This window comes from Hyla sarda, chromosome 2 (genome assembly GCF_029499605.1).
Source record: "Hyla sarda isolate aHylSar1 chromosome 2, aHylSar1.hap1, whole genome shotgun sequence".
Classification (NCBI taxonomy): domain Eukaryota; kingdom Metazoa; phylum Chordata; class Amphibia; order Anura; family Hylidae; genus Hyla; species Hyla sarda.
In genome coordinates this window covers 278,222,512-278,294,600 of record NC_079190.1, presented here as the reverse complement: position 1 = coordinate 278,294,600, position 72,089 = coordinate 278,222,512, and the positions used below count along the sequence as shown (strand labels likewise).

Here is a 72,089-nt window from a genome sequence, read left to right as displayed (position 1 = left end):
GCAGTGGGGGCGGTGCGGGGGATGGGGCATTATCGGCTTATCGCCAAAGTAATTGCCGATACCGATAATGCCCAAAATCGTGATTATCGGCCGATAATATCGGCCAAACCGATAATCGGTTGATCCCTAATATTTTTTTTTTTGGAGTAATGGCTTCTTCCTGGCAGAGTAGCCTTTCAGCCCATGTTGATACAGTACTCGTTTCACTGTGGATAATGACACAATCTTACCAGCTTCCACCAGCATCTTCATAGGGTCTTTTGCTTTTGTTCTTGGGTTGTTATGCACAAGTCGGACCAAAGCATGTTCATCGCTCAGAACCCATCTCCTTCCTGAGCGATATGATGGCTGGACATTCCCATCTTGTTTGTACTTGCGTATAATTGTTTGTACAGATGAACGCAGCACATGCAGGTATCTGGAAATTGCACCCGAGAATGATCCAGACTTGTCCACAATTCTCTTCCTGATCTCTTGGCTGATTTCTTTAGACTTTCCCATGATGTTACGCACAGAAGCAGTTACACATAGAAGCAGTGTGTTTCTGGTGTGCATTAAAATACATCCACAGGTGTGTCTCTAATTAAGGCTGGGTTCACACCACGTTTTTGCAATACAGTTCCCGTATCAGGTTTTTGATAAAAAAACGGATTCCTCAAAACCTGACTAAACTGTATCAAAATGTGTGTACAAATTTTAATCAGTATACGGTAGGGATGTCCCAATACCATTTTTTTTAAGACTGAGTACGAGTACCGATACTTTAATTCTAGTACTCGCCGATACCAAGTAGAGGGTACTTTTATTTTAAAGGGAATCTGACACCAGGGTGACCCGGTTTCTGGCGCTGCTTACCATGCTGATATGTGGGTTCCTTGTTGTGTACAATGGAATCGGCTGCTGTAGTATGAGCCAAGATTTCTCTCTTCTCCCTTGGGCAAGACAGGGAATTTGCATTGGCGGCAAAACCGATGTCTCCGGAGCGATTGTGCTGATGATCATATGGTGAGCAGCGGTAAAACTGGGTCACTTATAAATTCAAGTTAGTGCAAGTGACTGTAAGATTGCCTTTAAAAGTACGGAGTATAGATAGGTGCAGACATTAGTAGCAGCCCCCCTGTAGACCGCAGCCCCTTCCCCCACTGTAGCCAGTAGACCTCCCCCTTGTAGATAGTAGATAGCAGGACCCACCTTGTAGATAGAAGGACCCCCCTTTTAGATAGCAGGACCCCCCTTGTAGATAACAGGCCTCCCCTTGTAGATAGCAGGCCTCCCCTTGTAGATAGCAGGCCTCCCCTTGTAGATAGCAGGCCTCCCCCTTGTAGATAGCAGGCCTCCCCCTTGTAGATAGCAGGCCCCCCTTGTAGCCAGCAGGATCCCCCTTGTAAATAGCAGGACCCCCTTGTAGCCAGCAGGACCCCCCTGGAAGTTAGCAGGACCCCCTTGTATATAGCAGGACCTCCTTTGTAGATAGCAGGACCCCCCTAGTATACGGTTGAAAACTGTATATAGTTTGAAAAATGATGCATCCGTTTTTTAAGAAAAAACTTATATGTTTTTAACTTTTCAATCCATTATGAATAAAGTTTCACTTGTTTGATTGAAAGTCCAAGAAAAAAACTGTGCAAATTCAAAAACGTATGGTGAATCCCGGATGGAACTGTACGCACATACAGTTCTGTACGGTTCCAATTGACTCCCATGTTTAATAAAAAGTATATGTTTCAATATGCTTTTTCACCCGGATCAAAAACCGTGATAGGCTACGGTTTTGGGTATGGGAAGAAAATGGACAAAACCGTACAGGATGCAAAACGGACTCAACCCGATGCATCTTTGGCATACGGTTTACAATGAAGAGTCAATGCATACAGTTTTCAATACGGTTCCGTACGGTTTTCAAATTGAAAACGTATACGGGAACTGTATGGCAAAAATGTGGTGTGAACCTAGCCTTACTCAGATGATGCCAATAAACCTATCAAAAGCTTCCAAAGACATGACATTATCATATGGGCTGTCCCAAATTGCTTAAAGGCATAGTAATCCTAGTGTATGTAAACTTTTAACTTTGCAGAAAGTAATAAAAATGCCTTTAAAAAATTCTCTCTCTCTTATTATTCTGGCATTTGGCAAATATAAATAATTTTGGTAATCCAATTGACCTAAAACAGGTAAGGTTTATTCAGATTTCATGTCAGATAGTGAGAAAAACAGGCATATGTGTCTTTTTATATAGTGTTTGTAAATTTCTGGTTTCAACTGTATACTTCAACAATAGATAAGAGGACCTAGAGCATAAACTAATACAAACGTGTAGTATATTCAAATTCAATAGTTCCAAATAATAACTCTACAACCAGATATAGTCAAAATCTTAACATATAATACGTCATTAAAAAATATAAACAATGATAAAAAAGTACAAAATTACATGTAACAACAACACCAAAAATCCCCCTCAGATCCCAAATCAGGGGATAGTAGACTAAACATAAATAAACAGCATATATTAACCACATAGACAGAATAGTAATAAAATGAATCTTGGTAGTTGTCCTATACATAAACCTTACCCGAGCTTCGTCAGGGGGTGTGGCTAACTCTGGATTCTGTTTGTCTTAATATAAAGGCATGGTCCTATCAAAATCTTTTTTACAACCCACCATACCCCTATCTTTCCATGGTACCAATCTTAAACTTTCTAATATAGTATCTACCTTCAAGTTCTTGCTTCCTCCCTATTATGTACCACATCGCCATGATGTAGCTGGTGTGCGACATCCTCAGTAGCAGTCCTGGTACAGCACCAGTGTGCGTGCCTGGTAACTGAATGCAGCTCCCAGAGGTAGGTGCTGCATGCAAGATAGCGTGGGTCCCCAGTGGCGGGACCCCAGCGATCAGACATCTTATCCCCTATCCTTTGGAGTACCCCTTTAAACAGATTTGTAAATTACTTCCATTAAAAAATCTTCCAGTACTTATCAGCTGCTGTATGATCCACAGGAAGTTGTGTAGTTCTTTTCAGTCTGACCTCAGTGCTCTCTGCTGACATGTCTGTCCAAGTCAGGAACTGTCCAGAGAAGGAGAGGTTTGCTATGGAGATCTGCTTCTACTCTGGACAGTTCTTGACAAAGACAGAGGTGTTAGCAGAGAGCACTGAGGTCAGACTAAAAAGAACAACTCAACTTCCTCTGTAGTATACAGCAGCTGATAAGTACTGGAAGGATTAAGATTTTTTTATACAAGTAATTTACAAACCTGTTTAACTTTCTGGAGTTAGTTGATATGAAAAAAAATGTTAGAATGCTCGACCTGCCCCAAACCCAACCCCCAGATTTGTGGGGGGTTCTTTTGCCCCCTGTGTCCACCACAGTATATGTCAGCATCCCATTGGTGTGATGCTGACGGATACATGTGGCAGAATCCATGAACATAGAGTGAACCTAGCAATAGTGGGAGGGATTTGATATTAGGCTTGTTTCACACTGCATTTTTGTGTAAGTTGGAAGGGGTTGGCCAGCTTTTCAATTTAACACTGTAGTGCTTATAAAGGCATTACTTACACATGCTATGAGGCTTTCCTGCAGCCCCATTCTTTTACATCACTCGGCTTAACTCCCACCTGGTCTTTGGTTCCTGCACACAGCCGGACGGCTTATCATCCATACATTGCTGCCTATGGAGGAGCATTGTGAGGTTAAATTGTAGAAAATAAAAATAAAAAAATAGCAATTTGTTTAGGGGGGGACACATATTTAATCCTATATTATTTATCTCACAGTTGTATAATATCCTTGGGCCTAAATGATATTATGATAGAGAAGGACTTAGTCTTGCTCCAGTTACAAGAGGCACACTTTATGTATGAAGAGAATGTTTATGAATTGTCACAAATTTATTATCAGCTTTGGATGAACTTTTTTTGCTACATTAAACTATGTATTTTGACCTGCAAGTATGTGAATAGTAGTGGCATTATTAACTGACCAGAGAGGGGACTATGAATTTCTACTAGTCAATTGCTGATTCTTGAGGATATGACTTTAGCTGCATTTTCACTTTGTCCTGCATACACTTGAGTAGGAGTGTAATTTATTAATTTATGAGAGAAGGATTATGAATTATCATTAAGGATAAAGATTTTTAAATATAAGTAATTTAAAAACCTGTATTACTTTCTGGCACCAGTTGAAAACATTGAACACATTTGTTTTCCACCAGAGAACCCTTCATAGGAGTATTGCCGCGGGAAAAAAAAAGTATAGGATATGTTATAGATGGCGGGGGTCCGAGCGCTGGGATCCCCCACGTTCTCCTGAACAGGGACCCGGCAGTGTGCCAGAAGGGGCCGCTCTGACCCCCGCAGGAAGCCAGGGCTGACACATCTGCTACATGAATCTCTATGGGAGACATGGAGGGGGCGTGTCGGCAGGCGCTCCGTGCGGGGTCGGCATGCCCCCTTCCAGCAGACTGCCAGCGCCCCGATCAGGATATTGCTAAGGGGTCCCATCGCTCGGACCCCCCGCGATCTATAACTTATCCTCTATCCTTTGGATAGAGGATAAGTTATTTTTCACCACAGAACTCCGTAAAGTCATTACAGGACTGAGCCAGAGAGGCCTATGTCACCACAAGCAATTTTTATAGCATTTCAGTCCATTAATTCTTGAGAATAAAAAGATTGTTATATTGCTACCCTATTAGCAGCAAATTGCTATGTGGTAGAGGTTTTAATTGACGGAATTACCCTAGGGGCAGATGGCATTAACCCCTTGTATTTGTGACATCAGGGCGTGGTTTATCCTCAATACCACCCGAATGTATACCGCTAGATCCTGGGCTAGGCAGGAGGGGCAATAGGGCAATAATGACTCAGACGCTAAGTTACGGATAACGGTAGCTTTACTGAGGGTAGACAGATGAAAGAGGCTATACAGTTCAGCCAGGGCCCACGGAGGTGACCAGTGACTCACAGACCTTAAGGGCTTGCTGGAACTTTTAGTAGAGGGGGTCAATTTAATGCAGGCCGCGTTCAAATGGTGACTGTGACTGACTTGACTGATGACTAAGGCTGGGTTCACATCACGTTTTCTTAAATACGGTTCCCGTATACGGTTTGGAGGAGGGGGCGGGGCTTAATCGCGGCGCCCGCACTCAGCCGTATTCGGGAACCGTATTTAATGCAAGTCTATGAGCCGACCGGAGTGAACCGCAGCCTCCGGTCGGCTTCGTTTTCGGCCGTATGCGGTTTCCCGACCGCAGGCAAAAACGTGGTCGACCACGTTTTTGCCTTGCGTTGGGAAACCGCATACGGCCGAAAACGAAGCCGACCGGAGGCTGCGGTTCACTCCGGTCGGCTCATAGACTTGCATTAAATACGGTTCCCGAATACGGCTGAGTGCGGGCGCCGCAATTAAGCCCCGCCCCCCTCCTCCAAACCGTATACGGGAACCGTATTTAAGAAAACGTGGTGTGAACCCAGCCTAACAATACTGAGACTGTGGCTTACTTGTAGCTGCTTGTGGCTGCAGACTGGACTTGAGGATTCCTATGACTCTGGAAACTCTCTAGGACTCGACTTGACCTCAGCAAAGACTTGTAAGGAAAGAGAGAGCTAGCTCCACCCAGGGCTTATATGGGGTAGACTAGCAGGGAACCCATAGGTCACCCCTGGGATCACCTGGGCACTGGTACCTCCTGGGTAACAATCACATGACAAGTCACATGGTAAACAGTCTTAAACATATTTACATTGGGGGAAAGATGCAAGGGGGCCCAGGACACTGTAGGGATGCTGCCTAACAGGGCAGCAAGGGTACGGGGTAACACCTCCCATACTGGGCCATCACAAACTCTTGAATACAGCCGTCTTCGGTGCCCAGTCCTGGAGGGAGGACGACTAACATCGGCCAGTGAGGCCTAATGACAGTTCCTGGGTCATAGTGGTATAAATTGTCCTTCACAGGTCTGGATAGTCAATAACAACAGGGGATAAGTCCATGTAGCACTTTAGAAATGTCCATGCATGCTCCTTTGGGAAATAAATTGGTGGACAAATGGGATTCATTACCCTCTAGACACTGAAACACATAAATTGCGGATTGGGCTGCCGGAGGCTATTTACTCAATGCCTTAGCTACTGGGATCTTTTGGTACTAAATCACTTCTCCCCAGAACTCTATACATATTTTATACAACATACCATTGTTACTTCTATATACAGCAATTCTGTTACTCTACATGCTTTACTTAAGTTGCAGAGGAATCCTCTGGCCAAGGAACATGGGGAAACCCATGGATAGGTGGATCCCCTCACCTGGAACATACTCTCTCACAGGTCTGACAGCTGATTCGGTTTCGTTGAACAACTTTTGGCTCATACCCAGACTTTTGTACTTCGTATACATCAGAGTCCGGCTAGGGTATGGCGGTCACCGTGTACGGTTCTGTCTCCCAGATAGAGTCTAACTTGTGGGTCCTTGGAAACTTCTGCAGCCAGACTTTATCGCCCAACTGGAGTTCTTTGGCAGAGACATGATGGTTATAATCCTCCTGTTGTCTTCGCTGAGCTTCGCCCATCTTCTTGCCGACAATTTCTTTGGCCTCTTGGTTTTTTCTCTGGTGTTCAGAGACCCACTCCACGGAGGCTTGCAGAGAGTTGTTGAACAGGGCTTGAAGCCCAAATGTTCCGTCATTAGGTAGCTGCCCATGTTGTCCTATCATCAATTAGAAAGGGGTTTATCCCGTAGAACAATGGACTGTGTTATTATAAATCTCCAATTGTTCGGGCAGCAGTCGGGGCCACTCTTCTTGTCTTGACATAGAGGCTGCTCGCAACATGTGGATAAAGACTTGACTGATGCACTCACAGAGCCCGTTCCCCTGGGGGTGGTAAGCAGTAGTCCGAAGTTTCTTGCAGGCATGGAATTTACACAGCTTATGAAAGAGTTGGGCCTCAAAGGCTGTTCCACGGTCTGTCAGGACAGACTCCAGACACCCAAGGGTTTGCACTTAATTGGAGTAGAACATCTAGGCCACTGTCTTGGCTGTGAGGTCTTTAACGGATACAACCACAACCCATTTAGAGTAGTGATCCACCATGGTGGGAGCATAAGTGTACCCGGACCGGGTAGGAGACAACTTGACGTGGTCTAGCGCGACCAACTGGTTAGGCTTTTCACTCTGGATGGAATGGTGGGGTGCTCTTCTTGGTTATGTTACAGACAGCACATTCACTACACCATTTCTCAATGTCGCTCCGCATTCCGATCGAATAGAATCTTTGCCTAACAGTAGCCTCGGTCTTGTGGACTCCAAAGTGTCCTGACTAATCATGTTATGCATTGAGGACCATCGCCGCATCTCTTCGGGGAACCATAATCTGATGAATGGAAAAGGACCTCATTCATCCAGGCGCTGCCGGTTAGGTCATCAGGTGCACAAAATGATGCAATGTATACCTTGGAATATTGTATACATGAAAGTTTATTAAAAAATAATAAACAACATACAGATTACGCGTTTCGAGGGTGACTCCCCTCTTCCTCAGATCAGCACACCTGATCTGAGGAAGAGGGGAGTCACCCTCGAAACGCGTAATCTGTATGTTGTTTATTATTTTTTTAATAAACTTTCATGTATACAATATTCCAAGGTATACATTGCATCATTTTGTGCACCTGATGACCTAACCGGCAGCGCCTGGATGAATGAGGTCCTTTTCCATTTTCCGTTTGATGACTACGTCAGGACGTATGTGCCTGTGACCTCCGGCTTGCAGCCCTCCTTTGGACATCAGTGAGTACCCCTATTTGGGGTGATATGCGTTACTTCTATTTACATCTGGTGAGCAGCCACCTATAAGTGCCGTGGGTTTCTCCCACATTTACACTTGCTGTTTGTGTTTAAGGGTAATACACGAGGCGCCGTTCCCCGGTCTTTTTTCTTTCTATTTATAATCTGATGAAGTCGATCATCAAAGACCGGATCCAAAGAATTTCGATACAACAGTCCTTTGTGCACAAACAGTCGCTTCCTCTGTCGCCACAGAGGTTTCAGCTCGTAGTCACACTAGGCCCGATGTAGACGAGTTGGTACCTTTTTCGCCAGAAGGTGGTCCAACAGATCCCCCATAACTTGACTTTTGTCCTGAAGAGTCTTCCAGGTGTATAGGTCTTCTTTAACCTTTTCGGACCTGGGTTCACCATCCATGAGGTCGTTAACAACATTCTGGTCCACAAACCGTTGGTAGAATCTCCACGTCTTCTCACACGTCTTCGACAGGGGGTTCTTCACCAGGGGTCATCCTAGACAGTATGTCGGCATGCTGCTTCTGTACTTGATGGTGAAACTGTAATTGGCTATTCTTGAAGCCCAACGCTGCTCCATGGCACCCAACTTGGCAGTGTTCAGGTGGGCCAACGGATTATTATCGGTGTAGACAGTAAATGGCGTGGCAGCCAAATAGTCTTTGAACTTTTCCGTCATGGCCCACACCAGGGCGAGAAGTTGAAACTTGAATGAGCTGTAATTTGCAGGTTATGACTGGCATAGGCAATTACTCGCTCTTACCCCTCCTGGACTTGGGACAGGACAGCTCCCAGACCTTCAAAACTGGCATCAGTATACAGCCGGAACGGCTGACTGTAGTCTGGATACGCCAAGATGGGTGGTTCTGTCAGCAGACATTTGAGAGCTCAAAAAGCAATTGCTCTTTGGCCCATTCCACAGGTAGTCTTCCATTGTAGTTCTCCTTCGCCGTACTCCGTAAGAGAGCTGAGAGGGATTTTGCAATCTAGGCAAAGTGGGGAATGAAATGGGGTAGTAGCCGGCAAACCCCAGGAAGCTCCTGACATCTTTCACACTGCATGCTGGGTTGGCCAGTTCTTGACAACTTCCACGTTTTCAGGATTAGGCTGGACTCCCTCTGTGCTGACAACATGACCCAAGTAGTGGACCTAAGGTTTGAGCAAGTGACACTTTGATGGTTTGATCTTCAGCCCATGCTTGATCAGGACTTGGAAGACGTCTGACAGGTGGCTAAGGTGCTCCTGGTAGGACTTGGAATACACAATAACATCATCCAGGTACAATAGAACACTTTGAAAATTCAGATGGCCCAGGCACCTTTCCATCAGATGCTGGAACGTAGCAGGGGCATTGCACAGCCCAAATGGCATACTTTTAAACACGAACAGTTCCATGGGTGTCACAAAGGTGGTTTTCTCCCGATCCTTCACGGCCATGGGCACTTGCCAATATCCATTGGTTAAGTCCGGGGTGGAGAAGTAAGCAGCTGAGCCGAGGGTGGTGAATGACTCCTCGATCCTTGACAATGGATAAGCGTCCTTGTGTGTGACATTGTTCAATTTCCTGTAGTCGACACAGAAGCGGATGGTTCCATCCTTTTTCTTGACCAGGACAAGTGGCGCCGCCCAGGGGCTCTGACTTTCCTGGATTACATCTGCCTCTTTTATGTCAGCCAGCATCTTCTTGACAGTCTGATACATGCCGGGCGGGACCGGACAGTGCCTTTCTTTGATAAGTGGGCTGTCACTGTGAGGATTCGGTGCTGGATCATTGAAGTCTGCCTGAAGTCTGTGGGGTGCTTGCTGAAAGCCTCATGGTACCTCTTGGCAACATTGATGATTCCATTGACTTGGTCCCTTAGGGTAGTGTCGTCTCCAACCTGAAGTTGAGCCCACCAGGGCTCTGGAGGGCTCACTCTGGATCCTTCGGCCACTTGAACTGCACGCTGTTGGGCCACCAGACGTTCTGTCACAATGTCTTATGACTCTAGGGGGTACAACTGAGCTACAGGAGTGTATTTGGGCAAGACAGTAGCAGAGTCAAACAGGTTTACTAACTGCACCGGGGCTCTCCCGTTGGTGACAGTAACAATGCTTCTCGCAGCTCGAATCCTGTTCATAGGATGCCAAAAGTTGTGGTATGTGGTGATGCAGAAGGCAGATGGAATTACCCTAGAAGCAGATGGCATTAACCCCTTGTATTCGTGACGCCAGTGCGTGGTTTACCCTCGATACCACCCGAAGGTATACCGCTAGATCCTGGGCTAGGCACGGGGGCAATAATGACTCTAACGCAAAGTTACAGATAACGGTAGCTTTACTGAGAGTACACAGATGGTAAAGTCTACACAGTTCAGCCAGGGCTCATGGAGGTGACCAGTGACTTAAGATCTTGCTGGGACTTGTAGTAGAGGGGGTCAATTTAATGCAAGCAACATTGACTTGACAAACGGTGACTGTGACTGACTACACTTGACTGATAATCCTGAGACTATGGCTTACTTGTAGCTGCTTGTGGCTGCAGACTGGACTTGAGGTCTCCTACGACCCTGGAAACTCTCTAGGACTCGACTTGACCTCAGCAAAGACTTGTAAGGAAAGAGAGAATGGAGAGTCAATGGGCAGCAACATAATCTATTTGCGGATTTTCTGCAGGGAAAAATCTGCAGAGAATTATGTACATGTGAACAAACCCTTGAAGTAGAAAATCACTTAGTCATTCTTAAGATGCCAAAGCTTTAGGAAAGGTGGATACATTCTTTGCTTTCTCTGTACAAAGAACAGGCAGAACAGCAAGTAAAACAATAAAGTGTCTTCTTAGGTGGGGAATGTCGGTGCTGATATTACGAATTTGCCTCAAGTTCCATGCAAGTATATGGGACTTCAGGCAAATCTGGAGAGATTTTCTCACAGCAACCAATCACAGCTCAGCTTTCATATCTTAACAAGCTCTGGTAAAGTGAATGCTGAGCTGTGATTAGTTTTTATGGGCACATTCTCTCCAGTTTTTCTCAAATACATTTTGAAAAATTCAGGGCCAGTAATTTTTTATAATCAGTTTTGATAAATCTACCTCATAACGACTGAAGTATGTACACCCTCTAGGAGTAGGTCACATCTAGCGTATCCCAGGGCACAAGTCCTGCAGGAACTTGTGGGAGCTAAGTTCCTGCACTTTTTTCACAGCAGGAACACCATTCCCATTAGCTGGAGTCCTGCAGGACCAGCTCTTACTGTCACGATGCCGGCTGGCAGGAGGTGGATCCTCTGTGCCAGAGAGAGATTGGCGTGGACCGTGCTAGTGGACCGGTTCTAAGTCACTACTGGTATTCACCAGAGCCCGCCGCAAAGCGGGATGGTCTTGCTGCGGCGGTAGTGACCAGGTCGTATCCACTAGCAACGGCTCAACCTCTCTGACTGCTGAAGATAGGCGCGGTACAAGGGAGTAGACAGAAGCAAGGTCGGATGTAGCAGAAGGTCGGGGCAGGCAGCAAGGATCGTAGTCAGGGGCAATGGCAGGAGGTCTGGAACACAGGCTAGGAACACACAAGGGAACGCTTTCACTAGGCACAAGGGCAACAAGATCCGGCGAGGGAGTGCAGGGGAAGTGAGGTATATATATGGAGTGCACAGGTGAACACACTCATTAGAACCACTGCGCCAATCAGCGGCGCAGTGGCCCTTTAAATCGCAGAGACCCGGCGCGCGCGCGCCCTAGGGAGCGGGGCCGCGCGCGCCGGGACAGGACCAACGGAGAGCGAGTCAGGTACGGGAGCCGGGGTGCGCATCGCGAGCGGGCGCCACCCGCATCGCGAATCGCATCCCGGCTGGAGGCGGTATCGCAGCGCACCCGGTCAGTGGATCTGACCGGGGCGCTGCAGTAACGAGAGTGTAGCGAGCGCTCCGGGGAGGAGCGGGGACCCGGAGCGCTCGGCGTAACAGTACCCCCCCCTTGGGTCTCCCCCTCTTCTTTGAGCCTGAGAACCTGAGGACCAGACTTTTATCTAGGATATTGTCCTCAGGTTCCCAGGATCTCTCTTCAGGACCACAGCCCTCCCAGTCAACCAGAAAAAAGGTTTTCCCTCTGACCTTTTTGGAGGCCAGTATCTCCTTTACAGGAAAGATGTCCGAAGAACCGGAGACAGGAGTGGGAGAAATAAGTTTAGGAGAGAAACGGTTGAGGATGAGTGGTTTAAGAAGAGAGACATGAAAGGCATTAGGAATACGAAGAGAAGGAGGAAGAAGAAGTTTGTAAGAGACAGGGTTAATCTGGCACAAAACTTTGAAAGGACCAAGATAGCGTGGTCCCAATTTGTAGCTGGGAACACGGAAGCGGACATATTTAGCGGAGAGCCATACCTTGTCTCCGGGAGAAAAAATGGGGGGAGCTCTTCTTTTCTTATCAGCAAACTTCTTCATGCGTGATGAAGCCTGTAAGAGAGAATTTTGGGTCTCTTTCCATATGGTGGAAAGATCACGAGTTATTTCATCCACAGCGGGCAAACCAGAGGGCAAGGGAGTAGGGAGGGGGGGAAGAGGGTGACGGCCGTACACCACGAAAAATGGGGATTTGGAAGAAGATTCAGAGACTCTGAAGTTATACGAGAATTCGGCCCATGGTAGAAGATCTGCCCAGTCATCCTGGCGGGAGGAAACAAAATGCCGTAAATAATCACCCAGGACCTGGTTAATTCTTTCTACTTGCCCATTGGATTGAGGATGATAAGCAGAAGAAAAGTTTAATTTAATCTTGAGTTGTTTACAGAGAGCCCTCCAGAATTTTGACACGAATTGGACGCCTCTATCCGAGACGATCTGCGTGGGCAACCCGTGAAGACGAAAAATGTGTACAAAAAATTGTTTTGCCAACTGAGGCGCTGAAGGAAGACCAGGAAGAGGAATAAAATGTGCCATCTTGGAAAATCGATCAACGACCACCCAAACAACAGTGTTGCCACGGGATGGGGGTAAGTCTGTAATAAAGTCCATACCAATCAGAGACCAAGGCTGTTCGGGGACAGGCAGAGGGTGAAGGAGACCAGCAGGCTTCTGGCGAGGAGTCTTGTCCCGGGCACAGACAGTGCAGGCCCGCACAAAATCAACAACATCCGTCTCCAGAGTCGGCCACCAATAGAAACGAGAGATGAGTTGCACAGATTTTTTGATGCCCGCATGGCCTGCGAGATGGGAGGAGTGACCCCATTTGAGGATTCCGAGGCGTTGGCGTGGAGAGACGAAGGTCTTCCCTGGAGGAGTTTGCCTGATGGAGGCTGGAGAAGTGGAGATCAGGCAGTCAGGAGGAATGATGTGTTGCGGAGAGAGCTCTACTTCCGAGGCATCTGAGGAACGAGAGAGAGCATCGGCCCTGATGTTCTTATCGGCAGGGCGAAAGTGAATTTCAAAATTAAACCGGGCAAAGAACAGAGACCACCTGGCCTGGCGAGGATTCAGCCGTTGGGCAGACTGGAGATAGGAGAGATTCTTGTGATCGGTGTAAATAATAACTGGAAATTTAGATCCCTCCAGCAGATGCCTCCATTCCTCAAGTGCTAATTTAATGGCCAGTAGCTCTCGATCCCCGATGGAGTAGTTCCTCTCCGCCGGAGAGAAGGTCCTAGAAAAAAAACCACAGGTAACAGCATGCCCGGAAGAATTTTTTTGTAGAAGAACCGCTCCAGCTCCTACTGAGGAGGCATCAACCTCCAATAGGAAGGGTTTAGATGGGTCAGGTCTGGAGAGCACGGGAGCAGAAGAAAAGGCCGACTTAAGCCGTTTAAAGGCGTCTTCCACTTGAGGAGACCAGGACTTAGGATTGGCATTCTTCTTGGTTAAAGCCACGATAGGAGCCACAATGGTGGAAAAATGTGGAATAAATTGTCTGTAATAATTGGCGAACCCCAAAAAACGTTGGATAGCACGGAGTCCGGAGGGGCGTGGCCAATCTAAGACGGCAGAGAGTTTGTCTGGATCCATTTGTAGTCCCTGGCCAGAGACCAAGTATCCTAGGAAAGGAAGAGATTGACATTCAAACAGACATTTCTCCATTTTGGCATAAAGTTGATTGTCACAAAGTCTCTGAAGAACCATGCGGACATGCTGGCGGTGTTCTTCTAGGTTGGCAGAAAAAATCAGAATATCGTCCAGATACACAATAACACAGGAATATAAGAGATCACGAAAAATTTCATTAACAAAGTCTTGGAAGACGACAGGGGCGTTGCACAGGCCAAAGGGCATGACCAGATACTCAAAGTGTCCATCTCTAGTGTTAAATGCCGTTTTCCATTCATCCCCCTCCCTGATGCGGATGAGATTATAAGCACCTCTTAAGTCCAGTTTGGTAAAGATGTGGGCACCTTGGAGGCGATCAAAGAGTTCAGAGATAAGAGGTAGAGGGTAGCGGTTCTTTACCGTGATTTTATTAAGACCGCGGTAGTCAATGCAAGGACGTAGGGAGCCATCTTTTTTGGACACAAAGAAAAATCCAGCTCCGGCAGGAGAGGAGGATTTGCGGATAAACCCCTTTTATAAATTTTCCTGGATGTACTCAGACATAGCAAGAGTCTCTGGGGCGGACAGAGGATAAATTCTGCCCCGGGGTGGAGTAGTGCCCGGGAGGAGGTCAATAGGACAGTCATAAGGCCTGTGAGGAGGTAGAGTCTCAGCTTGTTTTTTGCAAAACACATCAGCAAAGTCCATATAGGCCTTAGGGAGACCGGTTACAGGGGGAACCACAGGGTCACGGCAGGGAGTACTGGGAACCGGTTTAAGGCAGTCCTTGAAACAAGAGGTACCCCAGCTCTTGATCTCCCCCGTGGACCAATCCAGGGTTGGGGAATGGCGTTGGAGCCACGGTAGTCCAAGGAGAATTTCGGAAGTGCAATTGGGGAGGACCAAGAACTCAATTTTTTCTTGATGAGGTCCGATGCACATTAGAAGGGGCTCCGTGCGGTAACGTATGGTACAGTCCAATCTTTCATTGTTAACACAATTGATGTAGAGGGGCCTGGCGAGACTGGTTACCGGGATGTTGAACCTGTTGATGAGAGAGGCCAAAATAAAGTTTCCTGCAGATCCGGAATCCAAGAAGGCCATAGTAGAGAAGGAGAAGGTAGATGCAGATATCCGCACAGGCACAGTAAGACGTGGAGAAGCAGAGTAGACATCAAGGACTGTCTCACTTTTGTGCGGAGTCTGCGTGCGTCTTTCCAGGCGGGGAGGACGGATAGGACAATCCTTCAGGAAGTGTTCGGTACCGGCACAGTACAGGCAGAGATTCTCCATGCGGCGTCGTGTCCTCTCTTGAGGTGTCAGGCGAGACCGGTCAACTTGCATAGCCTCCACGGCGGGAGGCACAGGAACGGATTGCAGAGGACCAGAGGAGAGAGGAGCCGGGGAGAAAAAACGCCTCGTGCGAACAAAGTCCATATCCTGGCGGAGCTCCTGACGCCTTTCGGAAAAACGCATGTCAATGCGAGTGGCAAGATGAATGAGTTCATGTAGATTAGCAGGAATTTCTCGTGCGGCCAGAACATCTTTAATGTTGCTGGATAGGCCTTTTTTAAAGGTCGCGCAGAGGGCCTCATTATTCCAGGATAGTTCAGAAGCAAGAGTACGGAATTGTATGGCGTACTCGCCAACGGAAGAATTACCCTGGACCAGGTTCAGCAGGGCAGTCTCAGCAGAGGAGGCTCGGGCAGGTTCCTCAAAGACACTACGAATTTCCGAGAAGAAGGAGTGTACAGAGGCAGTGACGGGGCCATTGCGGTCCCAGAGCGGTGTGGCCCATGACAGAGCTTTTCCAGACAGAAGGCTGACTACGAAAGCCACCTTAGACCTTTCAGTAGGAAACTGGTCCGACATCATCTCCAAGTGCAGAGAACATTGTGAAAGAAAGCCACGGCAAAACTTAGAGTCCCCATCAAATTTATCCGGCAAGGATAGTCGTAGGCCTGAAGCGGCCACTCGCTGCGGAGGAGGTGCAGGAGCTGGCGGAGGAGATGATTGCTGAAGCTGTGGTAGTAGCTGCTGTAGCATCACGGTCAGTTGAGACAGCTGGTGGCCTTGTTGCGCTATCTGTTGTGACTGCTGGGCGACCACCGTGGTGAGGTCAGCGACAACTGGCAGAGGTACTTCAGCGGGATCCAAGGCCGGATCTACTGTCACGATGCCGGCTGGCAGGAGGTGGATCCTCTGTGCCAGAGAGGGATTGGCGTGGACCGTGCTAGTGGACCGGTTCTAAGTCACTACTGGTATTCACCAGAGCCCGCCGCAAAGCGGGATGGTCTTGCTGCGGCGGTAGTGACCAGGTCGTATCCACTAGCAACGGCTCAACCTCTCTGACTGCTGAAGATAGGCGCGGTACAAGGGAGTAGACAGAAGCAAGGTCGGACGTAGCAGAAGGTCGGGGCAGGCAGCAAGGATCGTAGTCAGGGGCAACGGCAGGAGGTCTGGAACACAGGCTAGGAACACACAAGGGAACGCTTTCACTAGGCACAAGGGCAACAAGATCCGGCGAGGGAGTGCAGGGGAAGTGAGGTATATATATGGAGTGCACAGGTGAACACACTCATTAGAACCACTGCGCCAATCAGCGGCGCAGTGGCCCTTTAAATCGCAGAGACCCGGCGCGCGCGCGCCCTAGGGAGCGGGGCCGCGCGCGCCGGGACAGGACCGACGGAGAGCGAGTCAGGTACGGGAGCCGGGGTGCGCATCGCGAGCGGGCGCCACCCGCATCGCGAATCGCATCCCGGCTGGAGGCGGTATCGCAGCGCACCCGGTCAGTGGATCTGACCGGGGCGCTGCAGTAACGAGAGTGTAGCGAGCGCTCCGGGGAGGAGCGGGGACCCGGAGCGCTCGGCGTAACACTTACGTTGATATCTTGGGTGAGTTCCCACACTTTTTTTCCCAGGACTTGACCCCTGGCGCATCCGCAGTGTATTTCAGGGAAATACCCTGTTGATCCTGCTATGAGCAGGTTTCTCCACTGCAGTTGCCCATAGAAACCAATCAGATTGCTTCTATTATTTTTAAAAAGGCCTTTGAAAAAATAAAAGAAGTGATCTGATTGGTTGTTATGGGCAACTGGGCAACTTTTTTCTCTGCATAGGTTTTGATAAATCTCCCTATTTGAGTCTGTAGGCAGCCCACCCAATAAAGTTTTCTTCTGGCAAATTCTGTTTCACAAGTAGTGTAGTAATGATAATGATAATTATTGTGTCTATTATTGGTGTATTGGTTCATTGGTTGTGCAGCCAAAATTACAGGTAAATGTTCCATTAAATTTTTCACAAGAAAATGAAACTGCAAATACTTTTCGTTTGTTTATTTATCACTTTTCATAAAATTATATTTAACCTGTCTGCCGTTAACAGTTATATTATATTTAACGTCCTTGTGCCATTAACAGTGTATGGCGCAGGCTCCTGACTCGAGCCCGTGCCATACCAGTCAGCCCTGAGCTGATTCTTGTAGCTGAGGGCCACCGTTAATAGCCAACATGCGGCGATTAACCGGCTATCAACCCTTTAGCTGACAGTGGCGTCTAAAGGGACTTTTAAACAGTCCCTGGACCACCAGGGGTGCAGTGAGCATTTACACCCACTAGCATTTGACAGTTCTTTGGAACAGTGGGCTGTGCAAATGAAAAATTACATTTTTCATTTTCATGGACCACTGTTCCAAAAATCTGTCAGACACCTTTGGTGTGTAAATGCTCACTGCACCCCTTATTACATTACGTGAGGGGTGTAGTTTCCAAAATGGGGTCACATGTGGGGGGGTCCACTGTTCTGGCACCATGGGGGCTTTGTAAGCACACATAGCCTTCAATTCCGGACACATTCTCTCTCCAAAATCCCAATGGCGCTCCTTCTCTTCTGAGCATTGTTGTTCACTCGCAGAGCACTTTACATCTACATATGGGGTGTTTCCATACTCAGAAGAAATGGGGTTACTAGTTTTGGGGGGCTTTTTTCCACTAGTTTCCCTTGCGAAAATGAAAAATTTAGGGTAACGCCAGCATTTTTGTGAAATTTTTCTTTTCATTTTCACGTCCAACTTTAACGAAAATTCCTCAAACACCTGTGGGGTGTTAAGGCTCACTATACCCCTTGTTACGTTCCGTGAGGGGTGTAGTTCCCAGGGGTGTAGTGAGGGGTGTAGTTTTTTTTGCGTTTGTCAGAACTGCTGTAAATCAGCTACTCCTGTGCAAATCACCAATTTAGGCCTCAAATGTACATTGTGCGCTTTATGTCAGAACCGCTGTAAAATCAGCCACCCCTGTGCAAATCACCAATTTAGGCCTCAAATGTACATTGTGCGCTCTCACTCCTGAGCCTTGTTGTGCGCCCGCAGATCATTTTACATCCACTTATGGGGCATTTCCGTACTCAAGAGAAATTGCATTACAAATTTTGGGCGTCTTTTTTTCCTTTTACCTTTCGTGAAAATGAAAAGTGTGGGCAACACCAGCATGTTAGTGTAAAAAATTTGCTTTCCATAGGGACTGACCCGGATCGAAGCATTACACTTTCCTCCGATACCAAAAATAGCCTATGACAGTGTTTCCCAAACAGGGTGCCTCCAGCTGTTGCAAAACTCCCAGCATGCCTGGACAGTCATTGGCTGTCTGGCAATACTGGGAGTTGTTGTTCTGCAACAGCTGGAGGCTTCGTTTTAGAAACAGTGCCGTAGGAGACATTTTTCATTTTTCTTGGGGGGGGGGGGGGGGGGAGGGGGTGTAACTGTGTAAGGGTGTGTATATCTTATATAAATTTATTTTATGTAGTGTTTCTAGGGTACATTCACACGGGCGGGGATTCACAGTGAGTTTCCCACTGGGAGTTTGAGCTGCATCGGAAAATTTGCTGCATCTCACACTTGTAACAGGAAACTTACTGTAAACCCCCTCCCGTGTAAATGTAACCTAGCATGCCCTTTGGCTGTCTGTGCATGCTGGGAGTTGTAGTTATGCAACAGCTGGAGGCACACTGGTTGCAAAACACTGAGAGTTTGTTACTTAACTCGGTGTGTCGCAACTCTCAGCATTAACTGACAGCCGGAGGGCATGCTGGCAGTTGTAGTTATGCAACAGCTGGAGGCACACTAATACAACTCCCAGCATGCCCTTTGGCTGTCCGTGCATGCTGGGAGTTGTAGCTATGCAACAGCTGGAGGCACACTGGTTGTAAAACACAGGGTTTGTTACACACAGAGTCTTGCCACCAGTGTGCCTCCAGCTGTTGCAAAACTACAATTCCCAGCATGCACAGACAGCCGAAGGGCATGCTGGGAGTTGTAGTTGTGCCTCCAGCTGCTGCAGAACTACAACTCCCAGCATGCCCTTTGGCTGTGCATGCTGAGAGTTGTTGCTAAGCAACAGCAGGAGGTGAACAGGCCTCACCTCCTGCTGTATCTTGTTGCCACTGTTCCTGCTGCTGCTGTCGCTGCTCCTGCCTAAAGGGACATGCGCCGACCTCTGCCGAGGTAAGGACAGTCCTGATTGCCACCCAAATCATCGGTGAACACTGCCCAACAAGACAGTGATTGGTCGGTTGTTCCGACCAACCGATCACGTGATCGTGAGGTGGCACCTGCTGGTAAAGGGTGATAAATGCCGTCTCGGACGGCACCTATCACCCTTATTTTCTGGGTCACTGGAGACCCCATTGACCCAGAATTGCCGCTAATTGCCGGTCTGAATTGACCGGCAATTTGCGGCGGTTGCTGACAGGCTTTGCACGGGATGCCTGCTGAACGATTTCAGCAGGCATCCCGGTCCGGTCCCCGCCAGGCCAGGTACTCTTTAAATCACCCCCCCTTTTACCAAATTCCATATAAAAAATATGTAAACATAATAAAAATAAACATATGTGGTATCATCGCATGCATAAATGTCCGAACTGTAAAAATAGAATTTTAATTAAACCGCACGGTCAATGGCGTATACATAAATGTATAAAAAAGCGAAAAAAAAGTCCCATCAAAACAAAAATGGTACCAATAAAAACTACAGATTACACTATCAGACATGCTCATATACGGAAAAATTAAAAAGTTATAGGGGTCAGAAGAGGACATTTTTAAACATACTACTTTTCGTGCAAAAAGTTATAATTTGTTAACAGAAGTAAAACAAAATCAAACCTATATAAGTTGGGTATCATTTTAATCGTACAGACCTACAGAATAAAGATAAGGTGTCATTTTTTTCTGGTTTTGCCGTAGATTTTGTGGTGAAATTATTGTCATTACAAAGTAAAATTGGTGGTGCAAAAAAAGAAGCCCTTATATGGGTCTGTAGGTGGAAAGATGAAAGCGTAATGATTTTTAAAGGTGAAGAGGAAAAAATGAAAGTGCAAAAATGAAAAAACATGAAAGAAATATTAGACATGAAAGAAATATTAGACACAGAAAGGAAATTTGTCCAATGACATTCACATTTACATGCCTTTATTTTGTTTTTAGTAAACATTACAATGTAAATGCGTTTGGTAGAATAAGGGTAACATATAATGCAGTAATCTTAATGCATAGTCTGTCACATTATTTCTATGCCATAATAAATCTATGCCAAGGTTTACATAATAGCCATCTTGTCATTTTCTGGATTTTTACACTCTTGAAGGGTCAAAGAGTTAAACTTGGAGCTGATCTTGTCTTCGAGCTGATGCTGATCCCGTGGAAGGAAGACATGGATTTGTATTTTCTCTACTCTTTGTGCAACATTTTGTGAGGATGGTTGTAAATGCCCAAGTGGGACACCATATACAGCCAGATCAGTGTTTAAGTTAATGTGCTTTAAGGTATCATCCTCCTTAGGCTTGTGAATATAAGGGTTATGTGACCTGAGCCCAGTTGAATTTGGTCTTACTCTGGGAATAATTGGTTTGCAGAGTTGTAAATAAGTCACTAGTCCTCGAGGTGCACTTAGAACAGTATGACTATTTGCAGATGAAGGTATGATTCTACGCATTCCTGTTGATGAAATACGTTGCGAAGACATTCTGTCAAAGCTTAAAACTCCAGATTTATACCTAAAACAGGGCCATAGTAAAACAAGCATGTTAACCATATATAGATTGTAAGGTATAACATTGATTATTTTCCCACTTCCTCAATATCAGCAAATCCTTTTCTGTCGTAATTCTCAGGAAGAAATAATAATAAATACATCTTCCATAATGCAAAATATTTCTTTATGGATTATATCATAGGAAATGTTGTACTTTGCACTGTACCTTATTTTCGTTCTGTCGGCAATAATGTAGCTTTTACTAATAATGCTGCAGTGTTCAGACTAATGCAGAAGAATTAGCTTTAGAATTAACATCAGACCTGTTGTTTCAGATAGTCTTTCAGGATATACTATTGTGTGTGTAGATAAAGGAAAAGCAATATTTAGGGCCCTTATAAAATTCATTATGGCATTTTCACCAGAATGTTGCTCTGCAGGCTCCATCACTGATTTTCAGTTGTGGAAACTAGGTGCTATGATGTCTCCCATACACTGCATACACAAAAAAATAAGGGACTCTGCATGTAGGAAATTATAGAGCAGTATAGAACAGTGTAATGAATTGCTGGGGTGAGATGTAACATAAGATTATCTGTTTGTCTCTGCTTCTGTCTGTCTCCAGCCACTCCCTCTCCTTCATCCGCTCAAACAACCTCCATAGGCAGTTGTAATCTGATATGATCCCTCTGGAGATGGATTTAAGTAGTTTTTACACATTGAAGGAAGAGTTTAGAAGGGAGGGGGTGACCATTTAAAAGGCTAATAAACATAGCAAAGCAGATAACAGGAATCCATTAAAGCAACATACTACTTATACGTTTACCTATTACATTGCCTTAGGCTCTCTCTATGCCACATTATGGTGCATTGTTGAGAGGTTATGTCACAAGACACAGCTCTGATACATCTATTGTAATAAGGGCCTCATATGTGTGTCCATCACATGACCAAGATATAGTTTATCCACTAACATAAACAATAAAAATGTATATGAAGGCTGTATTCACACTTACAGTATCCTGCGCATATTTGATGCACAGGATTTGAAGCTGCAGATTAGATGCTGAAAATTTTAATGTAAACTAAATGATTGAATACAGCTTTAGAGCTTGCAGCTTCAAATCCTGCGCATCAAGTATGTGCAAGATACTGTACATGTAAATACACCCTTAGGGTACGTTCCCACGTGTGGATTTACAGCGTATTTTACACTGCAGATCCACCACTGAAGGACCTCTGTATGGTGCCCTTAAATGTGCCTGCTTTGAGCGGCAATACGCCGCTTCGAGAAGACACACTGCGCGGTGTACTCGCACACACCGCGGCCGCTTCCCCTGCTCAATGACCTAGGCCAAGAGCTGCCGCGATGTGTGAGTATACTGCGCATGCACGCGGAGACTCACACATCGCAGTGTGTCTGCTCGTAGCAGCGTATTGCCGCTCCGAGCAGGCACATATAAAGGCAGAATATAGGAGGTCCTTCAGCGGCGGATCCGCAGCGAAATACGTTGCAAAAATCCGCACGTCTGAACGTTTCCTAAGGGTGCATCCACACGTCTATTTTCTGCTGCAGATTTGCTGTAGCAGATCTTGCTACCCATTGAAGTCAATGAACAGCAAAATCTGCTGAAGCAAATCTCAGCAGATCTGCAGCAGAAAATATGCACGTGTGAACGTACCCTTAGGGTACGTTCACATGTACAGTATCCTGCGCATATCTAATGTGCAGGATTTGAAGCTGTGTTCAGTCAATTGGTTTACATTGAACTCTGCAGTATAAAATCAGCTTCAGGGCCTGCGCATCAAATATACGCAGGATACTGTACATGTGAAACAACCCTTAATGACGGCAAGCTAAGATCTTAAAAGCTGCAAGGACTCGTTACAGAAAGTATATTGGAAAATTGTATACATTTACATTAAACAATGAATAGTATATTTATGCTGAAACCAGATTATCCCTTTAATTTTGTATTATAAACAATTTAATTGTTACCTTCAAATGCATTTTTTCTAGTTTTGGAATTCAGTACTGTAATGATTTATAACAACAAACCAAACAGTACAACTTTCACATTTTATAAAATTCTTTGAATGTTATAGTATTATTGTCACTGCTGTCACCATTATATCACCTCTTACCTGCCATTGTTACTCTGTGGGTAATTTGGATAATCTGCTGTGTTTTTATGTACAATATAATTACACAGTAAAAACAGTTAACATTAGTGAAAAACATTGTAATAAAGGGAATTATATAGAATAGAAACGGCACAGTAACATGCTAAAGCACACATAAGAGTGGTCTTTTGAGGGCTAACCTGTAAATGTCTCTATTATGACATGGAAGTTTTCTCTGATGGTTAGGTAAGCGTTGCTCTATGGTAGCAAAATTAGGCGTAACAGTGGCGTCCCTACAAGGAAGCACAATTAGACTTGGGTTTTGGCCCATGTCCCCATTCTCAGCTGAAAGATACTGTGCTGGCCTTGATGTGTGTCCTCTCTTCTCTGTAGCCATTGTTAGTTGGTTCTACCTGCTCCTGATTCTCTATTTAAGATGAATACAGCAATGAATAATTTAACTACTAAAATATTAACACAACCTGCCTGAACACCTGCCTGTTTTATTATATGCCAAGCACACGGTCTTGCACAAACCTATGTAACATATTCAGGAAAGCATCATGAAAACCTCCTATAACTATGTTTGTTCTTCAGTAAGAGACTTATCAAAAACATGCAGTAAGGTCCAGTATAAACTACAAGCTATACCTAAGGTTGATAAGTACAAAATAAATAAAAAGGCAGCACTTGTAGCACCATAAGACATTCCAGTCAGCGAACACATTAACATCATTCCTTTCATTGAGACTAGAGATGAGCGAACTTACAGTAATTCGATTCGCCACAAACTTCTCGGCTCGGCATTTGCTTCAGGAGAGTCTACTGGGACTGTATCTACCTTTTCCAGCCCACCGGAGCACCTGAAAGCTGAACTAATTTATGCAGGCTAAAGTCAGCAACTGCCGAGCCGAGAAGTTTGTGACGAATCGAATTACTGTAACTTCACTCATCTCTAATTGAGACGTCTTCTCCACTGAGTTCCTGTAACATATTAATGACTTCATTACAAGCCGTGCACTATTTGTGGTTTACAATAATATCTGTAAGTGTTAAAAAATGTACCTTAATAAAACCATATGTCCATTACATGATAGATTTTCTGAGCATATGCGATCCTTGTAGACAGGTAAAGGGTGTCCCTGTCTTATCAAGCACATGCGGGAATGGCAGTGACAGTTATTGCATGATAATTGCTGGCTTTTCTATAGACATGAATGGAGGGGGCGTGGTGATGACATCATGACCACTGCCGCAGGAACCTGTCATTACGATAGGGATAAGATATCTAGCAGCAGTACCCCTTTAATACTGTATAGTCTGGAAAAGAGAGACGGATATTACCTTTAGGACCTAAGCTATAGGACCTCACTGTATTTTATTTTATAGAATTTTTAGCAATTTCTACATTTGGGGTTTATGTGCCAACAATGTGTTTGTATATAAGAGTGGGATTTGGGATGTGATGCTAGGGCCTTGGCTCCTCTCTCTCTCCCAAGACAATGCATCATGCTCTACTGTCTCAGGAGACGTGGCTGCATCATGACTCTCAGCTCCAGCTCTATCCCCTGAGAGATTTCATCACCTCTGACCAGTCCCTACAGCCTACATCACCATCTCCCTATCATATACACATACACATCTTTGTTGGGACATTTAGGGAGAATGAGGTGTGTTTACAGCATGTTGTCTTGAGCTGAGCAATGCCACAGGCAGAGGAGCAGACAGGGAATGCAATAGCAAGTGCTGTTACCTCATTGTGTGATAGTCTGTTGTGAAATAAGATGTTCTGCAACAGGTGGGAGGACTATGATGAAGTGCTCAGGGAAATAAATATTCTAGGAATTTAATGATTAGCAACCAGGAAGTACAGGGCTAAGACTGTTGTTTTTTTTGTGTTTTTTTTCTTTAACCTGATGTCAGAATACCCCTTTAACGATTTTGCAGTGTAGGCTAAGAAGTCCCCAAGTCTATTATGCTTATGTAAAGGGTAAAAAAGCTGGTTCTTTCCAGTATATTCACATGTAGAGTATCCTGTGCATATTTGATGCGCAGGATTTGAAGCAGCAGATTTTATGCTTCAGATTTCATTGTGAACTAAAAGACAACACAAATCTGCAGCTTTGGGGGGAAAAATATATAGTTCTCAGGATAGGTCATCAATATCAGATCGGTGGGGTGATTAATCCTGGGCTTACCAATAGTATTTTGGTCAGTATTTGGTCGTTACTTTGAAGCGTATTTAGTCATTATTATGGGCAAATTAAATATGTTGTCCTAACTAGACAAACCCTTCTAGAAATGAAGCCATCTCAGCAATCAGCTGAACCCTTGATAGTTTACTTTCAATGGTTTTTTATTATTTTCAATGAAATTAGAAATACAGATAACTTAAATAATAATAATAAACAGACGCAGCTGTCAGCTATGAAGAGTTCAACATTGACTTTTAGGAACAAGGAAAATGTTAACAGGAAAGCATCCCTATGAAGACCCTTGATAGTTTAATTTTGTCAAAGCAGCAGGTGGCGGAGATTGGTGGAAGCTCCTCAAAGTGCCTGATCAAATTAATAAGAACCCATATAGTACATGATCAAGCTGAGTCCATCAGGGCTACCCTTTTCCAGAGGAACCACTTTCTATAATGCCTTAAAAACAGGGCATTTGAACACGGATGTCCTGTCCGGTCTTTAGGGCTCATTCCTTCACACACTTTGTGCAGGATTTTTAAACCATAGTGGCATTTATAACTTTTGTTGCAATTTTAATATGCATTTTTTTTCTGAGGTTTTAAGTACTATGAGGGGCATTTACTAATCTTTTACTATGTAGTCTGGTTTTTACCCTGTTTTTTTCTACTTCATTTTTGACTGTGCGACAAATTTACTAAATTGTTGCACAGCGTTAATAAATTTGGCGCACATAGGCAAAAGTGGGAAATTTACTTCATGTAGTAGAAAAAATAGTCTGTTCCTTTTTCCTGCTGTCCGAATAGGTTTGGCTGCTGGTTTCCTTCTGGATCTTTTGTTTTTGAGTTTTTTTTTAGCTTTTTCACCACATCTAAATAATTCAATAACTACAGTGGTCCCTCAAGTTACAATATTAATTGGTTCCAGGAAAACCATTGTAAGTTGAAACCATTGTATGTTGAGACCATAACTCTATGGAAACGTGGTAATTGGTTCTAAAGGCACCAAAATGTCATCCAAAATAGGAAAAAGTGACAAAGAAAAATAAGTAGATAACTGATATAGATAAAGCAAATCCTTACATATAAAAGTAATAAAGATCTGCTGGGAGCTGTAAATTACTGTCTATGTCAGTGTTTCCCAAGCAGGGAGCCTCCAGCTGTTGCAAAACTATAACTCCAAGCATGCCTGGACAGCCAAAGGCTGTCCGGGCATGCTGGGAGTTGTAGTTTTGCAAAAGATGGGGCCACCCTGCTTGGGAAACACTGGTGTATGTAGAGGACAGGAGCTTCTTCAGGGGTCCTGTACAGTACAGGCAATGTCCCAAACAAGTAATGGAGTCGCCCTCACCTGGTGTCCAAAAGAGCAGCTAACCTTGATACAGGTAAAGTGTACAGAACATGTCATACCAGACACCAGTCAGTGCATACACTTCAGTAATACAGGGGTTTTACCAGTGAATGCCCGTTTTGATTGGTTGGTTCTTCCAGCCATTGACACGTTTTACAGATCTGGACTGTCTGTAGCATTGTATGTTGAGTCTGGTTTCAACTTACGATGGTCCAGAAAAGACCATTGTATGTTGAAACTATTGTATGTTGAGGCCATTGTAAGTTGAGGGATCACTGTAAATTGTAGTCATGGCTCAGAAGTGGTAAACGGCGTTTAGTGTGCGTGTTTATTACATTTTTTTTAACACAGTTTTTTTCTCCCTAAATGTACTTACACTTTTTTTTTGGTTACTTCTTCTACAGATCTGTGTATCCTGTGGACTCCTTCGGATTCGGTGGACTACTTCGATGACCAGCGTTTTTCTTTGCTTGATGTTAATAAAATGGTTAGCGAGGGCTTGTGGGGGAGTGTTTTTTGTAATAAATTTTTTTTAAACCTGTTGTGTTTTATTTTACTTTACTAGACAGGCTTAGTAGTGGAAGCTGTCTTATAGACTGAGTCCATTACTAAGCCGGGCTTAGCGTTAGCCACAAAAACAGCTAGCGCTAACCCCCAATTATTGCCCCGGTACCCAACACCACAGGGGTGCCGGGAAGAGCCGGTACCAACAGGCCCGGAGCGTCAAAAATGGCGCTCCTGGGCCTAGGCGGTAACAGGCTGGCGTTATTTAGGTTGGGGAGGGCCAGTAACAATGGTCCTCGCCCACCCTGGGAACGTCAGGCTGTTACTGTTTGGTTGGTATTTGGTTGAGAATAAAAATAGGGGGACCCTATGCGTTTTTTTAATATATTTATTTATTTATTTAAAAAAAAAAAACGCATAGGGTCCCCCCTATTTTCATTCTCAGCCAAATACCAACCAAACAGTAACAGCCTGACGTTCCCAGGGTGGGCGAGGACCATTGTTACTGGCCCTCCCCAGCCTAAATAACGCCAGCCTGTTACCGCTTAGGCCCAGGAGCGCCATTTTTGACGCTCCAGGCCTGTTGGTACCGGCTCTTCCCGGCACCCCTGTGGCGTTGGGTACCGGGGTAATAATAGGGGGTTAGCGCTAGCTGTTTTTGTGGCTAGCGCTAAGCCCAGGTTAGTAATGGACTCTGTCTTTAAGACAGCTTCCACTACTAAGCCTGTCTAGTAAAGTAAGAAAAAAACACAACAGGTTTTAAAAAATTTTTATTACAAAAAACACTCCCCCACAAGCCCTCGTTAACCATTTTATTAAAATCAAACAAAGAAAAACGCTGGTCATCGAAGTAGTCCACCGAATCCGAAGGAGTCCACAGGATACACGGATCTGAAATGAGAAGAAAACAAAAAAAATGGGTTAGTACATTTATTATCACCTGCTCACACATCTCCCGCCCCACACGACTACAACTGCCAGCATGCCCTTACAGTAAGGACATGCTGGGAGTTGTAGTTGTGTGGTGCAGGAGATGTGTGGGCAAGTGACAAGCTTGTCCCCTGCCCCCAGCTGCAGGACTACAACTCCCAGCATGCCCTCACAGTAAGGTGGGGCGGAGGCCGGGCACAGTGTTTCCCAACCTGGGACTTGTAGTTTTGCAACATCTGGAGGCACCCTGGTTGGGAAACACTGTTTTAGGCCAGTGTTTCCCAACCAGGGTGCCTCCAGATGTTGCAAAACTACAAGTCCCAGCATGCCTGGACAGTCAAAGGCTGTCTAGGCATGCTGGGAGTTGTAGTTTTGCAACATCTGGAGGCAACCTGGCTGGGAAACACTGGCCTAAAACAGTGTTTCCCAACCAGGGTGCCTCCAGATGTTGCAAAACTACAAGCCCCAGCATGCCTGGACAGTCAAAGGCTGTCCAGGCATGCTGGGAGTTGTAGTCTTGCAACAACTGGAGGCACCCTGGTTGGGAAGCTTGCGCAACTTACCGGCTTCCGTAGGATCCAGCGCTGCACGACACTGCCGCGCGACGATCTCCGACAGCGATCGTCGCTGGAGCCTCGGAAGGGTAAGTGAACTTCTTCGCCGGTCCCCTTCAGCTGTTTAGTTTTGCAACAGCTGGAGGACTACAGTTTACAGACCACAAACCAGTGGTCTGCAAACTGTGGCCCTCCAGCTGTTGCAAAACTACAACACCCAGCATGCCCTGACAGCCAAAGCCTATGGCTCTCAGGGCAGGAGCCCGGGCTGACATTACAGTGCAGCCGCCCGGGCTCCTCATACGGTCTCCCCGCTACCCCCCTTGTCTCCCGCCCGGGCTCCTCATACGGCCTCCCCGCTACCCCCCCCCCCCCCTTGTCTCCCGCCCGCGCCGCTCAGCTCCCGCTGCTACAAGACTACAACTCCCAGCGTGTCCTCACTGTAAGGCCATGCTGGGACTTGTAGTCTTGCAACAGCAGACAGATGGGAGTTGTGTGGCGCTGGCAGGTGAGAGGGGGGGATATGAATCACTGTAGTGTCCCGGTAGCGCAGTGAGGGTAGCGGGGAGAAAGTATGTCGGAGCCCGGGCGGCAGTAGCTTTTCCTGCTCCATGTTGGAGCTGGAGTAAATTTAGTCAATTTTTATGGCCGTTGCGACAGTTTATTGCGCAACTGCGACTGTCTCAGTTAATAAATTCCTGACCACTGCAAGTAAAAACTGAAAACTTGCGTAAATTAAGCGGGAAATTTTTTTTTTACTCGCACAATTTATAGGGTAGGCGCAATTGCGACAATTTTGCGCCAAAAATAGTCAGAAAAAAATGACTAAACCCCTTAGTAAATGCCCCCCTATGAGAACAAAGCCTATGGGAATAAATGCAGAAGAAATGTCATATCAAGATCATGCTCTGGCTGCAACAAAAAAAAACCCTCAATATAAACGATTAAAATTGCTGCTAAAAATGCTACAAAGCACATAGTTATTTATGGCCTTTTTTGTGACTATGTTTTTATTTTCAAAAATCACTGTGCCCCAAATGTTACAATAAAGGCTATAGTATAAATATAAAATGTATGACATGCAATGCGTTTTGGTTTGTGACACTTTCTGGCCCAGTATATAAGTTGGTAGGCACTTCCGTTGGGGATTGTGCACGTGGTGGATCTGGTCCAGAAACAGTGTAAGTAAAGTTCTAGCACTCATCAAGTATATTCAGGAACAAGGAGCTTTATTGCATCTCCTTCAAATCAAACAGGACGCGTTTCGGCAGTAGCCTTCCCCTGCTCTCTCATGGAATAGAGGCTAGGCAATTACTGGAAACATACAGAATGAATACTAGTACAGAAGAACTGACAAGAAGGCAACATACCCATGAGGATCAGAAGATGTGGACTTTATGAGGGACCAGCATTTGTTATAGTGAACTGAAGTTCATCACAGATGGAGTTAAGATGTGTCAGAAAGGAAAGAATGGTGTTAGGATTCGGCCAGCTGGATGTGGATCCTCTGTGTCAGCGAGGGATTGGCGTGGACCGTGTCGGTGGACCGGTTCTAGGTTGCTACAGGTTTTCACCAACCAGGTCGTATCCACCGGCAACGGCTCAACCTCGCTGACTGCTGAGAAGGCGTGGGACAGAAGGACTAGGCAGAGGCAAGGTCAGACGTAGCAGAAGGTCGGGGCAGGCGGCAAGGTTCGTAGTCAATGACGATAGCAGGAGATCTGGAACACAGGCTATGGACAACACTAAACGCTTTCTCTGGCACAAGGCAACAAGATCCGGCAAGGAAGTGCAGGTGAAGTGAGGTTATATGGACAGGGAGCAGGTGGAAGCTAATCAGACTGATTGGGCCAGGCACCAATCACTGGTGCACTGGCCCTTTAAATCTTAGAGAGCTTGCGCGCATGCGCGCCCTAGAGAGCGGAGCCGCGCACGCCAGAACATGACAGCCGGGGACCGGGACGGGTAAGTGGCTTGGGATGCGATTCACGAGCGTAACAGTACCCCCCCCTTAGGTCTCCCCCTCTTTTTATCTCCTTATCCCTTCAAAGGAGACGAGAACATAGGGGACGCCTCTTGAGTCTCCTTCTGGAAAAAAAGAGAAGTCCTGGGTAGCTACACCAGCGGCAGGTAGTTCAGAAGGAATGGGAATGGGGAGGGGGGCAGAGGGTGAAGCATGTCACAGGGCAGAGTGTCACCAGGACGGGGGCTATGAGGAGGCACGGCACAGTCCTGATAGGCCTTGGGGAGACCAGGCACAGGAGGAGACACTGAGGCCCGACAGACGGGACTGGGAGCAGACGTGAGGCATTTCTTGCGGCAAGCAGGACCCCAATTCTTGATCTCCCCGGTGGTCCAGTCAAGGGTGGGAGAATGATGCTGGAGCCATGGCAGACCGAGGAGGACTTCAGAGGTGCAGTTGGGCAGGACGAAAAATAAAATTTTCTCGTGATGCAGTCCAATGCTCATAAGCAAGGGCTCTGTGCGGTAACGCACAGTACAGTCCAACTTCACTCCGTTGACCGAAGAAATGTAGAGCGGTTTGACGAGACGGGTCACTGGGATGAAGAATCTATTCACCAAAGAGGCCAGAATAAAATTTCCCGAAGAACCAGAGTCCAAGAAGGCCACGGCTGAGAAGAAGGAGTTGGCAGAAGGAGAAATCCGCACGGGCACAGTGAGACATGGAGAAGCAGACTTCGTACCAAGAGACGCCACACCCATGTGAACTGGGTGCGTGCGTGCGTTTCCCAGACATGGAGGACGAATAGGGCAATCCACCAAGAAATGTTCGGTGAATTTGAATATTCATGGTCGCAGGTCTTGTAAGCGCTTGCGCCTACTGAGCGCTCACATGAACAGCGATAATTAATATTCGAATTCACCCGGCGGGCCCTCCTCCAGTGCGCAATTCACCAAAGATAGAAGCAGATCTTCAGAGGGACACCAAGCCAGACTGAAGGTACATATTCAACTCACTGACCCTGCATCGGTCTCCTGTTCACCCACAGTATAACCCAGTGTATTGTGTTTAGTGTGGGTGAACAGGATTACCGTTTTACTTTAAAATGCCTTAAAAGCTCTGGATGGCTTTTTTCCTGCCATTTTTCCCACTAGCATTAACAGATGTAATAAAAATGTTTAAAAACATTTACAAGCATTTAAAAACAGTGTGAAGGAGCAATAGGTCTTATGGAATTGGGGGACACACATGAAATACAGAGTACAGTGGTCCCCCAACATACGATGGTAATTCGTTCCAAACGACCCATCGTTTGTCGAATCCATCGTATGTTGAGGGATCCGTGCAATGTAAAGTATAGGAAGCTGTACTCACCTGTCCCCACCGCTCCGGACCAGGTCCTCACCGCTCCCGATTCTGTCCCAGGGGTTCCCGATGCTGTCCCGCTGCTCCGGTGTCTTCTTCGCGATCCTCCGGCTTCTTCCGCATCTTCTGCAGGGTCCGGGCCTCGCTTTCTGGTGACGTTATTACGCTGCTGCGCCGGCGCGGCGTGCGTAGTGACGTAATAACGACGCCAGAAAGCGAGGCCCGGACCCTGGAGAAGATGCGCAAGACACCGGAGGATTGCGAAGTGGACCCGGAGCAGCGGGAATAGGTGAGCGAACCTGCCAGGGATGCTTAAACTGCTATCCGACAGCAGCTTAAGCATTTTGCGCTGGCCCCGACCTATAAAAGCATCGTATGTCGATGCTGACATCGACATGCGATGGCCTCTGAGAGGCCATCGTATGTCGATTTTATCATATGTCGGGGCCATCGTAGGTCGGGGGGTTACTGTAATATTCGGATGGTCCTAGTTATTGTATCTTGCTGTCAGAATTACTATATATGTATACTTTTGGTTTACAGCACTGCTATACTTTTATAAGGTTTTCTTTTGTTTTATATACTATTACATTTCCCTCTCTTTACTGCAGTTACCCACTAGTAAGCAGTAGGTTACTCATCTAATGTAATGCAATGAGCCAGTTATATTCTTATATTGCTTACCAACTTGTTACTCAGGTTGTAGCATTTGCCCACAGTAAAACGAAAAACAAACTATTTTGGTAACTGAGCTGTTATTTTAACAATGTGCTTTGTACATTTTATGTGCAGATTGTATAATAAACATTTTGTCGTCACTGTTTGATAAAAACTTGAGTAAATTCTGGCAGAAAATGACATAACAAGTACCAGCCAATGAATAACCAGGTGGTGCTTTCTCAATTATTGACTCTCTTTTTCGTATTTTGGAAAGCAGTGATGCAAATGAAGATTGCATATTTGCTACAGAGCAGAAGGACAGTCTGCATGAAACCTAAACACATATTGCTAAACAGTTTGAAATAAGCTGGCCAGGACTGAGATGGTGTCATGCCACAGTTAATGCTAGTCAGACCACATTGTGATATTTCACTTAGGAAACTATACATCCACATATGTTGTGGCACTCTTAAAGGGGTATTCTGGTATCAGAAAAGTATATCTAAATAAAATAATAATCTGCTAATATAGTTATATCACTTGTTTCAGCATGTTTTTGCTTGAAAACTACACCAGACAGGAAGTTGTGTAGTCCTTTTATTTCTATGGTAGCAATGTTTTAGCAGATCCCAGCTCTTTCCTCTCTCCCGAGACAACATATCATCCTCTGTTGTTTTAAGCGGTATGTCTAGGCCCCCCCTTTCCAGACAGCACAGCTTTGCTATATGCACATATATATATTAGTTTGTTTTGCTTGTGTGTGTGTGTGTGGGGGGGGGGGGGGGGGGCAAGGATAAAACTTAATTGGGACATCTGCTATAGATGGTTTCACAGCTCTGGGTGGGGAACTGGCAGGAGTGCTGTGGGAGGGGAGAAGGCAGGGTGGGAGGACTGTGATGAAGCGCTGAGGGAAAACATTTCATATAGGGAATTGTAGCATTATGCAGCCAAAAGTATAGCTGCATTACACGTATCATCATCTATACTATCATGGTATTAGTCTGGGGGTACAATATCCATAACAGTTGCGCTTTAAAGAGGTACATATCCACAAAGCAAACTATTTTTTGTGGTTTCAAAACTGGGGCGGACACGTACCTGATTTCAGAATACCCCTTTAAAAGAAACACATTACATTGAAAATATAGTCTATTCTGCAAGTATTATGTTATAGAGCAGGAGCTGAGCAGATTGCTATATAGTTGTTTATGAAATCTTCCAGGATAACTTGTCATAATTTAGTAAATTTCTGCTCATTCTGGGCTAAGTAGTCATGTGGGCGGGTCTACGATACATGTCTGTGTATAACTGTGCATGTGGAGGGAACTGTCAATCACCGAGTAGGCCCACGTAACTACTTAGCTCAAAATTAGTAGAGATTTACCGTATTTATCGGGGTATACCACGCACCGGCCTATAACAAAGTTTTTTACCCAAATATCCATGGTAAAATGAGGGTGCGTGTGTGCGCGTGTATACCCCGATATACCCCCATGAAAGGCAGGGGTAGAGAGGCCGTCGCTGCCCGCTTCTCTCCCCCTGCCTTTCCTGGGGTCTAGAGCCCTGCTGCTGGCCCTTCTCTCCCCCTGGCTATCGGCGCCGCTGCCCGTTCTGTCCCCCTGACTATCGGTGCCGGCGCCCCATTGCCGGCACCGATAGCCAGGGGGAGAGAAGCGGCGCTGACAGCCAGGGGGAGAGAAGGGGCAGCGGCACCCATTGCCGGCGCCGCTGCCCCGTTGCCTCCCCCCATCCCCGGTGGCATAATTACCAGGGTCGGGTCCGCGCTGCTGCAGGCCTCCGGCGCGCGTCCCCTGCGTCGTTGCTATGCGCTGCACGGCGCGGCGCACTGACGTCATGCGCCGTGCATAGCAACGACGCAGGGGACGCACGCCGGAGGCCTGCAGCAGCGCGGACCCGACCCAGGTAATTATGCCACCGGGGATGGGGGGAGGCAACGGGGCAGCGGCGCCGGCAATGGGTGCCGCTGCCCCTTCTCTCCCCCTGGCTGTCGGCGCCGCTTCTCTCCCCCTGGCTATCGGCGCCGGCACCGATAGTGAGGGGGACAGAACGGGCAGCGGCGCCGATAGCTAGGGGGAGAGAAGGGCCGGCAGCAGGGCTCTAGACCCCAGGGAAGGCAGGGGGAGAGAAGCGGGCAGCGACGGCCTCTCTCCCCCTGCCTTTCCTGTGGGTGTATCGGCGTATAACACGCACATAGACTTTAGGCTAAAAATTTTAGCCTAAAAAGTGCGTGTTATACGCCGATAAATTCGGTATATGAATAAATGACAAGCTATATTGGAACTTTTCCTACAAAATTATACATTGCTCAAAAAAATAAAGGGAACACTCAAACAACACAATGTAACTCCAAGTCAATCACACTTCTGTGAAATCACACTGTCCACTCAGGAAGCAACACTGATTGACAATCAATTTCACATGCTGTTGTGCAAATGGAACAGACAACAGGTGGAAAATATAGGCAATTAGCAAGACACCTTCAATAAAGGAGTGGCTCTGCAGGTGGTGACTACAGACCACTTCTCAGTTCCTATGCTTCCTGGCTGATGTTTTGGTCACTTTTGAATGCTGGCGGTGCTTTCACCCTAGTGGTAGCATGAGACGGAGTCTACAACCCACACAAGTGGCTCTGGTAGTACAGCTCATCCAGGATGGCACATGAATGCGAGCTGTGGCAAGAAGGTTTGCTGTGTCTGTCAGTGTAGTGTCCAGAGGCGCTACCAGGAGACAGGCAAGTACATCAGGAAACGTGGAGAAGCTGTAGGAGGGCCCGATGTCCACAGGTAGGGGTTGTGCTTAGAGCCCTAACCATGCAGGACATTTGGCATTTGCCAGAGAACACCAAGATTGGCAAATTTGCCACTGGCGCCCTGAGCTCTTCACAGATGAAAGCAGGTTCACACTGAGCACATGTGACAGACGTGACGCCTTGGAGGACATTCTGCTGCCTGCAATATCCTCCAGCATGCAGCATGACCGCTTTGCGAGGGGCCAGTAATGGTGTGGGGTGGCATTTCTTTGGGGCCGCACAGTCCTCTATGTGCTTGCCAGAGGTAGCCTGACTGCCATTAGGTACCGAGATGAGATCTTCAGACCCCTTGTGACACCCTATGCTGGTGCGGTTGGCCCTGGGTTCCTCCTAATGCAAGACAGTGCTAGACCTCATGTGGCTGGAGTGTGTCAGCAGTTCCTGCAAGAGGAAGGCGTTGATGCTATGGACTGGCCCGCCCGTTCCCCAAACCTGAATCCGATTGAGCACATCTTGGACATCATATCTCGCTCCATCCACCAACGCCACATTGCACCACAGACTGTCCAGAAGTTGGCGGATGCTTTAGTCCAGGTCTGGGAGGACATCCCTAAGGAGACCATCTCATCAGGAGCATGCCCAGGCGTTGTAGGGAGGTCATATGGGCACGTGGAGGCCACACACACTACTGAGCCTCATTTTGACTTGTTTTAAAGGGGTTCTCCGGTGCTTACACATCTTATCACCTATCCAAAGGATAGGGGATAAGATGCCTGATCGCGGGAGTCCTGCCGCTGGGGACCTGTGATCATGCATGCGGCACCCCGTTTGTAATCAGTCCCCGGAGCATGTTCGCCCCCTCCCGTAGGCTTGCATTGAGGGGCGGAGCGTGACGTCACACAGGGGCGGAGGAGTGACGTCACACGCAGCCGGCCCGGTGGTCGCCTGTAATCAGACCCGGAGCGAACACACTCTGGGGACTGATTTCAAATGGGATGCCGCGTACATGATCACGGGCGTCCCCCGGCGGCGGGACTCCCGCGACCAGGCATCTTATCCCCTCTCCTTTGGATAGGGGATAAGATGTGTAAGCACCAGAGAACCCCTTTAAGGACATTGCATCAAAGTTGGATCAGCCTGTAGTGTGGTTTTCCACTTTGATTTTGAGTGTGACTCCATATCCAGACCTCCATGGTCTGATAAATTTGATTTCCATTGATAATTTTTGTGTGATTTTGTTGTCAGCACATACAATTATGTAAAGACAAAAGTATTTCATACGATTAGTTCATTCATTCAGATCTAGGATGTGTTATCTTAGTTTTCCCTTTATATTTTTGAGCAGTGTATATCTATTTGCTCAACATCTCCTGCTCTATAACATACTGCCTGCAGATTGGATTGCATTTTCACATGACAGGTTCCCTTTTAATAATTTGCAATGATTACTACCATATAATGGAGCTATTTCCAACCTTATTACAATGGGGTACCCCCAAAAACTCCTGGAATCTCCCTACTCACATTCCTACCTTATAGAAACTTAGTGTAGAGGAAGATAAAGCATCCTGTAGTTCTTGCCCACTATCCTTATCTAGCCGAGATGATATATATTCCATTTTAGCAAGTATAAGCAAAATATGTTTTCAAACATAGTTGTGCAAAAAAAAGAAATTAGGACTCTGGTTTCATATGCCAACAAAATGTAGTAAATAAAACGTAGGTGGCGTTGTATGGAAAAGTTTTATCCAACTCACTCTGTTCCTGTTGCCTGTGTTTTCTCATTCGGAGTAAGTGGCAGACATATGTAAATGCATAAGCTTAAAGGACAGCTGTAGTGGAACACTTTTATATATGCCCGTCCCTGGGCCGCAGCGATATCCCGCCCCGTCCGGTGATAGGCTGAGCCCACTGTCATGTAAGGAGCTCTGGCCGGCTTCTTACATGACAGTGGGCTCAGCCTATCACCGGCCGGGGACGGGACATCGCTGCGGCCGGTGATACGCCGCTGGCTCTGCAGCGACCCCGTCCCCAGGAAGTGGAGTGAAGTCAGCACTGTCGGACCGTGAGGCCTGTGCCGGACCAGCGGGGGCTCGTAAGAAGGTATGTACAAGTTTATTTTGTTTATTTTTGAGGCACGGGCACGGGCATATATAAAAGTGTTCCACTACAGTTGTCCTTTAAAGTTGCATATAACTTACTCTTATGGGACTGTTTTTATCTTACAATGCAATGCATTGTATTGACACTGCCCTGTGTTAGTGAGCTCAGTATAAGTTTTTGACCCAAACACAGGAGAGGGTAGATGTACAAGCAGTAAAAAAAAAAAAAAAAAAAAGCCTAGTGAAGTGATCTTGGGAATTCTTTTCAGCATCCCTAGAAAAGTAAGTAAATGAATAAACAATATTTAGGGCCTCTGATAAGAATTATTCAGAGCGGCCTCCACAGCAATCAGGCTTAACCCATTAAAGGAGAACTCCAGAATACAAAAATTGTCCCCCATACTGTCGGCAGTAAAAAAAAAAAAAATAGATACATACCTTCCTTCGCTCCCCCGGTGCCTCCGGTAACCCACTCCGGTCTCCGCCGTGATCCTCTTCCTGGTTGCCGGTGAGTCATACTGCACTCAGCCAATCATCGGCCGCAGCGAAGTCCCGACTCGGCCGGCGATAGGCTGAGCGGCAGTGTGACGTTTTCAGCCCCGGCAGCAGGTGCCGGTGTAGTGAAGAATTTTGTGTCTTGAAGCGTTCTCATACTGCTGCTCAGCCCATCGCCGGCCGAGTCGGGACTTCGCTGCGGCCGGTGATTGGCAGTATGACTCGCCAACCACCGGCAACCAGGAAGAGGATCGCAGCGGAGACCGGAATGGGTTACTGGAGGCACTGGGGGAGAGAAGGAAGGTATGTATCTATTTTTTTTTCTGCCGGCAGTATGAAGGATAATTTTTGTATTCTGGAGTTCTCCTTTAAGGAGGCAGGGTTTTCCCGTTTTTGCATTTTCATTTTTTCCTCATCACCTTCTAAAAATCACAACGCTTTCAATTTTGCACATAAAATTCCATATGATGGCTAATTTTTTGCACCACCAATTCTGCTTTGCAATGACATTATTCATTTTACCAAAAAATCCACGGCGAAATTGAAGAAAAAATTAAATTTTGTAACTTTTCTGGGACTTCCGTTTCTGCGTAGTGAATTTTTCGGTAACAATGACACCTTATCTTTATTCTGTCGGTCCATACGGTTAAAATGATACCCTACTTATATAGGTTTGATTTTGTCGAACTTCTGAAAAAAATCATAACTACATGCAGGAAAATTTATATGTTAAAAATTCTCATATTTTTACCCCAATAACTTTTTTAATTTTTCCGCGTATTGGCCGGTATGAGGGCTCATTTTTTGCGCCGCAATCTGAATTTTTTATCGGTACCATTTTTGTATTTTGATCGCTTTTTATTCCTTTTTTCATGATATAAAAAGTGACCAAAAATACGCTATTTTGGACTTTGGAATTTTTTTGTGTCTACGCCATTGAACATGCGGTTTAATTAACGATATATTTTTATAATTCGGACATTTACACACCAGGCGATATCACCTATGTTTATTTTTATTTAAACAGTTTTTTTTTTATGGGAAAAGGGGTGTGATTCAAACTTTTATTAGGGAAGGGGTTAAATAACCTTTATTAACTTTTTTTCCCACTTTTTTTTGCAGTGTTATAGCTCCCATAGGGAGCTTTAACACTGCACACACTGATCTTTTACACTGATCCCTGCAAAGCCATAGCTTTGCATGGATCAGTGTTATAGGCAGTCGATTGCTCAAGCCTGTATCTCAGGCTTGGAGCAATCAAATGCCGATCGGACGCGACGGAGCAAGGTAAGGGGACCTCCGCTCACGTGCTAGCTGATCGGAACATCGCGATTTTATCGTTGTGCTGCGCACTATTAACCCTTTAGATGCGGCGATCAAAGTTGACCGCTGCGTCTAAAATGAAAGTAAAAGCTTCCTGACTGAGCTGCCGGGAAGCTTTTACATTAATTTTAGATGCCACAATCAACTTTGAACGCCGCGTCTAAAGGGTTAATAGCGCGCAGCACAACGATCGGTGCCGCACGCTATTAGCGCAGGATCCTAGCTATCATTAGCCGCTGGGACCGACCTGGTATGATGCGGGGTCACGGCATGACCCCGTTTTAAATATTGGAACTGGGCGTAGGGTGTACAGGTACACCCTACGTCCTTAAGAGGTTAACCCCTTAACGACGCAGGACGTATATTTACGTCCTGCGCCGGCTCCCGCGATTTGAAGCGACGGTCCCGGCGCTCATCAACGGCCGGGACCCGCAGCTAATACCACACATCGCCGATCGCGGCGATGTGCGGTATTAACCCTTTAGAAGCGGCGGTCAAAGCTGACCGCCGCTTCTAAAGTGAAAGTGAAAGTGACCCGGCTGCTCAGTCGGGCTGTTCGGGACCGCCGTGGTGAAATCGCGGAGTCCCGAACAGCTGACAGGACACCGGGAGGGCCCCTTCCTGCCTCCTCGGTGTCCGATCGGCGAATAACTGCTCCGTGCTGGAGATCCAGGCAGGAGCAGTCAAGTGCCGATAACACTGATCACAGGCGTGTTAATACACGCCTGTGATCTGTGTAAAAGATCAGTGTGTGCAGTGTTATAGGTCTCTATGGGACCTATAACACTGCAAAAAAAAATTAAATTTTTTTTTAATAAAGGTCATTTAACCCCTTCCCTAATAAAAGTTTGAATCACCCCCCTTTTCCCATAAAAAAAATAAAACAGTGTAAAAAAAATAAATAAATAAACATATGTGGTATCGCCGCGTGCGTAAATGTCCGAACTATAAAAATATATAATTAATTAAACTGCACAGTCAATGGCGTACGCGCAAAAAAATTCCAAAGTCAAAAAAAACGCATTTTTGGTCACTTTTTATACCATTAAAAAATGAATAAAAAGTGATCAAAAAGTCAGATCAAAACAAAAATCATACCGATAAAGACTTCAGATCACGTCGCAAAAAATTAGCCCTCATACCACCCTGAATGTGGAAAAATAAAAAAGTTATAGGGGTCAGAAGATGACATTTTTAAACGTATAAATTTTCCTGCATGTAGTTATGATTTTTTCCAGAAGTGCGACAAAATCAAACCTATATAAGTAGGGTATCATTTTAACCGTATGGACCTACAGAATAATGATAAGGTGTAATTTTTACCGAAATATGCACTGCGTAGAAACGGAAGCCCCCAAAAGTTACAAAATGGCGTTTTTTCCTTGATTTTGTCGCACAATGATTTTTTTTCTGTTTCGCCGTGCATTTTTGGGTAAAATGACTAATGTCACTGCAAAGTAGAAATGGCGACACAAAAAATAAGCCATAATATGGATTTTTAGGTGGAAAATTGAAAGGGTATGATTTTTAAAAGAAATGGAGGAAAAAATGAAAGTGCAAAAACGGAAAAACCCCGAGTCCTTAAGGGGTTAAAGGGGTTCTCCGGTGGAAAACTATTTTTTTTTAAATCAACTGGTGCCAGAAAGTTAAACAGATTTGTTAATTACTTCTATTAAAAAATCTTAATCCTTCCAGTACTTATCAGCTGCCGTAGGCTCCAGAGGAAGTTCTTTTCTTTTTGAATTTATTTTTTGTCTGACCACAGTGCTCTCTGCTGCCACCTCTGTCCATGTGAGGAACTGTCCGGAGCAGGAACAATGCCCCATAGCAAACCTATCCTGCTCTGGACAGTTCCTGACATGGACAGAGGGGGCAGCAGAGAGCACTGTGATCTGACAGAAAAGAAATTCTAAAAGAAAATAACTTCCTCTGGAGCCTACAGCAGCTGATAAGTAGTGGAAGGATTAAGATTTTTTAATAGAAGTAATTTACAAATTTGTTTAACTTTCTGGCACCAGTTGATTTTTCAAAAAATTGTTTTCCACCGGAGTACCCCTTTAATAGCCATGGGGACATTAAGCACCGTCCCATTGCAATGCAGTTCTAAGCAGAATTCTGCCAACAGAATGAACATGTTTATTCTTTCAGCAAAATCTGGATCCACCTTGGAAGTACTGCTACAGAACTTCCATAGTGTGCACAGTGCATCAAAATCCCATTGAGATAAATAGAATTCTGCTTAAAATAATTACAGGCGGACTTTTTGCAGTGTGCATGGGCCCTAACAGTGTCATAGGCAACAGAGAGTGGTAGTAGTGCTTAGTGCTGAGACATAGTTAGGTAGGTACAGGCTCTTACATCTCAGCTTGTAGAGCCATTTGGATAAAGATGTCATGTGACACTACATACAAGTCTTAAGTTTTAAGTTTAGGCTCGAAGTATTCCATTTGACGGCCACAGAAAAAAATGTTGGAGTCTCTCCTTGAAGGATTAATAGTTAGAAGATTATATTGTAATCCTGTGCCTCTAATGAAGGAGAGTCTCAATTTGCACCTGTATTTGTTGACATTTAGGCATCGGTTATGGCTCTTATTACATAACTGAATAAGGCCATATTGGTTAGTTTTTCTCGTTCCCAATTAATGTCTTGTGATGAACCTTGGTATCTTTGGTGTAAATGTGTTAGGATTTAGTGATGGCTTTTAGTGGATACATGTTCACATGTCTTTTCTCTGGGTGATGTTGGTACAGACTGTGGAAATTCTTAGGTGGCATTAATCTGTTGTGTGGTTAAAAGGGTAACTATAATGTTGTTTTGGTGGCCGGATACACGTTCAAATTCCCATCAACTCAGTAGCCTGCTGCTAATGCCAAAGGATTTTGAACATATATCCTGCCACGCAACAACATTTGTACTTGGAGCTTAACACTCGTACTCATGGCTGCAACATTACATACCTACATGCATGAATGACATTAAAGGGGTATTCCAGGCAAAAACTGTTTTTATATATATCAACTGGCTCCGGAAAGTTAAACAGATTTGTAAATTATGAATTCGGGTAGAAAACAGACATGGTGCACATCTACAATCTTGTATAATGATCTGTTTGCTTCTCAGCATAATATCAAAAACTAACAGGTTGTTAGTATACATTTTTGATCAAAAAGTACAAGCCCACTTGCCACGTCAAGGCCACCTATTTAGAGTGGGTCCCTAACGTCCCTAGCATAAAATGACGTAGCACTGGGCGGCGACCACCACCGCCTCGACACCAGTGCCCACGGGGGGGAAACGACCCACTGGCAGAGCGGCCCCAATGCCACTCAAACCAGTCCATGGGTCGCACCCCCCCCCCCCCCCCCCCCGCAGACACGGCGCCACGGCAGCAACAGATGCTGCACAGCACAACACCAGTGTGAACAAGGTGTAATAGCTCATTTACCATGCTCTCCCAGTCAGACTGGGAGGCTGCTAGGAATGAAATGGCCCTTGTGTAGCTAACTACTACTTGTATAGGGTTGGGCTGAGGGGGTGGGGAAGAGTGCAGCACATGTTCAAACAAAAAAAGGAGGGGATAGAAAACACAGTGTGAATTCGGGTAGAAAACAGATATGGTGCACATCTACAATCTTGTATAATGATCTGATTGCTTCTCAGCATAATATCAAAAACTAACAGGTTGTTAGTATACATTTTTGATCAAAAAGTACAAGCCCACTCGCCACGTCAAGGCCACCTATTTAGAGTGGGTCCCTAACGTCCCTAGCATAAAATGGCGTAGCACTGGGCGGCAACCACCACCGCGGCGACACCAATGCCCACGGGGGGGAAACGACCCACTGGCAGAGCGGCCCCAATGCCACTCAAACCAGTCCATGGGTCGCACCCCCCCCCCCCCCGCAGACACGGCGCCACGGCAGCAACAGATGCCGCACAGCACCACACCAGTGTGAACAAGGTGTAATAGCTCACTTACCATGCTCTCCCAGTCAGACTGGGAGGCTGCTAGGAAAGAAATGGCCCTTGTGTAGCTAACTACTACTTATATAGGGTTGGGCTGAGGGGGTGGGGAAGAGTGCAGCACATGTTCAAACCAAAAAAAGGAGGGGATAGAAAACACAGTGTGAATTCGGGTAGAAAACAGACATGGTGCACATCTACAATCTTGTATAATGATCTGATTGCTTCTCAGCATAATATCAAAAACTAACAGGTTGTTAGTATACATTACTTAACACTCGTACTCATGGCTGCAACATTACATACCTACATGCATGAATGACATTAAAGGGGTATTCCAGGCAAAAACTTTTTTTTATATATATATCAACTGGCTCCGGAAAGTTAAACAGATTTGTAAATTATTTCTATTAAAAAATCTTAATCCTTCCAATAGTTATTAGCTTCTGAAGTTTTCTGTCTAACTGCTCAATGATGATGTCACGTCCCGGGAGCTGTGCATGATGGGAGAATATCCCCATAGGAACTGCACAGCTCCCGGGACGTGACATCATCATTGAGCAGTTAGACAGAAAACAACAACTCAACTTCAGAAGCTAATAACTATTGGAAGGATTAAGATTTTTTAATATAAGTAATTTACAAATCTGTTTAACTTTCCGGAGCCAGTTGATATATAAAAAAAAGTTTTGGCCTGGAATACCCCTTTAACCTTACCAAAGCGGTCAGAGGTGTGCCATAAACTGTGTTCGAGGGCACGCCTATAGAGGGCATACCCTGTAGGTGAAAGAATAAAATAAGGGATGGTTGGGCATGTGTCCTGCAAAAACATGTATGCCCCATCTCGTGATGCATGGGCGTTATAGACCCATGCCTCCTTGCACAAACCATGAACGCTCTCGCCTCAAGGTGCGGGGAGGGGCATTATAACACACAGCGGTGCTCGCGTCAAGCCTGGCAGGTCCCAGCTGCTATCAGCAGCCAGGGACCCGCCGGTAATGGCAGACATCCGCGATCGCGCGGATGTCCGCCATTAACCCCTCAGATGCCGTGATCTTGGCTGCAGCACCCACCTGTATGGCTTCCACCTCACACCAGCAACACTGGAGGCTTCGGATCCCACCCCCCAATGCAAGTCTATGGAAGGTCCATCACGCCTCCTCCCATAGACTTGCATTGAGGGGGCGGGTGTGACGGCACACGGGGCGGAGTCGTGACATCACGCTCTACTGCCATTGTGGTCGGGATCCGAAGCCTCCAGCATTGCCGGTGTGAGGTGGAAGGTGGGTGCTGCAGCCGAGCGGGACCCTGGCGATCTGACATCTTATCCCCTATCCTTTGGATAGGGGATAAGATATCTAGGGGTGCGGAGTACCCATTTAAGGTTTGATTTTACTCATATCCTGACCTCCTATCTCGACCTCATATCCCAACCTCCTATTCTGTCCTGTCCGTCTTTGTGAGATGGAGTGTGGCTTGCCAGCCGGACCGACACTTTCACCAGGAGCTGCAGAGCGGAGCTTGTGGAGTAAGGTACTGGAAGTCCCATATACTTGCATGGGACTTAAAACAAAAACCCATCTTTTATATAAGGGTGTAGGTAAGGGTTAATTTAACTAGTATTATCGAAATGTATTATCGAAATATCTCCAGCCGTTTTGGAAGTTATGCTGGAACATATATTTCCCGTAGACTTATATGGGACTTTAAACAAAAACCCCAACCCTGGCAAATGGGGGTGAGTAAGGGTTAAATCACCTATCCTATGTTTGTTGTTGACATATAAGTAACATGTGTGCCAAGTTTCATGTTAATATCTTTAGCCGCTTGGACGTGATGCTGGAACATATATATACACACACACACACACATACACACATTGAGGTTTATTTACTAAGAGTGGAGTGTAGGTTTTGATTTCCGACTGGTATTTTCCCAACGTATTTACTAAGGTTTCCCTACATTTTTCACTTTTCCCTACGTTTTGCTTTTTTTTTTACAACTGTTCTGATCTGTGGAAACCATAGTAAATATGTTGGGATTTTTCAAAACTGTCAGGGCCACGCCCCTTTTGTTGGGACCACGCCCACTCTATCCAGTGGCCATGCCTCCTTTTGGGTTTACCTTGTGAAATGGAGGGTTTTGTTTTTTTTGGTCGCAAATTGTGTCGCAAGGGATGTGCGACACAATTTGGGCGCAAAACCCAACAAAAAAGAGTCAGGATCACGTTAGTAAATAAACCCCACTGAGTTTTATATATATATATATATATATATATATATATATATATATATACACTAGCTCAGTACCCGGCGTTGATCGGTTGTTCCCTCCTAATCGTTTTTTGGGGAGGAAAATAAACAAAGGAGGAAGCTTTTGATTTCATATCCCGTCCTCATATATTGTTTTCATATTCCAAGCTCATATCCCATGATCATATCTTCATATCTTGACCTCATATCCCGTCCTCCTATCTTGACCTCATATCCTGTCCTCATAACCCAACCTCATATTTCGACCTTCTATCCCCACCTCATATCCCATCCTCCTATCTCAACCTCATATCCCGTCCTCATATCTCAACCTCATATCCCGTCCTCACATTCCGTCTTCATATCCCTACCTCATATACCATCCTCATATCCCGACCTCATATCTCATTCTTATGTCCCATCCTCATATCCTGTCCTCAGGTGGGACTGATTTGTGATGAACATATTGTAAGCTCAAATTAGAAGGGGACATTGCTTTGTGGGACTTGGCGTGATTTGCAAGCCAGACCGATGCACAAAAAGGGTAGAGAATAAAAGGGGTGGGCTTAAACATTGTCTTTGTGAGATGGGACGTGATTTGCAAGCTGGATTGACACATTCACCAGGAGATGCAGAGTGGAGCTTGTGGAATAAGGTACTGGAAGTCCCATATACTTGCATGGGACTTGAAACAAAAACCCAGCTTTTATATAAGGTAAATATAATGAAGAAATTATATGACCAGTCCTCAAGGATATTGAAAAGAGTAAAAAAGCGAAAAAATAGAAAGGAAGAAGCAAAGAGATGTGTCACGATGCCGGCTGGCAGGTAGTGGATCCTCTGTGCCAGAGAGGGATGGCGAGGACCGCGCTAGTGGACCGGTTCTAAGCCACTACAGGTTTTCACCAGAGCCCGCCGCAAAGCGGGATGGTCTTGCTGCGGCGGTAGTGACCAGGTCGTATCCACTAGCAACGGCTCACCTCTCTGGCTGCTGAAGATGCTGAAGATAGGCGAGGTACAAGGGAGTAGGCAGAAGCAAAGTCGGACGTAGCAGAAGGTCGGGGGCAGGCGGCAAGATTCGTAGTCAGGGGTGATAGCAGGAGATTTGGTACACTGGTTATAAACACACAAAACGCTTTCACTGGCACTAAGGCAACAAGATCCGGCAAGGGAGTGCAAGGGAGGAGACTAGATATATCCAGGGGAACAGGTGGGAACCAATTAAGCTAATTGGGCCAGGCACCAATCATTGGTGCACTGGCCCTTTAAATCTCAGAGAGCTGGCGCGCGCGCGCCCTAGAGAGCGGAGCCGCGCGCGCCAGCACATGACAGCAGGGGACCGGGACGGGTAAGTGACCTGGGATGCGATTCGCGAGCGGGCGCGTCCCGCTGTGCGAATCGCATCCCCAACGGCCATGACAGTGCGGCGCTCCCGGTCAGCGGGACTGACCGGGGCGCTGCAGGGAGAAAGACGCCGTGAGCGCTCCGGGGAGGAGCGGGGACCCGGAGCGCTAGGCGTAACAGTACCCCCCCCCTTAGGTCTCCCCTTCTCTTTGCCCGGTAACTGCCTCCCCTGGGATGAGGACACCTGGAAAGAATGGAGGGTTTCCTCAACGGCAGGCAGTACAGCAGGAGTGGGAATGGGGAGGGAGGGCAGAGGGCGAGGCCTGGCATGGGGCAGTGTGACACCAGGACGGGGGCCATGGGGTGGCACAGAGGCTTGGCTGACGGGACTGGGAGGGGGGGAAGGGCATTTCCTGTGGCAGGCAGAGTCCTTAATGACCTTAGGGGGACCGGATACAGAAGGAACCACAGGGTCACGGCAGGGAGTACTGGGAACCGGTTTTAGACAGTTCTTGGAACAAGAGGACCCCCAACTCCTGATCTCCCCAGTGGACCAATCCAGGGTAGGGGAATGAAGTTGAAGCCAGGGAAGTCCAAGGAGAATTTCCGAGGTGCAATTGGGGAGGACCAAAAGTTCAATCCTCTCATGATGAGATCCGATGCTCATAAGAAGGGGCTCCGTGCGGAAACGTATGGTGCAATCCAACTTGGCTCCGTTGACCGCGGAAACGTGGAGTGGCTTGACAAGACGGGTCACCGGAATGCGGAATTTATTCACTAGGGATTCTCGAATAAAATTTCCAGAAGCTCCAGAGTCCAGGCAGGCCACGGCTGAGAGAGAAGAGCTGGCTGAAGCAGAAATCCGCACGGGTACCGTGAGACGTGGAGGAGCAGACTTGGAACCAAGAGACGCCACACCCACGTGAGCTGGGTGCGTGCGTGCGTTTCCCAGGCGTGGAGGACGGATAGGGCAATCCACCAAGAAATGCTCGGTACTGGCACAGTAAAGACAGAGATTTTCTTCCCTGCGGCGATTCCTCTCTTCCTGGGTCAGGCGAGACTTATCCACTTGCATGGCCTCCTCGGCGGGAGGCCCAGGCGTAGATTGCAACGGATACTGTGGGAGAGGTGCCCAGAGATCTAAGTCTTTTTCCTGGCGGAGCTCTTGGTGTCGCTCAGAAAAACGCATGTCAATGCGGGTAGCTAGATGGATGAGTTCTTGCAGATTGGCAGGAATCTCTCGTGCGGCCAGCACATCCTTGATGCGACTGGATAGGCCTTTTTTAAAGGTCGCGCAGAGAGCCTCGTTATTCCAGGATAATTCTGAAGCAAGAGTACGGAATTGTACGGCATACTCGCCAACGGAAGAATTACCCTGGACCAGGTTCAGCAGGGCAGTCTCGGCAGAAGAAGCTCGGGCTGGCTCCTCGAAGACACTCCGGAGTTCAGTGAAGAAGGCCTGGACTGTGGCTGTGGCAGGATCATTGCGGTCCCAGAGCGGTGTAGCCCAAGACAAGGCCTTTCCTGAGAGAAGGCTTACTACGAACGCCACCTTAGACCGTTCTGAAGGAAACAAGTCCGACATCATCTCCATATGCAGGGAACACTGAGACAAAAAGCCACGGCAAAACTTAGAGTCCCCATTAAATTTGTCCGGCAAGGACAGGCGGAGGCTAGGAGTGGCCACTCGCTGCGGAGGAGGTGCAGGAGCTGGCGGAGGAGATGATTGCTGAAGAAGTTGCGAATGTTGGTGCACAATGGTGGACACTTCCGACAGCTGGTGGGTTAGATGGGCGATCTGTCGGGCGATATCAGAGACAACTGGCAGGGGAACCTCAGCGGGATCCATGGCCGGATCTACTGTCACGATGCCGGCTGGCAGGTAGTGGATCCTCTGTGCCAGAGAGGGATGGCGAGGACCGCGCTAGTGGACCGGTTCTAAGCCACTACAGGTTTTCACCAGAGCCCGCCGCAAAGCGGGATGGTCTTGCTGCGGCGGTAGTGACCAGGTCGTATCCACTAGCAACGGCTCACCTCTCTGGCTGCTGAAGATGCTGAAGATAGGCGAGGTACAAGGGAGTAGGCAGAAGCAAAGTCGGACGTAGCAGAAGGTCGGGGGCAGGCGGCAAGATTCGTAGTCAGGGGTGATAGCAGGAGATTTGGTACACTGGTTATAAACACACAAAACGCTTTCACTGGCACTAAGGCAACAAGATCCGGCAAGGGAGTGCAAGGGAGGAGACTAGATATATCCAGGGGAACAGGTGGGAACCAATTAAGCTAATTGGGCCAGGCACCAATCATTGGTGCACTGGCCCTTTAAATCTCAGAGAGCTGGCGCGCGCGCGCCCTAGAGAGCGGAGCCGCGCGCGCCAGCACATGACAGCAGGGGACCGGGACGGGTAAGTGACCTGGGATGCGATTCGCGAGCGGGCGCGTCCCGCTGTGCGAATCGCATCCCCAACGGCCATGACAGTGCGGCGCTCCCGGTCAGCGGGACTGACCGGGGCGCTGCAGGGAGAAAGACGCCGTGAGCGCTCCGGGGAGGAGCGGGGACCCGGAGCGCTAGGCGTAACAAGATGGAGATAAAAGATGTGGACAAATTGACAGATAGTAGATCACAAATAAAAGTATGGAAATTAAACTAATGCTGACTACAGTAATCCTATCTTGATTACAGTGATAATAAAAATACCTGCAAAATAAAACTTAAACAATCATGTACATTTATTAAGTGAAAATAATAATAAAATAATATTAAAACACCTGGGCAGGGCCCTTGCCCAGGTATTAGAGATATATTTAAAAAAAAAATTAACTTATAAAATTTCTTGTAAATGATAGATTGCCAACCTTCTTATAAAAATAATTGCTTATAAAATATTGTATATAAGATAACAGCCAATGGCCAAAGTCAGTGTGATAGTTCTAGTCTATTTTAGCAGCCACAGTAGTTGGGATTGTTCATCTCATGAAGCCAATGTACTGTATTGGTAACAAAATGGATACAAAGTGTCCGTTAAATATAGCAGATGAGATGAGCGATACAGTTATGCCTCCCACTTTACTTCAAAGAACGATCACAGTATAGGACATTCAGAGCGGTACCTTATTTGTAGTCTTCACCATGTTGTACAGCAGCTGACTGTCTCCGGAGCGGCAGACTCCTGGAGACTGGGATGAATCAGCGCCTGCACGGACTAAAACGAGGGCAACCACCAACCTGGCATAGGTGCAGGGGTTCCTCCGGGAAAGCGTATGTGGAGGTACGTTGGTCCCAAATGATGCGCTGTTGTTCTCTATGATGTATAGAGCCGGCATCCAATATGAGGCAGTGGGTGAATGGAGTTATGCTGGGCACTACTCGCCTGTCGGCCTAAGGAGTAGCGATCGGCTGTGAGCCGGCGTCCTCGTGGTGTGAATAGCGCGCTATTCAGTAGTGGGCCACGAGTCTGGGTACTGCAGCGCTGGCAAGGCGGTATTGGCTGACTTGGTGGCTGATATAAACAAAAGATGGTTGTGGCAATACTTAAAGATTGAGGCTAAACGCATTTCACCACAATTGTGGTATTCCTCAGTAGCCTTGATATATATGTTTTCTAATATATCAAGGCTACTGAGGAATACCACAATTGTGGTGAAACGCGTTTAGCCTCAATCTTTAAGTATTGCCACAACCATCTTTTGTTTATATCAGCCACCAAGTCAGCCAATACCGCCTTGCCAGCGCTGCAGTACCCAGACTCGTGGCCCACTACTGAATAGCGCGCTATTCACACCACGAGGACGCCGGCTCACAGCCGATCGCTACTCCTTAGGCCGACGGGCGAGTAGTGCCCAGCATAACTCCATTCACCCACTGCCTCATATTGGATGCCGGCTCTATACATCACAGAGAACAACAGCGCATCATTTGGGACCAACGTACCTCCACATACGCTTTCCCGGAGGAACCCCTGCACCTATGCCAGGTTGGTGGTTGCCCTCGTTTTAGTCCGTGCGGGCGCTGATTCATCCCAGTCTCCAGGAGTCTGCCGCTCCGGAGACAGTCAGCTGCCGTACAACACGGTGAAGACTACAAATAAGGTACCGCTCTGAATGTCCTATACTGTGATCGTTCTTTGAAGTAAAGTGGGAGGCATAACTGTATCGCTCATCTCATCTGCTATATTTAACGGACACTTTGTATCCATTTTGTTACCAATACAGTACATTGGCTTCATGAGATGAACAATTCCAACTACTGTGGCCGCTAAAATAGACTAGAACTATCACACTGACTTTGGCCATTGGCTGTTATCTTATATACAATATTTTATAAGCAATTATTTTTATAAGAAGGTTGGCAATCTATCATTTACAAGAAATTTTATAAGTAAATTTTTTTTAAGCATATCTCTAATACCTGGGCAAGGGCCCTGCCCAGGTGTTTTAATATTATTTTATTATTATTTTCACTTAATAAATATACATGATTGTTTAAGTTTTATTTTGCAGGTATTTTTATTATCACTGTAATCAAGATAGGATTACTGTAGTCAGCATTAGTTTAATTTCCATACTTTTATTTGTGATCTACTATCTGTCAATTTGTCCACATCTTTTATCTCCATCTCTTTGCTTCTTCCTTTCTATTTTTTCTCTTTTTTACTCTTTTCAATATCCTTGAGGACTGGTCATATAATTTCTTCATTATATTTATCTACATATTTCTTGGTCTTGGGGTAATCAGACCTTACCAGTTAACCTCAGGCTATTTATTGATTGAGCTGCACTACCCTTGATTTTATATAAGGGTGTAGGGTAAGGGTTAATTTAACTATCATATCTTTTTATTTGACATATAAGTAATATGTGTACCAGGTATTATTGAAATATCTCCAGCCGTACGGAAGTCATGTGGGAACAAACATTTCCCATAGATTTGCATAGGACTTTAAACAAAAACCCCGACCCTCACAAATGGGGGTAGTTAAGGGTTAAATTAACTATGCTATACTTTAAGTGGACATATAAGTAACACGTGACCAAGTATTATTGAAATATCTCCAACCTTTGGAAGTTATGCAGTAACATATATTTCCCATGGACTTGTATGGGACCTTAAACAAAAACCCTGAGCCTGGCAAATGGGGGTGAGGAAGGGTTAAATTATGTATCCTTTGTTTGTTATTGACATATAAGTAACATGTGTGCCAAGTTTCATGTTAATATCTTTAGCCGTTTGGACGTGATGCTGGAACATACATACACACATACATACATACATACATACACACATACATATTTGCTCTGATTTACTAAGAGTGGAGTGTTTATTCTGGAGTGATTTCAATATCATTAGTTTTTTTCAGGCTTATTTACTACTCTGTCGCACATGTCGGTTATTTTTGTGTTGCACGTTTTTTTGTGTCGCACTTGTCAATTGTGTCGCACAAACTCAGAGCTAAAGAAATTAGTTGTGTGAGTCAAAATGGTTTATACTTGTTTGTTTATAAATGTTTCCATGAATCAAAAGTATTCATGTGTTATAATTTTTCAAACATTACAACAATTATCCTTGTTTATCAGCTTGGGTGTTAAATTGATTTAACCCCTTAAGGACGCAGGGTTTTTCAGTTTTTGCATTTTCGTTTTTTTCCTCCTTACCTTTTAAAAATCATAACCCTTTCAATTTTCCACCTAAAAATCCATATTATAGTTTATTTTTTGCGCCACCAATTCTACTTTGCAGCGACATTAGTCATTTTACCCAAAAATCCACGGCAAAACGGAAAAAAAAATAATTGTGTGACAAAATCGAAGAAAAAAAACGCCATTTTGTAAATTTTGGGGGCTTCCGTTTCTACGCAGTGCATATTTCGGTAAAAATAACACCTTATCATTATTCTGTAGGTCCATACGGTTAAAATGATACCCTACTTATATAGGTTTGATTTTGTCGTACTTCTGGAAAAAATCATAACTACATGCAGGATAATGTATACGTTTAAAAATGTCATCTTCTGACCCCTATAACTTTTTTATTTTTCTAAGTATGGGGTGGTTGGAGGGCTAATTTTTTGCGTCGTGATCTGAAGTTTTTATCGGTACCATTTTTGTTTTGATCAGACTTTTTGATCACTTTTTATTCATTTTTTAATGGTATAAAAAGTGACCAAAAATATGCTTTTTTGGACTTTGGAAGTTTTTTTTACGTGTAGGCCATTGACTGTGCGGTTTAATTAACCATATATTTTTATAGTTCGGACATTTACGCATGCGGCAATACCACATATGTTTATTTTTATTTACACTGTTTTATTTTATTTTTATGGGAAAAGGGGGGTGATTCAAACTTTTATTAGGGAAGGGGTTAAATGATCTGTATTAACACTTTTTTTTTTGCAGTGTTATAGCTCCCATAGGGACCTATAACACTGCACACACTGATCTCTTACACAGATCACAGGCGTGTATTAACACGCCTGTGATCAATGTTATCGGCGCTTGACTGCTCCTGCCTGGATCTCAGGTACGGAGCAGTCATTCGCCGATCGGACACCGAGGAGGCAGGTAAGGGCCCTCCCGGTGTCCTGTAAGCTGTTCGGGATGCCGCGATGAGGCGGTCCCGAACAGCCCGTCTGTGTAGCCGGGATACTTTCACTTCAGACGCGGCGGTCAGCTTTGATCGCCGCGTCTGAAAGGTTAATACAGGGCATCACCGCGATCGGTGATGTCCTGTATTAGCCGCGGGTCCAGGCCGTTGATGGGGGCCGGGACCGACCCGATATGACGATACTGCGTGACCCCGCGGCATATCGCGGGAGCCGGCGGAGGATGTAAATATACGTCCTTCATCGTTAAGGGGTTAAATCTAATATTGCAAATGTGTTAAAAAGAAAAAAAAATTAAACATTAACTATCACAAAAGCATTCAATATTTTATTAATTAGTGTTGAACTGTACAAAATGTTTTCAGGTTATAAAACAAGTCACTTTCACACAAAACACAATGGCAAACAGTCCCTTGTTAGAAATTACTCCATTTTTGGAATTCCACTCGGCCTCTTGGCTGTCAGTTATTGTGTGAGGCAAACTCACACTTTTTCTCTAGTGATTTTGGAAGTACTCAGAGTATTTTTTGGTTTTTGTCGGTAAAATGTCAATTTTTGCATAAAACACGCCCATTTGAGAGTGAAAAAAAAAACACTCCGAGTGTTTTCTAAAGTGTCGGTTGTGCGACTAAAATTTGGTTGCATAAATAGTCGCACAGACGTTGCGACTAAAATTTAGGCGCAATAACCGAGAAAAAGAGTCGGTTGGACTTTAGTAAATTAGGGCCATTGAGTTTTATATATATATAGATTGATACCCTATACTGAAGTATACCAGCTTGGTATGTCAAAAGGACAGTGTTTCGGCTTAGGTTTCATTAAGTAAATAAGGGCCTAGCATATGTGGTGGGAGCTATGTTATTTGTTTTATTATATACTGTTTCATGTTACAGTATAGTACACTACGCTATTCCAAACCTTTTTTTTTACCATCAACCAATGCATACTCATTTAGCAAGGTCACTCCGGCTTCTATCTGGCAAATTGGGACTTCTGAATATCCATGCTACAGTTGGGCAAAAAAGTATTTAGTCAGCCACCAATTGTGCAAGTTCTCCCACTTAAAAAGATGAGAGAGGCCTGTAATTTTCATCATAGGTATAACTCAACTATGAGAGACAGAATGAGAAAAAAAAATCTATGAAATCACATTGTCTGCTTTTTAAAGAATTTATTTGCTAATTATGGGGGAAAATAAGTATTTGGTCAATAACAAAAGTTCATCTCAATACTTTGTTATATGCCCATTGTTGCAAATAATTATAAAACATATATTTTATTGATATACATTAACTCCACTGATTGGAGAAAAAAGGTGTAACTCCAGATGGTCCATATAACAACAAATCCCATGTATAGTATAAAATGGCTGTTCGTGAGTTACGGTGGCGTCTCTCCAGCGGTCCTCTGTGTATTGTTACATTGCATTGGTATGTATTTGTTCTTTCTATGTTTGCACCTTATATATAGTGGGATTTTCCACATGGCATGTTGCAATATGAGGAACAGCCATTTTATACTATACATATGATTTGTTGTTATATGGACCATCTGGAGTGATGCCATTTTTCTCCAATTAGTGGAGTTTTCCCCTCTATGTGAGATTTTATTCTATGTCTTTTAATGTATATCAATACAATATATATATATATATGTTTTATAATAAAAAGCGACTTCGCACTCTTTCTTGTTAAATTTGCATACAATGGAGTGCACATGGGCTGTAGATTTAGTATAATATAAAAGCATTTGCAGTTACACATTACATCAACTTTAATGTATTACTTGCCTTTGGTTGCATTTATACCTTTTGTTGGCAATGACAGAGGTCAAACATTTTCTTTAAGTCTTCACAAGGTTTTCACACACTGATGCTGGTATTTTGGCCCATTCATCCATGCAGATCTCCTCTAGAGCAGTGATGTTTTGGAACTGTCGCTGGGCAACATGGACTTTCAACTCCCTCCAAAGGTTTTCTATGGGGTTGAGATCTGGAGACTGGCTAAGCCACTCCTGGACCTTGAAATGCTTCTTACAAATAAACGCCTTTGTTGCCCGGGCAGTGTGTTTGGGATCACTGTCATGCTAAGAGACCCAGCCACTTTCATCTTCAATGCCCTTGCTGATGGAAGGAGGTTTTCACTTAAAATCTCACGATACATGATCCCCATTCATTCTTTCCTTTACACAGATCAGTCGTCCTGGTCCCTTAGCAGAAAAACAGCCTCAAAGCATGATGTTTCATCCCCCATGCTTCACAGTAGGTATGGTGTTCTTTGGATGCAACTCAGCATTCTTTCTCCTCCAAACACGACAAGTTGAGTTTTTACCAAAAAGGTCCACTTTGGTTTCATCTGACCATATGACATTCTCCCAATAATCTTCTGGATCATCCAAATGCTCTCTAGCAAACTTCAGACAGGCCCAGACATGTACTGGCTTAAGCAGGGGGACACATCTGGCACTGCATGATTTGAGTCCCTGGCGGCGTAGGGTGTTACTAATGGTAGCCTTTGTTACTTTGGTCCCAGCTCTCTGCAGGTCATTCCCTTGGTCCCCCTGTGTGGTTCTGGGATTTTACCATTCTTTTGATCATTTTTACACCACAGGGTAAGATCTTGCGTGGAGCCCCCGGATTGAGGGAGATTATCAGTGGTCTTGTATGTCTTCCATTTTCTAATAATTGCTCCCACAGTTGTTTTCCTCACACCAAGCTGCTTGCCTATTGCAGATTCAGTCTTCCCATCCTGGTGCAGGTCTACAATTTTGTTTCTGGTGTCCTCCGACAGCTCTTTGGTCTTGGCCAAAGCGGAGTTTGGACTGTGACTGTTTGAGGTTGTGCACAGGTGTCTTTTATACTGATAACAAGTTCATACAGGTGCCATTAATATAGGTAATGAGTGGAGGACAGAGGAGACTATTAAAGAAGATGTTACAGGCCTGCGAGAGACAGAAATCTTGCTTGTTTGTAGGTGACAAAATACTTATTGTCACGATTCGGCTGGCAGGAGGTGGATCCTCTGTGCCAGAGAGGGATTGGCGTGGACCGTGCTAGTGGACCGGTTCTTAGCTGCTACTGGTTTTCACCAGAGCCCGCCGCAAAGCGGGATGGTCTTGCAGCGGCGGTAGCAACCAGGTCGTATCCACTAGCAACGGCTCAACCTCTCTGACTGCTGAAGATAGGCGCGGTACAAGGGAGTAGACAAGAGCAAGGTCGGACGTAGCAGAAGGTCGGGGCAGGCAGCAAGGATCGTAGTCAGGGGCAACGGCAGGAGGTCTGGAACACAGGCTAGGAACACACTGGGAAACGCTTTCACTGGCACGATGGCAACAAGATCCGGCAAGGAAGGGAAGGGGAAGTGAGGTTATATAGGGAAGTGCACAGGTGAATTCACTAATTAGAACCAGGCGCCAATCAGCGGCACACTGGCCCTTTAAATCGCAGAGACCCGGCGCGCGCGCGCCCTAGGGAGCGGGGCCGCGCGCGCCGGGACAAGACCGACGGAGAGCGAGTCAGGTACGGGAGCCGGGATGCGCATCGCGAGCGGGCGCCTGCCGCATAGCGAATCGCATCCCGGCTGGGAGAGGTATCGCAGCGCACCCGGTCAGCAGGTCTGACCGGGGCGCTGCAATTGCGAGAATGTTGCGAGCGCTCCGGGGAGGAGCGGGACCCGGAGCGCTCGGCGTAACAGTACCCCCCCCCTTGGGTCTCCCCCTCCTCTTGGAGCCTGAGAACCTGAGGATAAGACTTTTGTCTAGGATGTTGTCCTCAGGTTCCCAGGATCTCTCTTCAGGACCACAGCCCTCCCAATCCACCAGGAAAATTTTTTTTCCTCTGACCGTCTTGGAGGCCAGAATCTCCTTCACGGAGAAGACGTCAGAAGAGCCGGAAACAGGAGTGGGAGAAACAAATTTGGGAGAGAAGCGATTAATGATGAGTGGTTTAAGGAGAGAGACATGGAAGGCATTGGGAATACGGAGAGAAGGAGGAAGAAGGAGTTTGTAAGAGACAGGATTAATCTGGCACAAGACTTTGAAAGGACCAAGATAGCGTGGTCCCAGTTTGTAACTGGGGACACGAAAGCGGACATATTTAGCGGAGAGCCATACCTTGTCTCCGGGCGCAAAAATGGGGGGAGTTCTTCTTTTCTTATCGGCAAACCTTTTCATGCGGGATGAAGCCTGTAAAAGAGAATTTTGGGTCTCTTTCCATATGGTGGAAAGATCACGAGTCACTTCATCCACAGCGGGCAAACCAGAGGGCAAGGGAGTAGGGAGGGGGGGAAGAGGGTGACGGCCGTACACCACGAAAAATGGGGACTTAGCAGAAGATTCTGAGACTCTGAAGTTGTATGAAAATTCGGCCCATGGTAGAAGATCTGCCCAGTCATCCTGGCGGGAGGAAACAAAATGCCGTAAATAGTCACCCAGGACCTGGTTAATTCTTTCTACTTGCCCATTGGATTGGGGATGATAAGAAGAAGAGAAGTTTAATTTAATCTTGAGCTGTTTACAGAGGGCCCTCCAGAATTTAGACACGAATTGGACGCCTCTATCCGAGACGATCTGTGTGGGCAAACCGTGAAGACGAAAAATGTGTACAAAAAATTGTTTTGCCAACTGAGGCGCTGAAGGGAGACCAGGAAGAGGAATAAAATGTGCCATCTTGGAAAATCGATCAACGACCACCCAAACAACAGTGTTGCCACGGGATGGGGGTAAGTCTGTAATAAAGTCCATACCAATCAGAGACCAAGGCTGTTCGGGGACAGGCAGAGGATGAAGGAGACCAGCAGGCTTCTGGCGAGGAGTCTTATCCCGGGCACAGACAGTACAGGCCCGCACAAAATCAACAACATCCGTCTCCAGAGTCGGCCACCAATAGAAACGAGAGATGAGTTGCAAGGACTTTTTGATGCCCGCATGGCCTGCGAGGTGGGAGGAGTGACCCCATTTGAGAATCCCGAGACGTTGGCGTGGAGAAACGAAGGTCTTCCCTGGAGGAGTTTGCCTGATGGAGACTGGAGAAGTGGAGATCAGACAGTCAGGAGGAATGATGTGTTGCGGAGAGACCTCTACTTCCGAGGCATCCGAGGAACGAGAGAGAGCATCGGCCCTAATGTTCTTGTCGGCAGGGCGAAAATTAATTTCAAAGTTAAAACGGGCAAAGAACAACGACCACCTGGCCTGGCGAGGATTCAGCCGTTGGGCAGACTGGAGATAGGAGAGATTCTTGTGATCGGTGTAAATGATAACTGGAAATTTTGATCCCTCCAGCAGATGCCTCCATTCCTCAAGTGCCAATTTAATGGCCAGTAGTTCTCGATCCCCGATGGAGTAGTTCCTCTCCGCCGGAGAGAAGGTCCTAGAAAAAAACCCACAAGTAACAGCATGCCCAGAAGAATTTTTTTGTAGAAGGACCGCTCCAGCTCCCACTGAGGAGGCATCAACCTCCAATAGGAAGGGTTTAGATGGGTCAGGTCTGGAGAGCACGGGAGCAGAAGAAAAGGCAGACTTGAGCCGTTTAAATGCGTCTTCCGCTTGGGGAGACCAGGACTTAGGATTGGCATTCTTCTTGGTTAAAGCCACGATAGGAGCCACAATAGTGGAAAAATGTGGAATGATTTGTCTGTAATAATTGGCGAACCCCAAAAAACGTTGGATAGCACGGAGTCCGGAGGGGCGTGGCCAATCTAAGACGGCAGAGAGTTTATCTGGGTCCATTTGTAGTCCCTGGCCAGAGACCAAGTATCCTAGGAAAGGAAGAGATTGACATTCAAACAGACATTTCTCCATTTTGGCATAAAGTTGATTGTCTCGAAGTCTCTGAAGAACCATGCGGACATGCTGGCGATGTTCTTCTAAGTTGGCAGAAAAAATCAGAATATCGTCCAGATACACAACAACACAGGAATATAAGAGATCACGAAAAATTTCATTAACAAAGTCTTGGAAGACGGCAGGGGCATTGCACAGGCCAAAGGGCATGACTAGATACTCAAAGTGTCCATCTCTGGTGTTAAATGCAGTTTTCCATTCGTCCCCCTCCCTGATGCGGATGAGATTATAGGCACCTCTTAAGTCCAGTTTGGTAAAGATGTGGGCACCTTGAAGGCGATCAAAGAGTTCTGAGATAAGAGGTAGGGGGTAGCGGTTCTTTACCGTGATTTTATTAAGTCCGCGGTAATCAATGCAAGGACGTAGGGAGCCATCTTTTTTGGACACAAAGAAAAATCCAGCTCCGGCAGGAGAGGAGGATTTGCGGATAAACCCCTTTTTTAAATTTTCCTGGATGTATTCAGACATAGCAAGAGTCTCTGGGGCGGACAGAGGATAAATTCTGCCCCGGGGTGGAGTAGTGCCCGGGAGGAGGTCAATAGGACAGTCATAAGGCCTGTGAGGAGGTAAAGTCTCAGCTTGTTTTTTGCAAAATACGTCAGCATAGTCCATATAAGCCTTAGGGAGACCGGTTACAGGGGGACCCACAGGGTCACGGCAGGGAGTACTGGGAACCGGTTTAAGACAGTCCTTGAAACAAGAAGTACCCCAGCTCTTGATCTCTCCTGTGGACCAATCAAGGGTTGGGGAATGGCGTTGAAGCCACGGTAGTCCAAGGAGAATTTCGGAAGTGCAATTGGAGAGGACCAAAAACTCAATTTTTTCGTGATGAGGTCCGATGCACATTAGGAGGGGCTCCGTGCGGTAACGCACGGTACAGTCCAATCTTTCATTGTTAACACAATTGATGTAGAGGGGTCTGGCGAGACTGGTCACCGGGATGTTGAACCTGTTGATGAGAGAGGCCAAAATAAAATTTCCTGCAGATCCGGAATCCAAGAAGGCCATAGTAGAGAAGGAGAAGGTAGAGGCAGATATCCGCACAGGCACAGTAAGGCGTGGAGAAGCAGAGTTGACATCAAGAACTGTCTCACCTTTGTGCGGAGTCAGCGTACGTCTTTCCAGGCGGGGAGGACGGATAGGACAATCCTTCAGGAAGTGTTCGGTACCGTCACAGTACAGGCAAAGATTCTCCATGCGGCGTCGTGTCCTCTCTTGAGGTGTCAAGCGAGACCGGTCAACTTGCATAGCCTCCACGGCGGGAGGCACAGGAACGGATTGCAGAGGACCAGAGGAGAGAGGAGCCGGGGAGAAAAAACGCCTCGTGCGAACAAAGTCCATATCCTGGCGGAGCTCCTGACGCCTTTCGGAAAAACGCATGTCAATGCGAGTGGCTAGATGAATGAGTTCATGCAGGTTAGCAGGAATTTCTCGTGCGGCCAGAACATCTTTAATGTTGCTGGATAGGCCTTTTTTAAAGGTCGCGCAGAGGGCCTCATTATTCCAGGATAATTCGGAAGCAAGAGTACGGAATTGGATGGCGTACTCGCCAACGGAAGAATTATCCTGGACCAGGTTCAGCAGGGCAGTCTCAGCAGAAGAGGCTCGGGCAGGTTCCTCAAAGACACTTCGAATTTCCCAGAAGAAGGAGTGTACAGAGGCAGTGACGGGGTCATTGCGGTCCCAGAGCGGTGTGGCCCATGACAGAGCTTTCCCAGACAGAAGGCTGACTACGAAAGCCACCTTAGACCTTTCAGTAGGAAACTGGTCCGACATCATCTCCAAGTGCAGGGAACATTGCGAAAGAAAGCCACGGCAAAACTTAGAGTCCCCATCAAATTTATCCGGCAAGGATAGTCGTAGGCCGGAAGCGGCCACTCGCTGCGGAGGAGGTGCAGGAGCTGGCGGAGGAGATGATTGCTGGAGCTGTGGTAGTAGCTGCTGTAGCATCACGGTCAGTTGAGACAGCTGGTGGCCTTGTTGCGCTATCTGTTGCGACTGCTGGGCGACCACCGTGGTGAGGTCGGCGACAACTGGCAGTGGAACTTCAGCGGGATCCATGGCCGGATCTACTGTCACGATTCGGCTGGCAGGAGGTGGATCCTCTGTGCCAGAGAGGGATTGGCGTGGACCGTGCTAGTGGACCGGTTCTAAGTTACTACTGGTATTCACCAGAGCCCGCCGCAAAGCGGGATGGTCTTGCAGCGGCGGTAGTAACCAGGTCGTATCCACTAGCAACGGCTCAACCTCTCTGACTGCTGAAGATAGGCGCGGTACAAGGGAGTAGACAAGAGCAAGGTCGGACGTAGCAGAAGGTCGGGGCAGGCAGCAAGGATCGTAGTCAGGGGGAACGGCAGGAGGTCTGGAACACAGGCTAGGAACACACTAGGAAACGCTTTCACTGGCACAATGGCAACAAGATCCGGCAAGGGAGTGCAGGGGAAGTGAGGTATACATAGGGAGTGCACAGGTGAACACACTAATTAGACCAACTGCGCCAATCAGTGGCGCAGTGGCCCTTTAAATCGCAGAGACCCGGTGCGCGCGCGCCCTAGGGAGCGGGGCCGCGCGCGCCGGGACAGGACCGACGGAGAGTGAGTCAGGTACGGGAGCCGGGGTGCGCATCGCGAGCGGGCGCCACCCGCATCGCGAATCGCATCCCGGCTGGGGGCGGTATCGCAGCGCACCCGGTCAGTAGATCTGACTGGGGCGCTGCAGTAGCGAGGATGTTGCGAGCGCTCCGGGGAGGAGCGGGGACCCGGAGCGCTCAGCGTAACAGGCACCTTGAAGGCGATCAAAGAGTTCAGAGATAAGAGGTAGGGGGTAGCGGTTCTTTACCGTGATTTTATTAAGTCCGCGGTAATCAATGCAAGGACGTAGGGAGCCATCCTTTTTGGACACAAAGAAAAATCCAGCTCCGGCAGGAGAGGAGGATTTGCGGATAAACCCCTTTTTTAAATTTTCCTGGATGTATTCAGACATAGCAAGAGTCTCTGGGGCGGACAGAGGATAAATTCTGCCCCGGGGTGGAGTAGTGCCCGGGAGGAGGTCAATAGGACAGTCAAAAGGCCTGTGAGGGGGTAAAGTCTCAGCTTGCTTTTTGCAAAATACGTCAGCATAGTCCATATAAGCCTTAGGGAGACCGGTTACAGGGGGAACCACAGGGTCACGGCAGGGAGTACTGGGAACCGGTTTAAGACAGTCCTTGAAACAAGAAGTACCCCAGCTCTTGATCTCTCCTGTGGACCAATCAAGGGTTGGGGAATGGCGTTGAAGCCACGGTAGTCCAAGGAGAAATTTCGGAAGTGCAATTGGAGAGGACCAAAAACTCAATTTTTTCGTGATGAGGTCCGATGCACAGTAGGAGGGGTTCCGTGCGGTAACGCACGGCACAGTCCAATCTTTCATTGTTAACACAATTGATGTAGAGGGGTCTGGCGAGACTGGTCACTGGGATGTTGAACCTGTTGATGAGAGAGGCCAAAATAAAATTTCCTGCAGATCCGGAATCCAAGAAGGCCTTAGTAGAGAAGGAGAAGGTAGAGGCAGATATCCGCACAGGCACAGTAAGGCGTGGAGAAGCAGAGTTGACATCAAGAACTGTCTCACCTTTGTGCGGAGTCAGCGTACGTCTTTCCAGGCGGGGAGGACGGATAGGACAATCCTTCAGGAAGTGTTCGGTACCGGCACAGTACAGGCAAAGATTCTCCATGCGGCGTCGTGTCCTCTCTTGAGGTGTCAAGCGAGACCGGTCAACTTGCATAGCCTCCACGGCGGGAGGCACAGGAACGGATTGCAGAGGACCAGAGGAGAGAGGAGCCGGGGAGAAAAAACGCCTCGTGCGAACAAAGTCCATATCCTGGCGGAGCTCCTGACGCCTTTCGGAAAAACGCATGTCAATGCGAGTGGCAAGATGAATGAGTTCATGCAGGTTAGCAGGAATTTCTCGTGCGGCCAGAACATCTTTAATGTTGCTGGATAGGCCTTTTTTAAAGGTCGCGCAGAGGGCCTCATTATTCCAGGATAATTCGGAAGCAAGAGTACGGAATTGGATGGCGTACTCGCCAACGGAAGAATTACCCTGGACCAGGTTCAGCAGGGCAGTCTCAGCAGAAGAGGCTCGGGCAGGTTCCTCAAAGACACTTCGAATTTCCGAGAAGAAGGAGTGTACAGAGGCAGTGACGGGGTCATTGCGGTCCCAGAGCGGTGTGGCCCATGACAGAGCTTTCCCAGACAGAAGGCTGACTACGAAAGCCACCTTAGACCTTTTAGTAGGAAACTGGTCCGACATCATCTCCAAGTGCAGGGAACATTGTGAAAGAAAGCCACGGCAAAAGTTAGAGTCCCCATCAAATTTATCCGGCAAGGAAAGTCGTAGGCCGGAAGCGGCCACTCGCTGCGGAGGAGGTGCAGGAGCTGGCGGAGGAGATGATTGCTGAAGCTGTGGTAGTAGCTGCTGTAGCATCACGGTCAGTTGAGACAGCTGGTGGCCTTGTTGCGCTATCTGTTGCGACTGCTGGGCGACCACAGTGGTGAGGTCGGCGACAACTGGCAGTGGAACTTCTGCGGGATCCATGGCCGGATCTACTGTCACGATTCGGCTGGCAGGAGGTGGATCCTCTGTGCCAGAGAGGGATTGGCGTGGACCGTGCTAGTGGACCGGCTCTAAGCTGCTACTGGTTTTCACCAGAGCCCGCCGCAAAGCGGGATGGTCTTGCAGCGGCGGTAGCAACCAGGTCGTATCCACTAGCAACGGCTCAACCTCTCTGACTGCTGAAGATAGGCGCGGTACAAGGGAGTAGACAAGAGCAAGGTCGGACGTAGCAGAAGGTCGGGGCAGGCAGCAAGGATCGTAGTCAGGGGCAACGGCAGGAGGTCTGGAACACAGGCTAGGAACACACTGGGAAACGCTTTCACTGGCACGATGGCAACAAGATCCGGCAAGGAAGGGAAGGGGAAGTGAGGTTATATAGGGAAGTGCACAGGTGAATTCACTAATTAGAACCAGGCGCCAATCAGCGGCACACTGGCCCTTTAAATCGCAGAGACCCGGCGCGCGCGCGCCCTAGGGAGCGGGGCCGCGCGCGCCGGGACAAGACCGACGGAGAGCGAGTCAGGTACGGGAGCCGGGATGCGCATCGCGAGCGGGCGCCTGCCGCATAGCGAATCGCATCCCGGCTGGGAGAGGTATCGCAGCGCACCCGGTCAGCAGGTCTTACCGGGGCGCTGCAATTGCGAGAATGTTGCGAGCGCTCCGGGGAGGAGCGGGGACCCGGAGCGCTCGGCGTAACACTTATTTACACCATAATTTGCAAATAAATTCTTTAAAAATCATGTGATTTTATAGATTTTTTTTCTCATTATCTCTCATGGTTGATGAAAATTACAGGCCTCTTTCATCTTTTTAAGTTAGAGAACTTGCACAATTGGTGGCTGACTAAATACTTTTTTTCTCCACTGTATGTACACTAAAAGCTTTCCTGTAGTTCACACAATAATGGGGAACTTAGATACTTAGATTGGATTTTAATCTATATAACTCATAACACTTACTCCCAAGAAGGTCTAACATAACACCACACCGGAGTAATAAAAATATTACATATATGCTACATACTAGCTGAGTACCCGGCGCTGGGGGGGGGGCAACAAAGGAGGAAGTTTTTGTTCTCATATCTCAACCCAATATTCCGACCTCGTATCCCATCCTCATATCCCGTCCCTATATCCCTTCCCCATATCCCGTCCTCCTATCCTATCTTCATATCCTGTCCTCCTATCCAATCCCTATATCCTGTCCTCATATCTAATCCTCATATCCGGTCCTAAAGTGGGGCTGAGTTGTGATGAATATATTGTAAGCTGAAAATAAAAAGGGGTGTGGCTTAAATGGTGGGCGTCTATTTGCAAGATGGGGCATGGCATGTGGGGGGGTGTGGCTTGCCAGCCGGACTGACGCATTCACCATGAGATACAGAACGGAGCTTGTGGAGCAACGTACCAGAAATCCTATATACTTGCATGGGACTTGAAACAAAAACCCCATCCTTCACTTATGGGGGTAAGTTAATATTAATTTAACTACTATATATTTTTATTTTACATATAAGTTAAATGTGACCAAATGTTATCAAACTATCTCCAGCAGTACGGAAGTTATGCTGGAACATACATTTCCCATAGATTTGCATTGGACTTTAAAGGGCTACTCTGGGGAACTAAACCCATAGCTCATCCTTTCCTTCTCCCCAACCTAAGTATTTGTGTAAATATCATTCATTATCTATATAGTGCAGTTTCCCTGTTACAGCTGTCACTTACTTGCAAGAAGTGAGAGATTTACATCATCCTTTCAGCCATACTGTCTTGAAGCAAAGTACTAATTTCTCCCACATTTCAGGACAAGCCCACGTGACCTCGCTCTTGTCTGGCAGAGCCTTCTCCCCTCCTCTTCCCTCCCTGTGACACGATCTAGGAGAGAAGCCGACAGGGAGAAACACAAAACAACATCCTAGCACAGGAGCCTTATCTTGAGATGCTGGGTTCCTGTCTCATGAAAGATTACACATTATCTTTATACTGTAGGTTCATATGATTACGATATATGGAGGTTTTGTTATATTTTACTACTTTTTGTGAGAAAATTAACACGCATAAAATTTTCTCATTCTGAACCCTATAACACTTTTATTTTTCCGTATACAGGGGTATATGAGGGACCATTTTTTGTGCCATGATCTGTAGTTTTTAGCAGCATCATTTTTGTTTAGATGGGAATTTTTGATCGCTTTTTATACATTTTTTATGGTATATGATGTGACCAAAAAGCAGCAATTCTAGACTTTGGTATATTTTTCTTTTACATTTATGCCATTCACTGTCCTCTCCTAATCTCACCACTGACATGACATCAACCCCGACATCACCACTGGGTGCTTAGATATCACCCCCTGACTTCAACGGTGACATCACCCCAATATCACCGCTAAGTGCTCACTGACATCAACCCCCAACAAGTAATGTAATATATGCACACAGTGACCTCACCAACAAAATAGTGAGTACAGCTCTGGAATATAATACAGGATATAATTCAGGATCAGTACAGGATAAGTAATGTAATGTATGTACACAGTGACCTCACCAGCAGAATAGTGCATACAGCTCTGGAGTGCAGACCAATTAGTTGTGGGTGTGGTTCTGCTTAAGCTGTGCCTCCTGAGATCCAGGGGATTTCCATCTGTTCCACCTGGAGCCTGCTTCCTCCTCCCCAGGGAGGGAGTGGGTTTCCAGGGATGAGAGAAGGAGGCGAGGCCCAGGCTTCTACTCCCGCAGGGGAGCAGGAGAGGCCGGCAAGCGTCCTGTACGTTGGAGGATTCGCGGGTGAAGCGCTCCACCCGGAATCGCAGCACTGTGGCTCCAACTCCCCTCACTGAGGTGGGAAGCCGCAAGGTTGAATCAACCTCAGGAAAGCTGGGTTTTTCAGAGAGCAGGCAGAGTGCTCATGGAGGTGAAGCCGACCTCAGTGAGGAAGGCTGGGGAATACTGAGGACCCGGGAGTCTATTTCCATCTATGGCTCCCGGGTAATGAGTCACCGCCGTGAGTATGAAGACGCCTGTAAAGCTGTCAGGAGTCTCAGATAGGAACTGTGGTATGCCCTTTCCAGGGCTGATGTTACCCCTAAACAGAAAAGGGTTGAAATTTAGGCACAGATAAAAGTGACTAATGTCTGAAGTTGAAGCTTTGGAGGAAAGAAAAGCGGTATTACGATAGAGGCCCATTAAGAAAAAAAACGGAAAATGAAGACTGCTTCAGGGAAGTGGCTGACAACAGTGGAAAAAGGTTGATGGGGCTGCAACCTGAGAGCCAGGTGGATGATGTGGAGGAGATGGACGGAGAATAACAACAGCAAGACCAGCAGGCCCCGTACAGTGTTCCCCCTGCACAGCAGCCAGTAGTGTCACCTGCCGACTCAGGGGAGGACAGCGACAGCAGTGGCCAGGGAGGGGCGCTGATGGCCCAGATCAGATTGCTGTAATCCCCAGTGTGTCCTCAGAACTGGTATTCGGAGATGGACTCCCAGATGAGGCACCTGGGGGTAAGAAGAAGAAAAAGAAGACCAAGCCAAAGCAGCAAGAAGTGCTGAGTTACATCTACACCCACCCTCCCTGTAAATCCTGAGCTGGCCGCAGGGTCAGCTCATTGTGCGAGCCCCGTTACCCAGCCCGTGTTCTGTGGTGGACTGGGTGCAAAGGTGCAGGGAGAGTACAGGTACTAAAAGGGCGCAGAGCTCCATACCTGTTTGCAGTAGCAGGGATGGAGCAGAGAAGGCATCAGCCGAAAGGCCGGACAGTGAATCCGGTGCTGTAGGTCCACTCCCCTGTGGGAGGGGGGGGGGGGGGGGAGACTCAGTCTCAGAGGTAGTCATGGTGGCCAAGAACATTGTACCCGACGCTCCCAAAAATAAAGGAAAAATATTTTTTGCATTGGTCCCGCTGATTCCATTGATCAGCGGCACCCTGATAGGACTGGAGAAATAGCTGATGAGGCTCTAATAAGGGCTCTAATAAGAACAGGGCTGGGGATGGGGCCTCCTCTAGACTGGGTAAGCAAAAATGTTGTTGGGGACCATGTTATTGGGGTTGGTGCTGATGTTGTTGGGGGTCATGGGGATGTTGTCATTCAGGGTGGTGATATGCTTAGAGATAATGTTATTGGGGGTGGTGGTAATGTGACTGGGTATGAGGGTATTGTTAAAAATAGTGGTGTAGGGTCATGTCCGGTTGCCCCCCCCAGTGGTGACAGACCCTAGGAGTTATGGGGAAATAGGATACTTTCCTCATCTCTTGACTCTAGGGACGGTTTATTGCAACAGAGTCTCCTGGAATCTCTGTAAAAGGGGGAAAGGTCGATCAATGTAGAGGGTAGAGCAGTTGATCTGTCATTCTGGATAGAGAGGCATGGTCTCTCTGCCTTCCAACAGGAAAGAGGGGGGGAATGCTGTGTGGTCCCTCCCAAGAGCCGGGCCAGGTGTAGGAATTTGGTTCGTCTTCAGTGGCAGGGCAAACATATGTGTCTATCAAGGACCAAAGTGGTTGAGCTCTTGCTCAAGATGGGCTTCAAGGCAGTTGATATCTACACCTTGATACATTCCTATGGTTCTCCTGAATTTGATAATCAGTTTTGTAAGGCCGGAGGGGCTTGAGCTTATCTGGTCGAACTATGAATTGGTAAAGAATGAGCCCAGCTGGCGAGACTTTCCTGTGCAGGCATTGTCTCGTCAAAACGAAAACAAGAGAGTGAACGTTTTGACCTGTCACAAATCACTCTCTTGTGTAGACATCATCACCTGGTAACGACGGTATGGCAAGGTCATGGGAGTTCCCCAGAAGAACAGGGACGATTTTGGCTTCTGGTCAGGAGCCTGGACATTTTTGGTAATCTAATGATTCCTCCTAAAAGTCCCCTAATGGGAATAATAAAGTATGAAAAGAAAAAAGTTACATTAACCCCTTCCATATTAATGGTTCAAATCACCCCTCTTTTCTAATTTTCCATATAAAAAACATGTAAAGATAATAAAAATAAACATATTTGGTATCTCCACGTGCGTAATTGTCCGACCTATTAAAACATAACATTGCAAAAAATTTTAAAAAAATAGATTAAACCAGGCTCACTTCTACAACTCTCACCCAATCCAAATGTACCACAATAACTCCCTACCATAGGAGTGAAAAAATTAACTAAAATCATATATAAGTGGTGCTCAAGGATCAATGGACAAACTAATTATATAACTTATAAATTTATTAAAAGTACATATACACCAGTCAGCATATCATACTAGGCTGACCCCTACTGGGCCCTAGTGGGTGCAGCTCACAACAAAGCGAAAATTATAGTATAAGAGGCATGGATACTTATATCTAAAAGACTCAATGATAAAATCCAACTAAGTGTACATATCTCTTATACTATAATTTTAGTTTTGTTGTGAGCTGCACCCACTAGGGCCCAGTGGGGGTCTGCTCAGTATGATATGCTGACTGGTACATATGTACAGTGACCCCCCGACTTATGATGGCCCGACATATGATCATTTCAACATATGATGGCCTCTCAGAGCCCATCGTATGTTGAAGGCAGCATCGACATATGATGCTGCTGTGTGTCGGGGGCCATCGTACAAACAGCTATCTGACAGCGCTGACAACGTCAGCAACTGACAGATAGTTGTTTAATGTGCCCCGTTCTGCCTCCTGTTACTCACATGCTGTCCTGCTAACTCACGCAGGCTTCCACTGTGAGCTCCGTGTAAGCCCCCCCCCCCCCAGTGCAGCCATAGCCAATAGCCTGTAGCATCTTGCTGCAGACATCCAATGAGCTGCTGGCTGCCCTCCCCTTCCTTTCCTATAGAGCTGTAGTCGGCAGGATCGTAATGAAGGACATTCTGTCCCCCCTGAAGGTATTTAAAGAACTGTACAGTACTGTATGCAATGTCACACATCACATACAATACATATACACACTATACACCCCATACATCAATGTTTCCCTATCAGTGTGCCTCCAGCTGTTGCAAAACTATAACTCCCAGCATGCCCAGCATGCATGCTGGGAGTTGAAGTTGTGCAACAGCTGGAGGCACCCTGGTTTGTTAAACACTCCCCACACACTCCACATACAATGGTCATCCCAGAACCAATTAGCAGTTTCCCATAGAGATATGTATTCAACATACAACGGTTCCGAGGCCCCAGAACCAATTACCATTTTTACATAGACATATGTACTCGACATATGATGGTTTCAACATATGATGGTTCTCCTGGAACCAATTACCGTATTTATCGGGGTATACCACGCACCGGCCTATAACACGCACCCTCATTTTACCAAGGATATTTGGCTAAAAAAAGTTTTTTAGCCAAATATCAATGGTAAAATGAGGGTGCGCGTGTGCGCGTGTATACCCAGATACACCCCCAGGAAAGGCAGGGGGAGAAAGGCCGTGGCTGCCCGCTTCTCTCCCCCTGCCTTTCCTGGGGTCTAGAGCCATGCTGCCGGCCCTTCTCTCCCCCTGGCTATCGGCGCCGCTGCCCGTTCTGTCCCCCTGACTATCGGTGTCGGCGCCCCATTGCCGGCGCCGATAGCCAGGGGGAGAGAAGCGGCGCCGACAGCCAGGGGGAGAGAAGGGGCAGCGGCACCCATTACCGGCGCCGCTGCCCCGTTGCCTCCCCCCATCCCCGGTGGCATAATTACCTGTTGCCGGGGTCGGGTCCGCGCTGCTGCAGGCCTCCGGCGTGCGTCCCCTGCGTCGTTGCTATGCGCTGCACGGCGCGGCGCATGACGTCAGTGCGCCGCGCCGTGCATAGCAACGACGCAGGGGACGCACGCCGCAGGCCTGCAGCAGCCCGGACCCGACCCCGGCAACAGGTAATTATGCCGGCGCATTGCCCAGGAAGGGGGGGGGGGTTTCTGAGACCCCAACCGCCCCCCCCCCCCCCATGTCGGCGATCGCAGCAAATCGCATGTCAATTCAGACATGCGATTTTCTGCTATTCCGGGGTGATCGGGTCTCTGGTGACCCGATCACCTGGAAAATAGGGATGATCGGAGCTGTCAGTGAGGGCTAGGAGCCTGAGGGCTAGGAGCGAGGTCGCAAAGCTGCCATTTCTCAGAACTGACTATAACCAATGGCAGCGCAGGACAGTGGGTTGCATGGCAACCCCCCATTCTGCCCACCCCTGGATGTCGTGGCAACCACTAGGAAGGCCAAACTGCAACTCCCAGCATGCCCAGACAGCCAAAGGCTGTCTGGGCATGCTAGGAGTTGTAGTTTTGCAACATCTGGAGGGTCACAGTTTGGAGACCACTGTTACAGTGGTGCCCAAACGGTAGCCCTCCAGATGTTGCCAAACTAAAAATCTCATCATGCCTAGACTGCCCAGGCATGCTGGGAGTTGTAGTTCTGTAACATCTGTCCCTTCAGATTTTGCAATTTTCATGAAATTTTTGAAAATTGCTGCTCTACTTTGAAGCCCTCTAATTTTTTCAAAAAGCTTAAATATGTCCATTTTATGATGCCAACATAAAGTAGACATATTGTATTTGTGAATAAAAATAAAATGTATTGGGAATATCCATTTTCCTTACAAGTAGAGAACTTTAACCCCTTAAGGACACATGACGTTCTCATACGTCTCCATTTCCGAGTCCTTAAGGACACATGACGTATGAGAACGTCGTGTGTTTTACCGGCCCCCCGCAACCATCTGGAGCGGAGCCGGTCCCCGATGCCTGCTGAAATCGTTCAGCAGGCATCGGGGCATATCGCCCAGGGGGGTCATTATGACCCCCCATGTCGGCGATGGCCGCAGATCGCTGGACAATTCAGTCCAGCGATCTGCGGCGGATTCCGGGTCAATCGGGTCTCCAGTGACCCGGTGACCCGGAATTATTGGCTGATCGGGGCCGTCAGAGACGGCCCCGATCAGCCAGAGCCAGCAGGGGTGAGGTGGCACTGGTGCCACCTCACGATCGCCCTGATTCGTCGGCCGGATTGCCGGCCGACCAATCAGGGCGCCTGCTGCGGGTGTCACTCCCGCAACCCGCTCCGCCCCTCTTCCGGAGGACGTGAGCGGGTGCGGGACGTGCACCCCGGGTGCTGGGGACCCCGATCCCCGGCGCCCCTGTTGGGATCGGGGCCCCAGGAGCAGCGGCGGCGGCGGAGACGACGAGGGACTGACCTGTGCGGCGAGGATCGTTAGAGGTGAGTGACAGCCTCCTGCTGTTGCTTAGCAACAGCTCCCAGCATGCAACAAGGGCATGCTGGGAGCTGTAGTTATGCAACAGCAGGAGGCAGACCACCACAACTCCCAGCATGCCCTTATGGGCATGCTGGGACTTGTAGTTTTGCAACAGCTGGAGGCACAT

The 72,089-nt window shown here is 46.9% G+C and overlaps 1 protein-coding gene across 2 annotated transcripts; it reads right to left on the bottom strand.

Moving 5' to 3' along the window:
- Positions 1–20,272: 20,272 nt before the first annotated feature.
- On the bottom strand, positions 20,273–65,571 carry LOC130357875 (uncharacterized). 2 transcript variants are annotated; one of them, XM_056560621.1, is made up of 3 exons: positions 65,471–65,571; positions 23,151–23,377; positions 20,273–20,848 (listed from the first exon to the last, which is right to left on the bottom strand). In XM_056560621.1, exons 2-3 carry the CDS (start codon positions 23,345–23,347, stop codon positions 20,392–20,394), a joined length of 654 nt encoding a protein of 217 aa, XP_056416596.1. In that variant the 5' UTR covers positions 23,348–23,377; positions 65,471–65,571; the 3' UTR covers positions 20,273–20,391. The 2 variants fall into 2 exon arrangements, with proteins under 2 accessions (XP_056416596.1, XP_056416595.1); XM_056560620.1 differs by lacking the exon at positions 65,471–65,571 and having other exon boundaries at positions 23,151–23,600.
- Between the last annotated feature and the right edge of the window lie 6,518 nt (positions 65,572–72,089).

Coding starts and splice junctions, on each gene's coding strand:
- LOC130357875 (XM_056560621.1), bottom strand. CDS start 23,347: ATGGCTACAGAGAAGAGAGGACACACATCAAGGCCAGCACAGTATCTT. Junction 20,849..23,150: donor CATAATAGAGACATTTACAG/GTTAGCCCTCAA, acceptor GCCCTGTTTTAG/GTATAAATCTGGAGTTTTAA.